The 72,089-nt window shown below is 37.6% G+C and overlaps 1 protein-coding gene and 1 pseudogene across 1 annotated transcript; both read left to right on the plus strand.

Annotated features, from left to right (window-relative positions):
* The first annotated feature begins 10,788 nt into the window (after positions 1-10,788).
* Positions 10,789-11,718, plus strand: LOC129490111 (olfactory receptor 5AK2-like). Its single transcript, XM_055293591.1, has one exon. It carries the CDS (start codon positions 10,789-10,791, stop codon positions 11,716-11,718), a length of 930 nt encoding a protein of 309 aa, XP_055149566.1.
* Positions 11,719-38,146: 26,428 nt separating this feature from the next.
* LOC129488622 (putative olfactory receptor 5AK3) lies at positions 38,147-41,674 on the plus strand (annotated as a pseudogene).
* The last annotated feature ends 30,415 nt before the right edge of the window (positions 41,675-72,089 follow it).

Consider the following 72,089-nt stretch of genomic DNA (forward strand, 5'->3'; position numbering starts at 1 on the left):
CCCTAATTCGAAAGGGGCAGGGCTCCCACTTGTCCCCAGCTTCTGCTGGGCCCATGGAGCATGCAGCCCCAGCCACACCTCCCTGCTGCAGCTGGTGTGTGATGGAAGCAACTGGCCATCAGGAGCAGCTGCTGCCATCAATATCCCCAATTAATCCACCAGTCCAGGAACTATGAAACCCACACTGATTATGGCAGAAAATAGACTATTACAATCTTAGATTACAATCTTAGCCTAATGGAAGCACCAATCTCAGCCTAATGGAAGCTGCCATCCCAGATGTGCAATTGTTACTGGAACAAACAGCCTCTAGAAGTATTCACTGGCATGAATTTGGAAATGTGTTCTTTTCCACACTTATCAGGAAGCAAGTTCAGAAGCAACCAATTTTCTCCTAGCATAGTTATCACCAAACATTCCCCAAAATTCCCAGGGCTATCTGAACTCTCCTCAGCCACAGTGTAGCCTGTGGGACCTTGATCATCTGGAAAACTGTAGAACATTGCTCTGGTCCACTATAGTGATGACATCATTGGAACTGAGGAAGAGGAAGTAGCAGGTATTCTGTGGAAGCAAGTACTCTGTAGTAGTTTGTTACAGAAGCAACATGAATAGGAAACTACTGCAATACTCATGAAAACTAATTGTACCAAGTAATATGTACAATAAAGTATATAGTGATATTTTGTATAGTGGAAAAATCTAGAAACTACTCCAACTTCCATTGGCAGAATGTCCTAAGAAGCAGACACCAAGATGGGATTACACATGCAAACATTTTGTTAGGGGGATACCTCTGTAAAAGGAAATAGGGAAGACAATGAGAAAAGCTAAGAAAGATGCAAGTCAGACCCCAAGTCAAGAAGAGAGGAAGACAAGATTGAGCAGAAGCATGTTAGACTGTCATGAAGTAGAAGCACAATTCAGCAAAGTTATTGAGAAATCCTTGAACCAAAATGGACTGACAAAGAAGTCCTGTGTCTCCCAGGTATGGGTCTACCTTAGAATCCATTTTGCACGCAGACATTAGCAAGGAGCAGCCCACGGGAAGTTGGGTGTCAGAAAAACTACTACAAGGAATTTCAAAGTGAGAAGCTGAGATCCTGGGTCATTTACACTCCTGAAGGAGATCTACAAATTCATTCACATGGCTGCTACACAGATGAAGGGATAAATTAATTAGATTTTAATCACATAATGGAATATCCTGCAGCAGTGAAAATGAATGAACCACTGCTACAACAACACAACAGATAAGTTTTAGTACTGTTGATTTTTTTTAAAATCACAGAATAAAATAGAAGAAAATGTTTCATTAACTTCAGTAATAGGCAAACTAGAAAATATATGTTTCAGGGCTGTGTGTGTGTGTGTGTGTGTGTGTGTGTGTGTGTATGTCTGTGTGTGTGTGTGTAAAGCTATACATCAAAAAATAAAAGAATACAAAGAAACATTCATAATGTTGCTATTTGCAGGTAGGGATGAGGGTAAGCCGATGCAAAGTACAGGGAAAGAGAACATTGGTAAGTATATATTTAGATAATTTTTGAGACTTTGGACTGGATTATTCATTTAATAAATTATTATGTAATTAATATTAAGTGGGGCTATGCATGGACCAATGGCAACAGTGTGTCATGAAGCAGGGTGATGACTAATCCAATTCTCTGCACATTGTTATGATGTTTAATTAAAATAAAATTTCAGAAAGTTCAGAAAATTGAGCGCTTTCTAAGAAACTTCTTATTGTACAAAACAGGCTATGACTTTACATTGAACATCCTCAGGGAGACTGTGTACTCATCTAACCACTGCTGTTGCCCCCAGAATCAGGTCATTCAGGAGTCAGTATATGAAAGGAAAATTCTTTGAGAGACCAGCCCTAATCCAGAGCAAAGTAAATGATAGGTTGCCCCTTTAGTTAATTCAATCAAATTCCATTTTCAGTGGTAGAGTGTAGATTAGAGAGATTCGATCTAACAGCTAACATTTATATTTAAATTTTATACCTAAATGCCATCAGTGTTAATTTCTGAAGTGCTCAATAAGAAAAAAAAAAAAAAACTTGAGTTTTGTATGCCCTTCTTTGGAAAATTTTAGGCCTGAGTAAGAGGAAGTGGCAATTGCTCTGCAGTAGTTTGTTCCAGGAGCAGTAGGAACAGGAAACTAGTGCAATATACATGAAAAATAATTGTACCAAGTAACACATACAATAAAGTTTATAGAAATGTTGTGTACAGTACAAAATATCGCCTCATTCTTTTTCACGAGGCAAAAAGGGGGCAATTCAAGATATCAATTTAAAAACAAAATACTTTCTCAGAGGGCAACATATATAACTTAATTCACATAAAATAAAAAAAAATCAGTCTTCACAGAAATATGAAAAGATATCCAACCTGGCTCATATGAGAAAAGGACAAACAAATTAAATTATTTTTCACCTATAAAAACAACCAATTTTATATAAGTTTTGTAATAATCTGTTAGAATTTGGAGAAATAGTCACTAGATTTGGTAGAAGTATAAACTGGTAGAGCCTTTTGAGATATCTTGATAAGTATCAAAAGTTATCATTATCATACCCTTTACTCAGTTTCCTCTCCAAAATACCTTTTATTCCTACAGATGTATTCACAATAGTATTTACAGTAACATTGTTTATATTAGTAAAAGATTGAAAACAATCTAAATGTCAAACAATGGGGGAAACAGTATGATTAAACAGATTAATAAATGCAACTGTTCAATAAAATATAACACAAACATTTAAAAGAGTTAGGCTTCTCTTTTCATACAGATGGAGACAAATCACCCAAAAATATTAAGTGAAATGAAGGCTGAGCAATGTGAATAATACGTTGTCTTTTGTTGCAGGAATGAATAAAGAATATGAATATAATATGTTTTCAAATGCAGTGCAGGGCTTGTATATCTGGAAGAATAACAGGAGCTTGTAACAGTGGTGATCTCCAAGGAGGGAAACTGAAGACTGGAAATCAAGGGATGAATGGGTACATGGTTTTTACTCCATACACTTTCATACTTCTGAATTTACCATTTGGTTTGTTATTCATCACCCACCCAAAAAAAGAGAAGGTGGGAGTAAGAAGAAATGAAAGCAGGAAGAAAGGAAATAAAGAGGAGAGAAATGGCGGAAGAATAAAAGACAGGGAGGGAAGAAGGTTAATAGCAAGTTGTCCATAGCAGGGCAAAAACTCCCTGATGGCATTAAAACAAGAATTTTGTTCCCCCTGGAGAGCTTAACTTTGCTTCAGCAGAAAATAACTAGCGAACATTGTTTTTCCCAATTACATCTGAGACCCTGGAACCTCAGGTTCTCAAGGGAGTGGGTATTGATCTCTTATGCCCCAGCTATATACTCGCTGATGAGGAAGAACTGAAAAGAGAGACCTTGGTCAGCAATCAGTGCCAGTTGCAGAAAGAGAACGTGTAGGCAACCTCAAAGTAAGTAAAACAAAGCAAATAGCATTTTTTTTCAAAACCTGCCATGTACCATGCCAGTGCATGGTGGAAATTTTGGAGCAAAAGATTAGCCAAAACCCCAGAATGTTTCACCTCAAAACCAGGAGGAATTAATTCATCCTTGGTGATTTACTGAAAATACAGGGATGGGCTTGATTCAGTCTGAGTATCACCCGGGAGAAAACATAAATGAACAAATGACTGAATGAATAAACTGACTGCTCAATTAACCAATCAGTATAATATGCCTTTAATGTATTATCTGCATTGTTATTAAAGTAATTTGCTGGGCATATCTTCCATGCCCAGCCCTGTGTGGAGAAATGTACATAAATTTACATAAATTTGCTCACTTAAACCTAACATCACTGCACAATAGGCTTTATTTTTTCTTCTTCATTTTTTAACTTTTTATTATGAAATACTTCTAGATTCACAGGAAGTTCCAAAGATAATAGGGAAAGTTCTCAAATATCCTTCACATACTTTTTCCTCAAGGGTTCAATCTTACATAATTACAATATGACGTCAAAACAGGATTTTGATACTGGGACAGTTGTGTATATAGCTCTATGTCATTTCATATGTGTGTAGATTTATAGCGCTACCACTGCAGTGAAGATATAGACTTGATCACACATCTCAGATTCTACATGTCTCCTTTGTACCCCTTCTGATCACACCATGCCCCTCCCCTTACCACCCCAACGTCTGGCAATCACCAACCTGTTCTCTATTTCTGTAATTCCATCATTTTGATAATGCTTTGTAAATGGAATCATATAGTATATGTCCTTTTGATGTTGGCTTTTTTACACTCAGAATAATGCCCTTGACAGTCATCTGAGCTGCTGCATGTATCAATAGTTTATTTCTCTTTATTTTTGATAATATTCCATAGTATGGATATAATAAAATTGCTAAACCACTCATTTATTGTAGGGCATTTGATTGTTTACAGATTTTGGCTACTACAAGTGAAAATGTTATCAAAAAATTTTGTACAGGATTTCGTGTGAATATAAGTTTTATGCAAATATAATTATCCACAAGTCCAAGGACTGGGTTGTATGGTAAGTGTATGTCTAGCAGCTTTTTACAAAACTGCCAAACTATTTTCCAGAGTGACTACCATTTTTGCCAGCAATGTATGAGTGATCCAGTTACTCTGAGTCTTTTCCAGCATTTGCTATTGTCACAGTTTTTTTTATTTTAGCCATTCTGCAGTGACATCTCACTTGTAGTGTAGTGATATCACATTTTGTTCTTACTTTGCATTTCCCTAATGGCTAATGATGTTGGACACCTTTTCATGTGTTTATTTACCATCCATATAGCCCTTTTCGGTAAAAAGTCTGTTCATGTCGTTCAGGCATTTTCCAATTTGATTTTTTTTTTTTTTTTTTAGTTTGGGAGTTCTTTATATTCTCTAAACACATGTCCTTTATCACATACGTTGTTCGAAAATATTTTCTTCCAGTGTAGCGTGCTTTTTCATCCTCTTCACTGGGTCTTTAATAGAGCAAAAGTTTTAATTTTAATGAGATCCAATTATTGAATTTTTGAGGAGGGGATTGTGCTTTTGATGTCATGTCTAAGAACTCCTCACAACACCTATCCTAAAGTTTTACCCTAAATATTTTGTCTTAGATTACTCTCTAAAGGTTTTATGGTTTTATATTTTACATTTAAAGCTAAGATTCATGTTAATTTTTATATAATGTATGAGGTTTAGGTTTGGGTTCATTTTTTTGCCTATGAATATCCAATTGTCTCAGCACTATTTTCTAAAAAGCCTTCCTCCATTGAATTGAACCTGCTCAAAAATCAAATGGCTGCACTTGTGTGGATCTATTTGTGGATTCACTATTTTGCTCCATCTTTGAATCTATCTTTCCACTAATTCCACAGTCTTAATTACTGTAGATATATAAAAAGTCCCGGTGTTAGGTAAAGTGATTCATCTCATTTTTTTCTTTGTTTTAGGAATTGTATTAGCTATTCTAACTTCTTTGCTCTTCCCTATACATTTAGAATATTGTTGTTTACATGCTAAAAATACTACGCTGAGATTTTGATTGCATTTGTGTTAAACCTGCACATCAATCTGGGGAGAACTGACACCACTATGTGGAATCTTGCATCTCCTAAACACAATATACCTATTTATGTAGATCTTCTTTGATTTCTTTTATCAGCATATTATAATTTTCATCATCAAGTCCTGTAACAGTTTTCTTATATCTCTACCTAAGTATTTCATTTTTTGAACTATTATGAATGGTGTTTTGTTTATTCCAGTTTCCACAAGTTCATTGTTATGAAAATAGTATGGACTTTTTAGAACTATTGTGTATTCTGCACCTTTTCTGAACTCACTTTTTACTTCTAGAAGTTTTTGGTAGATTCTTGGAATATTCTACATAAACCATCATGTCATCTACAAATGACAGTTTTACTTCTTCTTTTCTGATCTGTATCACTTTTATGCCTATATATCCTTTCCTTTGACTAGAACTTCCAAAACTATATTGAATAGTACTGAAGAGAATGAGTATCCTCACCCGTTCCCAATTTTAGAGGCAAGCATTTAGTCTGTAACTATTAAGTAGGATGTTAGCTATAGGTTTTTCTGTAGATGTTCTTCATCAGTTGTGGCAATTGCCCTCTTTTCCTAGTTTTCAGAGATTTTTAAGATATTAAGTAGATATTGGATTTTGTCAAATTCTTTTTGTTCATCAATTTATATGATACAGTGATTTTTCTCTTTTAGACCTGAATATACCCACCTTGGCCATTGTGTATAATTTTATACGTGTAGCTAATTCTATTTGCTAAATTTTTAAAAGATGTTTGCATCTATATTCATTAAAGATAAAGAACTATGGTTTTCTTTTTTGTGTGCTATATTGTCTGCTTTTGCTAGCAGGGTAATACGGGATTCATAAAATAAGCTGGAAAATGTTCTTTTCACATCTGTTTTCTGAAAGAAATTGTATATAATTAATTCTTTTTCATACATTTAGTGAGTTTTCCAGTGATATTTTAAAAGGAAGTTTTTAAATTATAAATTCAATTCTCTTCATGGCTGTAGGGCTATTCAAATAATCAGTTTTATATGGGTTAGTTTATACTTCTCAATTAATGGCTTCATTTGTCAAATTAATATGTGTAGAGATATTTGTAGTATTCCCTTATTATCATTTTTTTCTGTCTGCAGAGTCTGTAGTGATACCCCTGCTTTTCCTGACTTAGTAATTTGCATCTTCTCTCTTTTATCTTTGCCAGACCTTCTGGAGGTTTGTCAGTTTTACTGATTTTCTTCAAAACCCGCTTCTTGTTTCATAGTATTTTAAATTGTTTTTCTTTTTCCAATTCATTGAATTCTGTTCTTAGATTTATTATGCTACATATTTTAAACTTATTTTGTTCTTCATTTTCAATATTTTTCAAGTAGAAGATTATATTAATTATTTGAGGCTTTTTCTCTTTTTTAATGTAAGCATTTAGTGCTATGGGATGCCCACTAAACACTACTTTGGCTGCACCCCATAAATTTTAAGTATTGTATTTTCATTCAGTTCAGTATTTTGTATTTCCCTTGTGACTACCTATTTGACCCAAGGATTGTTTATAAATGCATTGTTTTGTTTCCAACTGCCTGGAGAGTTTCCTGTTAACGTGTCTGTTGTTTATATCTTGTTCAATTTCATTGTGGTCAGGAACACACATTGTGTGAATTCCATTCTTCTAAAATTATATAGATTGTGTATAATCTATCTTGATATATATTCTACAAGTGCTGGAAAAAGTATGTATTCTAGTCATGTGAGATGGACTGTTCCATAACTATCACTGATATCATGTTGGCTGATGGTGTTGAGTTCTTCTATATCCTTGCTGATTTTCCATATAGTCCTACAAATTTTTGAGAAAGGAATATTAAAATCCCCAACTTTAATTATAGATTGGACTTTACCTCAATTCAATTTTTTTTTTCAGTTTTTCCTTTATATATGTTGTAGTTTACTTGTTTGGTGCCTACACATTTAGTATTGCTATTTCTTCTTGATAGATTAGCACTTTTATTATTATGTAATGTTATTCTTTGTCCTTGGTAATATTCTTTGCTGTAAAATATACTTTATCTAATATTTACATAGCCATACTTTCATTCTTTTGACTAATGTTTGCATGATATATATTTCCTTCCTTTTATTTCAAACCTACACGTATTATTATATCTGAAGTGACTTTCTTGTACACAGAATATGATTGTGTCATTTTTCTATCCACTCTTCCATATTCTTTCTTTTAGTTGTTATTAAATGAAGGAAACATGAAATATCAGAAGGTTAAGAAAGTGGAAAGAGGCCAGGCGCGGTGGCTTATGCCTGTAATCTCTGCACTTTGGGAGGCCGAGGCGGGTGGATCACTTGAGATCAGGAGTTCGAGATCAGCCTGGCCTACATAGTGAAACCCAGTCTCTACTAAAAATAGAAAAAGTAGCCGGGCGTGGTGATGGGCACCTGTAATACCAGCTACTCGGGAGGCTGAGGCAGGAGAATCACTCGAACCTGAGAGGCGGAAGTTGCAGTGAGCCGAGATCACACCACTGCATCCAGCCTGGAAAACAGAGTGAGACTCTATCTCAAAAAAATAAAAAGAAAGAAAAGAAAGTAGAAAGAGTGAAATACGATAGACTTTTCTTCTATCTTGAGTTTTTAAAATGATGATTGAGGTTTGAAGCAAAAATTATAACGCTGCCTAAGACAGTTCTCAGTGCATGTGGAGGAAATGGTTAAGACAATTGTAAGTGAGAGACAGTAAAGAAATGAAAAGGGAAGTAACCTTTCCACACTTCACTAAAATTGGTAAAATGGACACAAGTTATGATTACACAAACATATCTCAGAGACATTGTGGGTTTAGTTCCAGACCACCTCAATTAAGTGACTCTCAAAATAAAGCAAGTCACACAAATATTTTGGTTTCTCAGTGCATACAAAAGTTATGTTTATACTGCACGGCAGTCTATTAAATGTGCAATAGCATTATGTCTAAAAAAGTACATGCCTTTATATAAAAAAACTTTATTGCTAAAAATGCTGACACAAGGATATCAAATGACCACGTGCTGCTGGAAAATGGTGCTAACAGACTTGCTTAATGCAGGATTGCCACAAACCTTTAATTTTATTTTTTAAAAATGCAACATCTGTGAAGCAGAATAAAACAAGCCATGCCCATATAATGCAACACCTAGAGCAGCCACTAAAAAAGCTATACAAAGATACCTAATAAAAACACCATACAAAAAAAAATCACTATGGCTGCACCAAAATGGGATTATAAGAAAAAGTTCAAGAAAAAGCCCACAGAAATGCGGGAAAAAGAAAAGAGAGAAACAAAAAGAACAGTTAAAATAATGAAATGGCAGACAACTTTAGGGCATCAATGACCACATAAAACATAGTTTTCTTCATTTTTAAAACAATAAAGGGCATGAATTCCCATTATAAAAGTGAAAGTTCAGAAGTTTATAAGTTTAGAAAATAATGCTCTTTTTCACCTAATGCCACACCCATGAATAACTATACTTGAATTTGGTGTGCACATTTTCTGGCATTTATCCACAAATAAAGAGAATGAAAGTAAGAGACAGTAAGAGTGACAGAGAGTTTAGTTTTTCAAATGGTCCAAATCTACATATTTTTCTACAACATGCTTTTCTCTTTTGACTCCATAAGAGTACATATTTATCTCTCTGCCCTAGGCTAGGTTTTAATGAATAATATAAATCTACTGAAATGTATACAATTCTGTTTCCTGATTTTGCTATTAAAAGGTTTTGTTAACTTATTTTCAATGCAAGTTACATAATATTATATTTTATATAATATGCATGTTATTGATACTATAAACAAGTGAATGAACATAATTAACTTCTAGATGAGTTCTGTGATCCCCATTGTACAGGGGAAGTAACTAGGGCCAAAGGGAATTATATACCTTTTTCTATTAACTGGTGAGACAAAATTCAAAACCAGGGTTACATATTTCCTTTCCACTGCACAAGGTTGACTATAAATGAAGCCTAAAAAACCCAGCACTACCCATATATTAAGCATGTTTAAAATGCTAGGGTAAACCCCCGTTGCATGAGTTTACCTATGTAACAAACCTTCACATGTACCACCAAACATTAATGTTAAAAAAAATGCTTAGATAGTTGGCCATTTTCTTTGTAGCATCCATTTGATTAGAAAACACCTTCAACACAGATGAAACAAAATATTTCATATTGAACCAGCCAACGATTACCTCAATATTAAACATAGAAATGTACAGATTCTGTGCGAGATTGGATGGGGGGGTTACACTAGTTTCCTTAGCTCTTGAAAAGCATCCTCATATTTTCATATTATTTTATTTAAATCCAGATTACTAAAGTCAAGTTGATATGATAAATGTCATTACTCTATTGAAATTCTAGCTTAACTAGACTTCTGGCCTATTCAAGCTTCCTCTAGTAAGTGTTTATCCAAATGAAAGAAACACTTGTTGAAAGGACTGCATTTCTTTCATTTTACAGTAAATTTACCCTATGAAGAAACTTATGCTAACTTAATATACCTCAGTATTCACTAAATGTTAAATTGAAGGGAATTGTTTCTGCTTTCTTGTTCCTCCACTACAGAACAGAAAAAAAAGCAATAGAAAATGTAAGGCTATTTCTCAGACATCAGTTATATAACAGGTGTATTTTGCTTATAAAGAGTATCACCTAGATGGGAGTTGCATTCTAAAGATATGAATACAAAGATACTTTGAAGCCTTCAAACATATGTAAAGCATGAACATATTTAGGGAAATTTATCTCTAATTTATTGTACTAATTTCAAGAGCTTTATCCAAAATTAAAATGGTAGGTGGCTGTGAATAATTACAGGTTTCTAAAGGGGTACAAAATTATGTTTTAATATTACTTTAGGTATGGATGCCTGTTTAGTATAGTGAAATATTGTTCATCTATATTTCCAAGAACTACACACATTAGAAGTCAGTCTTCTTCTAAGACAACCTTTTTCATTTTGAAAATAAATTCATTTCTTCTTTCATTTATTTAAAAATTTAATAAATTTTTTAAATTTGAAAATGAGTAACACTATTTTATTTGTCATGAAAATCCAAATAGAAAAAAGTGACGTGAAATACAGAGCCATTTCATTGCAAGAAGTCACAAGGATTTCCCTTCTTTTCTGGGTCCTTCTCTTGGTCATTTCTAGAGTTTTGGTAGCCATGGCACAAGGAAATAGCACTGAAGTGACTGAATTCTGTCTTCTGGGATTTGGTGCCCAGCAAGAATTTTGGTGTATTCTCTTCATTGTATTCCTTCTCATCTATGTGACCTCCATAATGGGTAATACTGGAATAATCTTACTCATCAACACAGATTCCAGATTTCAAACACCCATGTACTTTTTTCTACAACATTTGGCTTTTGTTGATATCTGTTACACTTCTGCTATCACTCCCAAGATGCTCCAAAGCTTCACAGAAGAAAATAATTTGATATCATTTCGGGGCTGTGTGATACAATTATTGGTTTATGCAACATTTGCAACCAGTGACTGTTATCTCCTGGCTATGATGGCAGTGGACCATTATGTTGCAATCTGTAAGCCCCTTCACTATACCGTAATCATGTCCCGAACAGTCTGCATCCATTTGGTAGCTGGTTCATACATCATGGGCTCAATAAATGCCTCTGTACAAACAGGTTTTACATTTTCACTGTCCTTCTGCCAGTCCAATAACATCAACCACCTTTTCTGTGATGGTTCCCCAATTCTTGCCCTTTCATGCTCCAATATTCACATCAACATCATGCTACTTGTTGTATTTGTGGGATTTAACTTGATGTCCACTGGGTTGGTCGTCATCTTTTACTACATCTACTTCATGGCCACCATCCTGAAAATGTCTTCTAGTGCAGGAAGGAAAAAATCCTTCTCAACATGTGCCTCCCACCTGACCGCAGTTGCCATTTTCTATGGGACACTCTCTTACATGTACTTACAGTCTCATTCTAATAATTCCCAGGAGAATATGAAAGTGGCCTCTATATTTTATGGCACTGTTATTCCCATGTTGAATTCTTTAATCTACAGCTTGAGAAATAAGGAAGTAAAAGAAGCTTTAAAATTGATAGGGAAAAAGTTCTTTTAAATTAGACCTAGTTGTTAACATTCAGCACAACAAATCATCCCACAAATTTTCTACCAAAATGTAATGTTTCTACAATAGGAAACACGTAGAAAGATGTCAAACTAATAATCTAACATCACATCTAGAGGAATTAGAAAAACAAGAGCAAATCAATCACAAAGTTGGCAAAAGAAAAGAAATAACTAAAATCAGAACAGAACTGAACAAAACTGAGACCCAAAAATTTATACAAAAAATTAATGAAACTAAAATTTGGTTTATTGAAAGAATAAATAAGATTGGTAGGCTGCTAGCTAGATTCACAAAGAGAAAAAAAGGAAAAATCCCAATAAGCACAACCAGAAAAGACAAAGGTGACATTACAACCAATCCCACAGAAGTACAAAAGATACTCAGAGAATATTATGAATACTTTTATGCAAATGGACTAGAAACTATAGAGGAAATGGATAAAATCCTAGGAACCCACAAACTCCCAAGATTTAATAAGGAAGAAATTGAAACCCTGAGCAGACTAGTATCAAGTTCTGAAGTGAAAACTACTAAAAATCTACCAACCAAAAACAAACCACAGACCAGATGAATTTGCAGTCAAATTCTACCAGATGTAAAAAGAAGAGCTGGTGCCAATTCTATTGAAACTATTTCAAAAAATTGAGGAGGAGGGACTCCTTTGCAACTCATTCTATGAAACCAGCATCAGGTCTCTGATACTAAAACCTGGCAAAGACACAATGAAAAAAGAAAACTGCAGGCCAATATTCCTGATGAACATAGATGCAAAACCATTAATGAAATACTAGCAAGCCAAATTCAACAGCACATCAAAAGTTAGTTCACCATGATCAAGTAGGCTTCATTCTTTGGACGCAAGGTTGGTTCAATATATGCAAATCATGAAATGTCATTCACCACATAAACAGCATTTAAAACAAAAACGATATGATCTCAATAGATGCAGAAAAAACCTTCAATAAAATGCAACATCCCTTCATTATAAAAATTCTCTATAAACTAAGCATCAAAGCAATGTACCTCAAAATAAGTGCAATCTATGACAAATTCACAGCCAGTATCATAATGAATGGGCAAAATCTGAAGGCATTCCCCCTTGAAAACTGGAACAAGACAAGAGTGCCCACTCTCACCACAGTTCAACATAGTTCTAGAAGTCCTAAGCAGAGCAATCAGGCAAGAGAAAGAAACAAAAGGCACCCAAATAGGAAAAGAAGAAGTCAAACTATCTCTCTTTGTGGACTATATGATTCTATATCTAGATAACTCTAAAGACTCTGTCAAAAGGCTCCTGGAGCTGATAAATGAATTCACTAAATTTTTAGGTTACAAAATCAATGCACAAAAATCAGTAGCACTTCTAAACATCAATAATGTTAAACTGAGAGCCAAATCAAGAATGCAATTCAATTAATAATAGCTACCAAAAAAGATAAAATATCTAAGAATACATCTAACCAAGTAAATGAAATATCTCTACTAGCAGAGAATTACAAAACACTACTCAAAGAAATCAGAGAGGACACAAACAAATGGAAAACCAGTCCATGCTCATGGATTAGCATAATCGATATCATTAAAATGGCCAAACTACCCCAAGCAATCTATAGATTCAATGCTATTCCATCAAGCCACAGTGCCGTTTTTCACAGAATTAGAAAAACTATTCTAAAATTCATATGAAAATGGAAAAGAGCCCAAATAGCCAAAGCAATCCTTAGCAAAAGGAACTAAGCTGGAGGCACCACATTATCCAATTTCAAAACATACTATAGGGCTCCAGTAGCCAAAACAGCATGATACTAGTACAAAAACAGTAACATAGACCAGTGCAACAGACTAGAGAACCTAGAAAGAAAGTCACACATGCACACACAGCTATCTGATCTTTAACAAAGTCAACAAAAGTAAGCAATGGAGAAAGGATTTCTTATTCAATAAATGGTGCTGGGATAATAGGCTAGCGATATACCAAAAAAAAAAAAACTGGACACCTATCTTTTAACATATACAAAAATTAACTCAAGATGTATTAAAGAGATAAATGTGAGATCTCAAACTATAAGAATCCTAGAAGAAAACCTTGGAAACACCATTCTAAACATCAGCCTTGGGAAATAATTTATGACTAAGTCCTCAAAAGCTGTAGCAACAAAAAATTTGACAACTGTGACCTAATTAAATTAAAGACCTTCTGCATAGCAAAAGAGACTATCAACAGAGTATACAGGCAACCTACAGAATGGGAGAAAACTCTCAGAAACTATGCATCCAATAAATCTAATTTCCATAAGGTATAAGGAGCTTAAACCACTCAACAAGCAAAAAACAACCCCATTAAAAAGTGGGCAAAGAATATGACCAGATACTTCTCAAAAGAAGACATACAAGAAGACAACAACCATATGCAAAAATCCTCAACAAGACTAATCATCAGAAAAATGCAAATCAAAATCACAATGAGATAACCATCTCATATCAGTTAGAATGTCTATTATTAACAAGTCAAAAAGCAACAGATGCTGGCCAGACCATGGAGAAAGGGGAATGCTTATACACTGCTGGGAATGTAAATTAGTTCAGCCACTGTGGAAAGCAGTTTGGAGATTTCTGAAAGAACTTAAAACAAACTATCATTTGACTGAGTAATCCCATTACTGGATAATATCTAAAAGAAAATAAATTTTTCTACAAAAAAGACACAAGTGCTTGTATGTTCATTACAGCACCATTCACAATAGCAACAACATAGAATCAGCCTAAGTGCCCATCAGCGGTGGATTGGATAAAGAAAATACGGTGTACATACATCATGGAATACCACACAGCCATAAAAATGTACGAACTGAGGTCCTTTGCAGCCACATGGCTAAAGCTAGAGGCCACTATCCTAAGCGAATTAACACCGGAACAGAAAAGCAAATACCACATGTTCTCATGTGTAAGTGCAAGCTAAATATTGAGTACACACAGACCCAAAGATGGGGAAAAAGACACTGGGAAATACTAGTGGGGACGGGAACAAGTGGGGCAAGGGTTTAAAAAACTAACTGTTGGGTGCTATTGAAACAGAAGAGTTCTCTAATCCCCTGAGCGACAGGGGTGTGGCTCACCTTTTCTGTCACCATTGCTGCTCAAACTCCTGATGGACAGGGGAGCACACAGACGGTCAGGTGCAGGAACTGGGGCAGTGCTTTGAGCTCCGGCCACATGGTAGTGTCTAGGGGTGGGTGGCTGTGGCCCCAGTATTACAACGCTTTTTTAGCCCTGCCATTCGCAGACAGCTTAAATGTTAACCAGCTCAATGGACCCTCTGTCTTTTTCCAAGGGCAGAGGGCCAGTGTGACAGCTTTCTGTATCCCAAGCTCCTGCCCAGCATCCCAGAAAAACTGAGTCACACACAGGCTTGAAGGATGAATGGAGGATTTTATTGAATGGTGGAGGTGGTTCTCAGCGGGATGCATGGAGAGCTGAAAGGGGGATGGAGTGGGAAGATGATCTTCCCCTGGAGTTTTGCCCAATCCAGCAGCAAAACATCCCTCTGACTGCCCCAGCCTAACTCCTCTCAGCATTCAGACGTTCCTTCTCCTCTCTTTATCTGCCACACCATTCCGCTGTTCCATCTGCTTGTCTCCTGTCTCATCTCCTCATCTGCTTCTGGGGCCTGGGGTTCGGGGTTTACATGAGTACAGGATAGGGGGACGTAGTGGGACAAAAGGCAACTTTTTGGATGCACGAACAGAAATGCCTGTTCCCACTTAGGGCTGTGGGTCTCCAGGCTTGAGGGTGGGGCCTTTGCAGGGGAACCACCCCCTTCTACCCAGTATTTTCCTGTCTCCTTTCCGTATCACTGTATTCACTACCTAGGTAATGGGATCATTCACATCCCAAACCTCAGCATCATGCAATATACCCATATAACCTGTGCATGAACCCCCACATCTAGAATAAAAGTTGAAAGTATCAAAAAACAAAATAGGGAACTTATTCACATCATAAACCAATGCTACTTTTTTCAATAGATAAGCACTTTAATTTTGGAGAATATAATAGAAACATCTCCTGGGGCTAAAAAATGCTTCCCAGGAGATACTGACACTACACTAGTTTTAAAGTTTCTGACTTCACCATTCAAACAAAAAGGGATTAAAGGAAAACACTCTCTCTGGGAAGATGGCTAGGGAGATACCAAATTACACAGGAAATGCTGTAGCATCTTTCTATCCATTTGATGATTAATTTCCTGCTTTATTGGCTCTGACTGATCATGTGATTCATCCTGCCACCAGAAAAGATGAATGTGCCCACCAATACGGAACATAAAGTTGAGGAAAATACTTGCTCAACATTGGATTCCCAACATCTAGCATATTCTTACCACATTGTAGTTGCTCAATAAACATTTGTTCAAAAAATGGACAAATGAAAGCAGAAAGGAAAGACCAGAAATCTAGATAGAGCACCCTCAGTGGAGTTGAGAGGAGTCAGCTGCAGTCCAGTGCAGCTCTTTCTGGATTCTGAAGCAGCAACCAGAGCTTTGCCAAGCTTACTGGGTGAAGCAACTGCCTGTTAAAACATTGAATAGTGTTGTCGTAAATAAACACACAGAAAGTACATGTCTGTCATGTTGTATGCAGAAGTGGAGAATAAAAGAGCAACAGGATAATGTGAGCAGGTCAATTCCCTCAGCTCCTCAGTGTCTTAATGTTATGTTTTTCAATACACAGTTTATGGAATAAAATATGTGAAACCAGCTTGGTAGTTTGAGCAAGCTATCAGGAATCTCCAAGAATTGTTTGGTTATTATTACTGATGTTTTCTTTTGATTTTAGAGGTCAAGTTTGTGTGTGTGTATGTGAATGTGTGTGTGTGTGTGTGTGTGTATATATATAATGTGTGTGTGTATGCATGTGTTACAGAAGACAAAAGGGCAGAAGGATCTAATAGCATACAGGAATTATAGACACGGAGGAGAGAATGAACAAAACTATCACTTAACCCAGAGGAGTAGTGAGCAATTTTGGCAGTGGATGCATATGTGGTGTCTCCATCATTCCCCACCAGAAAAATTACACATTTCAGGAATTAATCCTCAACACCTGAAATGATCCTTTGCATAGATAACTTACTACTACAGTTAAAAAAGAAACTACTGCCAAGGATATTGTTGCTGTGATATCCTACTGCCGAAGATATTGGTGATCGATCTTCTATGAGGCAGAAGATAATGGTCATCTACCATTATAGTGAAAGGGGAAGTGATTTGGGGGATAGTAAACATAACTACATCAGAGTTATTCCAGGTGGCGTGCAATAGTGCCATTCTCTAAGACTTAGATGAGGTGGTGGTCCCCATTACATCGCCATTTAATTCACCAGTCCAGGACCTATAAAACCCAAACAGATTATGACAGAAAATTGACTACCACAATCTTAGCCAAATGGAAGCACCAATCTCAGCCACTGTCTCAGATGTGCAATTGTTACTGGAGCAAACAGCCTTTAGTACTATGCACTGGCAGTAATTTGGAAATGCATTATTTTCCACACGTATCAGGAAGCATGTTAGAAGGAAGTTACGTTCTCTTAGCATAGATATCATGAAACATTCCTAGTCGTTCCCAGGGCTATCTGAACTCTCCTTAGCCACTGTAGCTTAGGGGACCTTGAGCATCTGGAAACCTGTAGAACACCACTCTGGTCCACTATAGTAATGACATCACTGGACCTGAGGAAGAGGAAGTAGAAGTACTCTGTGGTAGTTTGTTACAGAAGCAATAAGAAAGGAAACTAGTGCAATACTCATGAAAAATAATGCCAAGTAACAGGTAACACAAAGTGTATAGCAATATTGTGTATAGTAGAAAAATCTGGAAACTACTCCAACATCCATTGGCAGAATCTGTTAGCCTAAATCCTCTAAGAAGCAGACACCAAGATGCGATTACACAAGAAAATATTTTTAGGGGGATTCCCATGTAAAATGAAATAGGACAATGGGAAAAACTAGGAAAGATGCAAGTCTGACCCCAAGTCAAGAAGAGAGGAAGAGAGCATTGGGAGGAAGCATGTGAGACTGTCACAAAGTAGAAGGATGATTCGGCAAAGTTATTGAGAAATCCTTGAACCAAAATGGGCTGACAAATGAGTCCTGTGTCTCCCAGGTATGAGTCTGCCTTAGAATCCATTCTGCACAAAGTCATTGGTGGAGAGCAGCCCATGGGAAGTGGGGTCTCAGAAAAACTACTACAAAGGATTTCAAAGTGAGAAGCTCAGATCCTGGGTCACTTACACTCCTTGAAGGAGGCCTACAAATTCATTCGCATGGCTGCTACACAGGTGAAGGGATAAATTAATTAGATTTTAATCACATAATGGAATATTATGCAGCAGTGAAAATGAAGGAACTGCTACTATGACACAACAGAAAAGTTTTAACACTATTAAGTAAAAATAAACATCCATGAATAAAATAGAAAAAAATTTCATTAAGTTCAGTAACAGGCAAACTAGAAAACATATGGTTCAGGGGTGCATATGTGTGTGTGTGTGTGTGTGTGTGTGTGTCTGTGTGTTAAAGCTATAAATCAAAAAATAAAAAGATACAAAGAAACATTGGTAATGTTGCTGTTTCCAGATAAGGATGAGGCTAAGCAGGTGCATAGTACAGGGAAGGAGTACATTGGTAGGTATATATTGTAGATAATTTTCCAGACCTTGGACTGGATTATTCACTTAACAAATTATTATGTAATTAATATCAAGTGGGGCTGTGTGTGCATGGACCAATGGCAACAGTGTGTCATGAAGCAGGGTGATGACTAATCCAATTCTCTGTACATTATTATGATATGTTTAACTAAAATAAAATTTCAAAAAGTTCAGAAAGCTGAGTGCTTTCTAAGAAAGTGTTCTTTTTCTACAAAACAGTCTACGATTTTGCATTGAACATTCTCAGGGAGACTGTGTACTCACCCAACCACTGCTGTCACCCCCATAATCAGGTCATTCAAGAGTCAATACATAAAAGGGAAATTCTTCAAGAGACTAGCACTACTCCAAAGCAAAAAAAAAAAAAAAAAAAGATAGACTGTCTCTTTAGCTATTTCAAATTTCATTTTCAGTGGTAGAATGTGGATTAGAAAGATTAGACCTAACAGCTAACTCATACATTTTATACCTAAACGCCATCAATCTTAATTTCTGAAGAGCTCAAGTGGCAATTAATCTGTAGTACTTTGTTACAGAAGCAATAGGAACAGGAAACTAGTGGATTATTCATGAAAAATAATTGTACCAAGTAACATGTACAATAAAGTTTATAGCAATATTGTATATAGTAGATAATATTGCTTCATTCTCTTTAATGACGCAAAAAGGGGGCAATTCAAGACTGACCTCTCACTAACCAATTATAAGCACGATATTTTTATTTTTTTATTTTATTTTATTATTATACTTTAGGTTTTAGGGTACATGTGCACAATGTGGAGGTCTGTTACATATGTATCCATGTACCGTGTTGATTTCCTGCACCCATTAACTCGTCATTTAGCATTAGGTATATCTCCTAATGCTGTCCCTCCCCCCTCCCCCCAACCCACAACAGTCCCCGGTGTGTGATGTTCCCCTTCCTGTGTCCATGTGTTCTCATTGTTCAATTCCCACCTATGAGTGAGAACATGTGGTGTTTGGTTTTTTGTCCTTGCAATAGTTTACTGAGAATGATGGTTTCCAGTTTCATCCATGTCCCTACAAAGGACATAAACTCATCATTTTTTATGGCTGCATAGTATTCCATGGTGTATATGTGCCACATTTTCTTAATCCAGTCTATCGTTGTTGGACATTTGGGTTGGTTCCAAGTCTTTGCTATTGTGAATAGTGCCACAATAAACATACGTGTGCATGTGTCTTTATAGCAGCATGATTTATAGTCCTTTGGGTATATATCCAGTAATGGGATGGCTGGGTCAAATGGTATTTCTAGTTCTAGATCCTTGAGGAATCGCCACACTGACTTCCACAATGTTTGAACTAGTTGACAGTTCCAACAGTGTAAAAGTGTTCCTATTTCTCCACATCCTCTCCAGCACCTGTTGTTTCCTGACTTTTTAATGATGGCCATTCTAACTGGTGTGAGATAGTATCTCATTGTGGTTTTGATTTGCATTTCTCTGATTGCCAGTGATGATGAGCATTTTTGCATGTGTTTTTTGGCTGCATAAATGTCTTCTTTTGAGAAGTGTCTGTTCATGTCCTTCGCCCACTTTTTAATGGGGTTGTTTGTTTTTTTCTTGTAAATTTGTTTGAGTTCATTATAGATTCTGGATATTAGCCCTTTGTCAGATGAGTAGGTTGCAAAAATTTTCTCCCATTCTGTAGGTTGCCTGTTCACTCTGACGGTAGTTTCTTTTGCTGAAGCACGATATTTTTAAATGAGAGACAAAACATCAAGCATTTTACAGCAATATTGTAGGTGCTCAGAACAGACTGTCTGTTGGACTATCTCCTGCCCTGGGAGCAGAGCTAAGAGTTCTATCATGGAGAATGATTTAGCAGGTGAGTTACATATGTTTATATAATGCAGCTCTCTGGAGGAAGTCCAGATCAATCACATGTGTGTTAGCTTCCCACTGTTAAGGAGCACTGCAGGCATGAATAAAGCTGAGCCCAGGATATTGACTGATTCCTCAGCAATGCTGGGGCAGCATTTCAGTGTCTAGAGAACTTCCGTGTCATGCAGCAATGCCCTCAAGATGTCTGCAGGTGACAAGGACATATCCAAGAAGAATCACTCAGGTTAGAATGAACCTCCATAGCACTTTATTTATAATTTTTCATATATGTATATACATATATAAATATATATATTTCTTTATATATGGATACATATTTCTTTATATATGCATATACATATGTACTTTATATAAATATTATATATTTTATATTTTATATAAATATATATTCTATATAATATAATATATAATATATTCTATATAAATACATATTTACATATGTATATACATATATACGTGTGTGTGTGTGTGTGTATGGCATATATATATATATATATTCTGGCTGCCATCCTGAGGTTGCCTTCTGATAGAAAGAAAAAGGCCGTCTCATGAGTGTCTTCTACCTGAAAGTTGTCACCATTTTCTCTCTGCTGTCTCTGACACGTACTTACATTCTGTTTCTAGAAAGTCCCAAGGACAGAAGAAAGTCATCTCTGGATTTTGTAGCACTGTGAGACCCAGGTTAAATCTTACTGATCACAAGTCATAGAGTATTTTCACATACATTTTCTATTTCCATTCTCCTTATGGCCTGCAGAATCTAGAGTTAGCCCCATTTATCATGAGAAAACTAGGTTTCCTGCATCAAACCCAGGTTTTTGATTCCACAACTAATAATTCAGAAAAGGATACAAACTAAACCCATAGACAGAACAACACAGGATGAACAATCCTTACATTTAGTCACTTACAACAGTTTTTAAATGATCTCTTCTGAAAAGATTAGCTCTTAATCTGACAGTGATGTGCCAATGAATGTTGTATGTTTTTAGCTCATTTCAGTCCTCAGACACTGAGATCCTTACAGGACAAAAGTCCCATCCCCACAGGCCTCAGAAACAAAATGCCCCATTTGAAGCAATCAGAAAACCTTACCCTAGGAAGCAACCAGCCTTGCACCAGATGTGAAAAAGAAAGTTCCAAGATGAATCTAATAAAAAGCCTATGTTTTCACAATTAGTCATGCATTTTCCAATATCTGGAGAAAGCAGATGAATAATAAAGAGCATTATACAGAAACTTTGCCCCATGTCTGGGAAGCACATCGTATGTCCGGAAACACACTAATTCCAAAAAAGTAAATTCTGGAAAACTTCATTAGTAACTGGATTTTCAAAGCTTTAATTTTTAGATTTTGCACTGTATAATAAACAGTATTATAGTTCCAAATTTTAACAAAAGACAAGAAATCCACATAAATATATGCCATCCAGGCTTACATATTTGCTAAGTAGTACATACTGAACTCCGTCATAGCCTCAAAAATCACAGAAATTAAAAAACTTACCCAGAAAACAGGCCCAAGAGTTTGAATGGGTCATAGATCACAAAAAGCATAAATTCCAAGGGTCTCTGCTATTCTGTTCCAAGATCAATATTGGGAATAGTGCTTAAGAACACAGATATTAGGTTCAAAAAGTCTAAAGCACTATGGTACGTATTAAAATAAGTATGTGTCGGCTACATACATAAAGAATGCTGAAATGGCTTAGAAGTAGAAAAACATGAAAACATATGATCAGGTCAAAATAAGTAATTACAGGGTATTAATTACACGATTTACTATGTGGTTTTTCTTCTAGCTGGACAATAATAATAACAAAATGGAGGAGGAAATTCAAATGGGACATGTTCATCAAAATGTCAAACTATATGAGCAATGTAGAGACCTAGAGTAAAGCAACAGCTAAATGGGAGATTCTTTCAAGACATGTTTATAAAAAATAAAGAAAAAAACTGCAAAGTCCGCACAAATAAGGAACATTAACTAACATACCAGGAAAAATGGCTACAAACTTTAAGAGATGAGACCATGGAAAGTTGAAGAGTGATGAAATCAACTTCAAATTAGCGAAAGGCGTTTTTTAAAATGAGTTTAGACACATTACTTTATGCCACCATTCTCGGGTATTTTAATACACCGTTCCATTTCAAAGAAAAATTTAACAGATTAAGAACGCAATGAAATATCACTAAATAACTATATAATGGATACAATTGTATTTAATTGTGAAAACACTAAATACTATTGAGGACACAGAAAAAATCTATTTTTTCTCATGTATTAGTTGATGGGATTGTAAAATAATACAGCCACTCAGGAAAACAGTTTGGCAGTTTCTTAAAAACTCAGCTTGCAACTACCATATGGCCCAGCACACCCAGCCATTTATTCCAGTGAAATGAAGGCTCCTGTTTATATAAAAACCTGTACATGAATGTTCACAGCTGCTTTATTTGTAAGAGACAGTCACTAGAATCAGCCCAGATATCCTTCAACATGTTAATGGTTAAATAATCTGTGGTACATACATATCATAACAACTTGGATTAATCACTTGGGAATCATGCCAAGAAAAAAGCTAACCCCGAAAGGTTATACCCGGTATGTATCCATTTATATAGAATACTTTAAATGACAAAGTTTTAGAAATGGAGGAGAGATTAGCGGTTGCCTGGAATTAGGGATGGAATGAGAAAGGCATGTGGACAGGATGGGATGGCTGAAGTTATAAAAGAGCAGCACAAGGAATCTTGGTGGTTTGGGAAATATGTGGCATCTTGACTGTGGTGGTGAATACAGGAACCCACACAGGTGATAAAGTTTCATAGAACTTAATACAAACACAGTCACACAAGTAAAGACTGGGAAAATTTGAACAAGATCAGTGTCGTGTCAACGTCAATGTCCTCCTTGTGATGTTACACTATACGCTCACAATATGTCACCAATAGGGTGTATCTGTTTTCTTTCTTTTTTTTTTTTTTTTTTTTTGATACGGAGTCTCGCTCTGTCACCCAGGCGGAGTGCAGTGGCTCAATCTCGGCTCACTGCAAGCTCCGCCTCCCGGGTTCACGCCATTCTCCTGCCTCAGCCTCTCCAAGTAGCTGGGACTACAGGCGCCCGCCACCACGCCTGGCTAATTTTTTGTATTTTTAGTAGAGACGGGGTTTCACCGCGGTCTCGATCTCCTGACCTCGTGATCCGCCCATCTCGGCCTCCCAAAGTGCTGGGATTACAAGCGTGAGCCACCGCGCCCGGCCAGGTGTATCTGTTTTCTATTGCTGCTATAACAAATCACAACAAAAATAAGTGGCTTAAAACAATACAAATTTAACATATTATAGTTCTGGAAGTCAGATGTCCAAAATAGGTCTCAAATCAAGTTACCAGCAGAGCTGTGTTCCTTTCTGGAGGCTCTAGGGAATGATCCATTTTCTTCCCGTTTCGGTTTGTAGAAGTCAGTGGCATTCCTTGGCTGTAGCCCCTTTCCTATCTTCAAAGCCAGCATCACAGCATCTTCAAGACTCTCACTCCACTCTTCTGCCTCTTTCTTCTGTTTATAAGGGCCCCTGTGGTTATACTGGCCCTAACTGGATAATCCAGAATAACCTCCCCTCTCAAGGTGTGCCTATTAGCAATCTTAATTTCATCTGCAAACTTAGTTCTTCTTTACCACATAACCTAATACATTCACAGATTCTAGGGATTAGGATGCAGACATCTTTGGGGAATCATTACTCTTCCCGTCACAGGAGAAAATTAGGCAAAGCGTGCAAGGGAGGCCGAAGTGGCTCACACCTGTAATCCCAGCCCTTTGGGAGGCCCAGACAGGTGGATCACCTGAGGTCGTGAGTTCAAGACCAGCCTGACCAACATGGAGAAACCCCATCTCTACTAAAGATACAAAATCATCCAGGCATGGTTGCATATGCCTGTAATCCCAGCTACTTGGGAGGCTAAGGCAGGAAAATCACTTGAACCCGGGAGGCGGAGGTTGCGGTGAGCCAAGATTGATCCATTGCACTGCAGTCTGGGCAATAAAAGTGAAACTCCATCTCATTAAAAAAAAAAAACAAGCAAAAAGCGTGCAAGGGAGCTCTCTGTATTATTTCTTACAATGGCATGCAAATCTACAATGATGTCAATACAAATTCAATTAAAAATACATGTAGTAAAAATAGTTGCTAATCTATGCTGGAGTTTACTTGAATGTCACTATGCTGCTCGTCACCTTCAAGTACACACATATCTTCCATCATCCTGAGCTTGCCCTCTGCTATGGGTCTCTTTCCACAGTTGTCTTTCACCCGACAGCTGTCACCGTTTTCTTTGGAGCTCTCTCTTACATGGATTTACAACCTGAATCTACCGTGTTTCAAGAGCAAGAAAAGCCAGCATCCACATTTTGTGGCATTACGACTCTCGTGTTAAACTTTCTTATCCACTGCCTGTGAAATTAGGAAGTAAAAGCAGCTCTATAGTCAACAAGGAAAAAGTATTAATACATGTAGACTGAGGGTAAATTACTAACACTGAGTGTCAGAAGTATCCTGTGGTGAGCACCCTGCCATATTTGCTGATAGCATATTGGTCAAAGCAAGTTGCAAGGCCAACCCAAACCTGGATTCAAGGTGTTGGAGTAACAGGCTCTCCTGTCTGATGGAAATATCTGCACCACTGCATCACAATGATATGAATGTAACAAAGGAAAAACTTGGGGACCATTTTTATAACCTACCACAACATGTTCTTACTAGAATAAATTGTTTTTTAGCTGACACCCTAATCAGAATACGAATCATCCTGCCACAAATGTAGACATGAGAAACAAACTGAATCTCTATAAAGTCACAATAATTTATATTTGCTCATTATTTTATCCCCAGTATCTACCAATTGTCAGGAATATATAAAGTGCTCACTACGTAGTTGTTGAATTAATGAACAAAGAATTCAACAAATGAATTAATGAACAAATTCAAGCCTCTTTGTTTGCCAGGAGGCTTTGGTCACTGGAAAGTCCAACAATGTGGTTTATGATGGGGCCTTTGGGACATGCCATATCAGTTCTGATTTCCAGAGAACGGGGGATAAAAGTCATTATGCTGATCCTCCAGAAAGGCTGGGAACTAAACATCAATTACATGAGCAGTATGCAATCAAGTCCTGATAAAAACCCTGAGCACCACAGGCTCAGGTGAACTTTCTGGGTTGACCTGAAGCCAATATGTATGACAACTCCATGCATCAATTGCCATACATTGATATGGCAAAAGTATGATGGAAATTTTATGTTTGCACTCCTCTCAGACCTGGCCTTATGTTTCTCTTTGTTTGTTGGCTTAATTTGTATTCTTTGGCTATAATAAATCTATAATTGTATGTATAGTCTTAAACAATTTCCTAATGTCTTAATTCACATTCTATACTAAACAACCATAGACTAAGTGACTTATAATTAAAGGAGGCCAGGCACGGTGGCTCACGCCTGTAATCCCAGCACTTTGGGAGGCCGAGGTGGGTGGATCATGAGGTCAGGAGATCGAGACCATCTTGCCTAACATGGTGAAACCCCATCTCTACTAAAAATACAAAAAATTACCTGGCGTGGTGGCACATGCCTGTAGTCCCAGCTACTCAGGAGGCTGAGGCAGGAGAATGGCGTGAACCCAGGAGGCGGAGTTTGCAGTGAGCAGAGATCACGCGACTGCACTCCAGCCTGGGCGACAGAGTGAGACTCTGTCTCAAAAAATAATAATGATGGGGGGTGGAGCCAAGATGGCCGAATAGGAACAGCTCCGGTCTCCAGCTCCCAGCCCCAGCGACACAGAAGACGGGTGATTTCTGCATTTCTGCTTGAGGTACCGGTTTCATCTCACTAGGGAGTGCCTAACAGTGGGTTCAGGACAGTCGGTGAAGCGCACTGTGCGCGAGCCGAAGCAGGGCGAGGCATTGCCTCACTCGGGAAGCGCAAGGGGTCAGGGAGTTCCCTTTCCTAGTCAAAGAAAGGGGAAACAGACGGCACCTGGAATATCGGGTCAGTCCCGTCCTAATACTGCGCTTTTCCAATGGGCCTGGAAAACGGCCCACTAGGAGATTGTGTCCCGCACCTGGCTCGGAGGGTCCTATGCCCACAGAGTCTTGCTGATTGCTAGCACAGCAGTCTGAGATCACGCTGCAAGGTGGCAACGAGGCTGGGGGAGGGGCGCCCGCCATTGCCCAGGCTTGCTTAGGTAAACAAAGCAGCCAGGAAGCTCGAACTGGGTGGAGCCCACCACAGCTCAAGGAGGCCTGCCTGCCTCTGTAGGCTCCACCTCTGGGGGCAGGGCACAGACAAACAAAAACTCAGCAAGAATCTCCACAGCCTTAAATGTCCCTGTCTGACTGACAGCTTTGAAGAGAGTAGTGGTTCTCCCAGCACGCAGCTGGAGATCTGAGAACGGACAGACTGCCTCCTAAAGTGGGTCCCTCACCCCTGAGCAGCCTAACTGGGAGGCACCCCCCCAGTAGGGACAGACTGACACCTCACTCAACCGGGTACTCCTCTGAGACAAAACTTTCAGAGGAACTATCAGACAGCTGAATTTGTGGTCTCACGAAAATCCGCTGTTCTGCAGCCACCGGTGCTGACACCCAGCCAAACAGGGTCTGGAGTGGACCTCTAGTAAACTCCAACAGACCTGCAGCTGAGGGTCTTGTCTGGTAGAAGGAAAATTAACAAACAGAAAGGACATCCACACCAAAAACCCATCTGTACATCACCATCATCGAAGACAAAAAGTAGACAAAACCACAAAGATGGGGAAAAAACAGACCAAAAAAACTGGAAACTCTAAAATACAGAGCACCTCTCCTCCTCCAAAGGAATGCAGTTCCTCACCAGCAATGGAACAAAGCTGGATGGAGGATGACTTTGATGAGTTGAGAGAAGAAGGCTTCAGATGATCAAACTACTCTGAGCTACGACAGGAAATTCAAAACAATAGCAAAGAAGTTAAAAACTTTGAAAAAAAATTAGAAGAATGGATAACTAGAATAACCAATGGAGAGAAGGGCTTAAAGGAGATGATGGAGCTGAAAGCCAAGTTTCGAGAACTACGCGAAGAATGCAGAAGCCTCAGTAGCAGATGCGATCAACTGGAAGAAAGGGTATCGCTGATAGAAGATGAAATGAATGAAATGAAGAGAGAAGGGAAGTTTAGAGAAAAAAGAATAAAAAGAAATGAACAAAGCCTCCAAGAAATTTGGGACTATGTGAAAAGACCAAACCTACGTCTGATTGGTGTACCTGAAAATGATGGGGAGAATGGAACCAAGTTGGAAAACACTCTGCAAGATATTATCCAGGAGAACTTCCCCAATCTAGCAAGGCAGGCCAGCATTCAGATTCAGGAAATACAGAGAACGCCACAAAGATACTCCTCGAGAAGGGCAACTCCAAGACACATAATTGTCAGATTCACCAAAGTTGAAATGAAGGAAAAAATGTTAAGGGCAGCCAGAGAGAAAGGTCGGGTTACCCACAAAGGGAAGCCCATCAGACTAACAGCTGATCTCTCAGCAGAAACTCTACAAGCCAGAAGAGAGTGGGGGCCGATATTCAACATTCTTAAAGAAAAGAATTTTCAACCCAGAATTTCCTATCCCGCCAAACTAAGCTTCATACGTGAAGGAGAAATAAAATACTTTACAGACAAGCAAACACTGAGTGATTTTGTCACCACCAGGCCTGCCCTAAAAGAGCTCCTGAAGGAAGCACTAAACATGGAAAGGAACAACCGGTACCAGCCCCTGCAAAAACATGCCAAATTGTAAAGACCATCGAGGCTAGGAAGAAACTATAGCAACTAACGAGCAAAATAACCAACTAACATAATGACAGGATCAGATTCACACATAACAATATTCACGTTAAATGTAAATGGGCTAAATGCTCCAATCAAAAGACACAGACTGGCAAACTGGATAAGGAGTCAGGACCCATCAGTGTGCTGTATTCAGGAAACCCATCTCATGTGCAGAGACACACATAGACTCAAAATAAAGGGATGGAGGAAGATCTATCAAGCAACTGGAAAACAAAAAAGGCAGGGGTTGCAATCCTAGTCTCTGATAAAATAGACTTTAAACCAACAAAGATCAAAAGAGACAAAGAAGGCCATTACATAATGGTAAAGGGATCAATTCAACAAGAAGAGCTAACTATCCTAAATATATATGCACCCAACACAGGAGCACCCAGATTCATAAAGCAAGTCCTCAGTGACCTACAAAGGGACTTAAACTCCCACACAATAATAATGGGAGATTTTAACACCCCACTGTCAGCATTAGACAGATCAACGAGACAGAAAGTTAACAAGGATATCCAGGAATTGAACTCAGCTCTACATAAAGTGGACCTAATAGACATCTACAGAACTCTCCACCCCAAATCAACAGAATATACATTTTTTTCAGCACCACACCACACCTATTCCAAAATTGACCACATAGTTGGAAGTAAAGCTCTTCTCAGCAAATGTAAAAGAACGGAGATTATAACAAACTGTCTCTCAGACCACAGTGCAATCAAACTAGAACTCAGGATTAAGAAACTCAGTCAAAACTGCTCAACTACATGGAAACTGAACAACCTGCTCCTGAATGACTATTGGGTACATAATGAAATGAAGGCAGAAATAAAGATGTTCTTTGAAACCAACGAGAACAAAAACACAACATACCAGAATCTCTGGGACACGTTCAAAGCAGTGTGTAGAGGGAAATTTATAGCACTAAATGCCCACAAGAGAAAGAAGGAAAGATCCAAAATTGACACCCTAACATCACAATTAAAAGAACTAGAAAAGCAAGAGCAAACACATTCAAAAGCTAGCAGAAGGCTAGAAATAACTAAAATCAGAGCAGAACTGAAGGAAATAGAGACACAAAAAACCCTTCAAAAAATTAATGAATCCAGGAGCTGGTTTTTTGAAAAGATCAACAAAATTGATGGACCGCTAGCAAGACTAATAAAGAAGAAAAGAGAGAAGAATCAAATAGATGCAATAAAAAACGAAAAAGGGGATATCACCACCGATCCCACAGAAATACAATCTACCATCAGAGAATACTACAAACACCTCTATGCAAATAAACTAGAAAATCTAGAAGAAATGGATAAATTCCTCGACAAATACACCCTCCCAAGACTAAACCAGGAAGAAGTTGAATCTCTGAATAGACCAATAACAGGTTCTGAAATTGTGGCAATAATCAATAGCTTACCAACCAAAAAGAGTCCAGGACCTGATGGATTCACAGCTGAATTCTACCAGAGGTACAAGGAGGAACTGGTACCATTCCTTCTGAAACTATTCCAATCGATAGAAAAAGAGGGAATCCTCCCTAACACATTTTACGAAGCCAGCATCGTCCAGATACCAAAACCTGGCAGAGACATAACCAAAAAAGAGAATTTCAGACCAATATCCTTGATGAACATTGATGCAAAAATCCTCAATAAAATACTGGCAAACAGAATCCAGCAGCACATCAAAAAGCTTATCCACCATGATCAAGTGGGCTTCATCCCTGGGATGCAAGGCTGGTTCAACATACGCAAATCAATAAATGTAATCCAGCATATAAACAGAACCAAAGACAAAAACCACATGATTATCTCAATAGATGCAGAAAAGGCCTTTGACAAAATTCAACAACCCTTCATGCTAAAAACTCTCAATAAATTAGGTATTGATGGGACGTATCTCAAAATAATAAGAGCTATCTACAACAAACCCACAGCCAATATCATACTGAATGGGCAAAAACTGGAAGCATTCCCTCTGAAAACTGGCACAAGACAGGGATGCCCTCTCTCACCGCTCCTATTCAACATAGTGCTGGAAGTTCTGGCCAGAGCAATCAGGCAGGAGAAGGAAATAAAGGGTATTCAATTAGGAAAAGAGGAAGTCAAATTGTCCCTGTTTGCAAATGACATGATTGTATATCTAGAAAACCCCATTGTCTCAGCCCAAAATCTCCTTAAGCTGATTAGCAACTTCAGCAAAGTCTCAGGATACAAAATTAATGTACAAAAATCACAAGCATTCTTGTACACCAATAACAGACAAACAGAGAGCCAAATCATGAGTGAACTCCCATTCACAATTGCTTCAAAGAGAATAAAATACCTAGGAATCCAACTTACAAGGGATGTGAAGGACCTCTTCAAGGAGAACTACAAACCACTGCTCAATGAAATAAAAGAGGATACAAACAAATGGAAGAACATTCCATGCTCATGGGTTGGAAGAATCAATATCGTGAAAATGGCCATACTGCTCAAGGTAATTTATAGATTCAATGCCATCCCCATCAAGCTACCAATGACTTTCTTCACAGAATTGGAAAAAACTACTTTAAAGTTCATATGGAACCAAAAAAGAGCCCGCATCGCCAAGTCAATCCTAAGCCAAAAGAACAAAGCTGGAGGCATCACGCTACCTGACTTTAAACTATACTACAAGGCTACAGTAACCAAAACAGCATGGTACTGGTACCACAACAGAGACATAGATCAATGGAACAGAACAGAGCCCTCAGAAATGATGCCGCATAGCTACAACTATCTGATCTTTGACAAACCTGACAAAAACAAGAAATGGGGAAAGGATTCCCTATTTAATAAATGGTGCTGGGAAAACTGGCTAGCCATATGTAGAAAGCTGCAACTGGATCCCTTCCTTACACCTTATACAAAAATTAATTCAAGATGGATTAAAGACTTATATGTTAGACCTAAAACCATTAAAATCCTACAAGAAAACCTAGGCAATACCATTCAGGACATAGGCATGGGCAAGGATTCATGTCTAAAACACCTAAAGCAATGGCAACAAAAGACAAAATCGACAAATGGGATCTCATTAAACTAAAGAGCTTCTGCACAGCAAAAGAAACTATCATCAGAGTGAACAGGCAACCTACACAATGGGAGAAAATTTTTGCAACCTACTCATCTGACAAAGGGCTAATATCCAGAATCTACAATGAACTCAAACAAATTTACAAGAAAAAAACAAACAACCCCATCAAAAAGTGGGCAGAGGACATGAACAGACACTTCTCAAAAGAAGACATTTATGCAGCCAAAAAACACATGAAGAAATGCTCCTCATCACTGGCCATCAGAGAAATGCAAATCAAAACCACAGTGAGATACCATCTCACACCAGTTAGAATGGCCATCATTAAAAAATCAGGAAACAACAGGTGCTGGAGAGGATGTGGAGAAATAGGAACACTTTTACACTGTTGGTGGGACTGTAAACTAGTTCAACCATTGTGGAAGTCAGTGTGGCGATTCCTCAGGGATCTAGAACTAGAAATCCCATTTGACCCAGCCGTCCCATTACTGGGTATATACCCAAAGGACTATAAATCATGCTGCTATAAAGACACATGCACACGTATGTTTATTGCGGCACTATTCACAATAGCAAAGAGTTGGAACCAACCCAAATGTCCAACAACGATAGACTGGATTAAGAAAATGTGGCACATATACACCATGGAATACTATGCAGCCATAAAAAATGATGAGTTCGTGTCCTTTGTAGGGACATGGATGAAACTGGAAAACATCATTCTCAGTAAACTATCGCAAGGACAAAAAACCAAACACTGCATGTTCTCACTCATAGGTGGGAATTGAACAATGAGAACTCATGGACACAGGAAGGGGAACATCACACTCCGGGGACTGTTGTGGGGTGGGGGGAGGGGGGAGGGACAGCATTAGGAGATACACCTAATGCTAAATGACGAGTTAATGGGTGCAGGAAATCAACATGGCACATGGATACATATGTAACAAACCTGCACATTGTGCACATGTACCCTAAAACCCTAAAGTATAATAAAAAAAATAATAATAATAATAATGATAAGTAAAAGAAATTTATTCCTCACAGTTCTGGAGACCAGAACAATTCCACCCCTAACCCCCAAAATTAATGTCCTGCTGACATGCAAAATACATTCATTCCTGTCCAACAGCCCCCAAAGCCTTAATTCATTCTAAAGACTAAAATGTCAACTAAATATTATCTAAATTAGACATGAATGAGACTCAAAATGCAATTTATCCTGAGGCAAAATCTTTCTTCAGTTGTGAACCTGTAAAGCCAAACAAATTATGTGCTTCCAAAGTGCAATGGTGGCATAGACATTTCCTTTCCAAAAGCAAACCCACTGGAGCAGAGGACACCCTTCCAGACCCACTGAGGTGGCAAAACTACCCCCACAGCTTGGGGAGCCACTGCCCATGCTTTGGCACTCTTCCCTGGCCCCTCATGCTTCAGCTCTATTGGGATGGGGATTGTACCACCACCAGGGTTTGGCAAGGTACCCCAACCCAACTTTCTAGGCATTGGTCCTATACTTTCGCAATCCCACCTCCTGGGCTCATGAATTCTAGGAAAGGTGACCCTGATGATTTCTTAATTGCCTTCCAGGTTCTTCTTTCCTTGTCTTGAAAAATGCTACATGTATACACCCAGGTAGTTCTACAGTTCAGTACTGTAGGGTCTAAAAAGTCTTATAGGCTGTTTTCATTTTGTCCTATCTTCTCTGTTTCCTTTAGCCCTATCTGGCAGTACTCCCACTGGCATAATCCCATCTCTATTCTTGTCTTTTGTTGAGATGACTGATTAAGCCTGTGATTCACATTTATACTAATCTTATCAAATGGACACTTGGCCACAGCCGTCGTGTTCTCTTCCAAATACACTTTCTCATTTTTGCAATACGAATAGGCTAAGAATTTGATTTTCTAAATCTTTAAGTTCTGGTTTGCTTTTGTTTAAAGAACCATCTTGAAACCATTTCTCTCTTTTTACATTTTACTATAAGCAGTCAGGAGAAACTAAGCTGTTCCTTCAATACTTTGTTTAGCAATCTTCTGCTCTCAACCTCTACCTTCCACAAAACTCTAGAACATAAACACAAGTCAGCCAAGTTCTTTTCTACCTTATAACAAGGATCTCCTTTTCTCCATTTTCCAATAACATGTCCCTCATTTTCATCTGAGACCTCATCAGAAGGGCCTTTACCTTCCATGTTTCTACCAACATTTTGTTCATGGTTACCTACATATTCTCTAAGAACACAGAAACTTTCTGTACAGTTACCTTTTCTTACTGTGCCGTCACCAAAATGCCTTTAAAAGTCTGTTCACATAAATCCAGGCTTCTTCTAAGATGCACCTAAAAACTCTTCTAGCATCTACCTATTTCCCAGTTCCAAAGCAGATTTCTACAATATTAGGAATTTCTTTTTTTATTATTATTATTATACTTTAGGTTTTAGGGTACATGTGCACAATGTGCAGGTTTGTTACATATGTATCCATGTGCCGTGTTGGTTTGCTGCACCCATTAAGTCATCATTTAGCATTAGATATATCTCCAATATTAGGAATTTCTAATGGGCGGCACCACCCCTTATACCAACTTCTCTCCTAATCAGTTCAGGCTGCTATAGGAAATTAGCATGGATTGGGTGGTTTATAAATAAAAGAAATTTATTTCCAATTCTGGAAGTAAGAAAATCCAAGATCAGGGTGCCAGCATGGTCAAGTTCTGATGAGGGGCCTCTTCGGGATTGCAGGACACTCAAAGAAGGCAAGAGAGCTCTCTGGGTTCTCTTTTATAAGGAAACACATCTCGTTCAGAAGAGCTCTACCCTCATGACTCTATCCTCCAAAGTCCTTACCTCCTGAATCACCAATTGAGGCTTCAGAATCAACAGATGAATTCTGAGGGAATACAGAAATTCAGTCCATAACAGCTGTATTTTTGAGTCACTCTAGTGAAGTATCAAACCTGAGGGTGAGCATGTAGTAAAAATTGCTCCCTCAGAAGATAGTTTTCTAAGCTCCTCGAGGGAGGTTTCCAAGGCCGCAGAGACTAGGAGCGAGAATAGCGAAATACAAAAGGAGAAAATCCAGGAATGGAGGAATTACTTTGCCAGTATACACTCTGGAAAACTGGAACTTGATCCTACAGGGGATTCTGATAAAAATATGTGGAATGTCCTTCAGAATTCTTCTTCTAAAAGACAGGAAGTTAAGACATTTTTTCAACTCCCCTCACCCATTGGTTTGGGATTGCCCAAGGATTTTAACATCCTCACACACCTGTGGTGGCCCTGATGAGTGATCTTTAACGTTTTCAGAGATATTTCTGAGGCAGAGAAGCAGAGAGATGTTATAGAAGATGGACTGCTGGTAGCACAGACAAAACTGTCTACCACAGATGCACTGAAATCAAGTACTAAGGAAGTGAGGTACAAGACACAAAGATATCTGCTAATCTATGTAACACAGTTCTAGCAAATAAGATGTACGTAAAAGTCTGCTGGAGAGTTTGCAGAAGGCATTATATATGTATATCATATATATCTGTCAAGGGTATATATGTGGTGTCACCCTGCTGTCTTTGTCCCTGTTTTTCTTTCTTTGAAAGAGAATGTGACATCTAGAGCTGAGATAAATTTAGGTTAAATTTAGATTCTTTCAGAAAACCAGGCTTATTACTGATTGTGGTGACAGGGATGATTAACTAGACCTAAAAATAATTTCTTAGATATATAAAAACATGCTCATCCTCATTCATCACAAGAAAAAAAAAGCAGCTGTTCTCTAACAAGACAACTCTTCAAAAAAAGAAGTCCCTAATGACAGTAACATTGGGAAAAAAATAGGCCCTCTAGAAAGTTTAAATTTTTGTCAGCATGAAATATGTAGTGAACATTATTTTTCCAAATTGCATCTCAGCCACCAAAACCTCAGATCTCAGGAAAGTGAATATCGATCTCTTAGGCCCAACTATAAACACCTGATAGAGAATAACGAAACAGAGATAGACCATGGTGGGTTATCAAGCTGCACAGTGGCAGAAAGAGACTCTGGAAGCAATCTGGGGGGAAAAAAAAACAAAGCAAAGCGCATCTTCAGCATCAGCCGTGTATCAGTGTATCATTGCAGTGTGTGCAGGTAATGGTAGAGCAAGAATCAGAGCCTAAGCACTAGCATGTTTCACCCCAAAAACAGGAAGAGTCACTTCATCCCTGGTGGTGTGATGAAAATGGCATGAGGGAACTAAATTGGGCTGTGTTGCCTGGAAATTACATGAATTAACAAATGATTGACATTGAATTAATGAGTGAATATAATATGCCCTTAATGCATTATTTGCATGTATTATTATGACTAATTTTGAGCATCCATTCAATACTTTCCTTGTGCTGGGACGTTCACATGAAACAGCTCCTTGTCATTACAATCAGGATTCTAGGTTAAGTGGACCCTGACTTTTTCTAGCTTCCTCTGACAAGTGCTTTTACCCACTGGATGGAAGGAAGCCCCCCTTGAAAGACCTGCATATCATATATTTTATAGCAAATTTACCTGAGGAATATATGTATATATGAGGAATATATGTGTATATATATATATACATATATTTATAATCATATAACAACTCATGTAACTACCATCTGACTTCTGCAACTTGCTTTTTATTTCTTAGCATTCCATTTTAAATATGTATCCATGTAGATGCTGTAGCACCATTTAACTAGCTTGTTTAATAGCTCGTATTTTTTTCTATGAGTATGCTATAAACATTCTTGTGGGTATATCTATGTATATACATGTTCGTAGATATTTGTATATCCTTCTATATGTGGTCATGAATTTTTCAAGAATATGTACCTACACTGGAAATTCTGGACCACAGAAAGGCATACATTTAATTTTACTAATATTTCCAAATTTGTTTACAACATAACTGTACTGATTCTCCTTCCCAGCAGAAATATGTGCATCCCTGTGGCTCCACATTCTCATCAAAATTTGGCATTTCAGATTGTTGAGCATAAAACTATATTTCAATGAAGTATTAATATGAAATTACCTGATTACTAGTGCGTTGTTCATTTTTCACATTTCTGCTGGTCATTTGGGTTTTCTTTTCTATAATTATCTAGTTTATGTCCTTTGTTAATTTTTCAAGTTTATTTATAAAAATTATTTATATGTACTAGACACTAAATTTTTATTTTTTTTAAGTTTGGTGGCTACATATTTTTTGGCATTTATATGTGTTTAAAATAAATTTACTTGAGAAAATTTCCAACCTGAGTAAATTTCCAGTCAGTATCCAGTCTTTTCTCTTTCATAATATCAATATTTTTATTTTAATATGGTTGAATTTTCAATGTTTTATGATTTGTGCTTTTACGTCTTCTTACATTTTATCCGTATATCTAAGTCATTGGTATACAACATAGTTGATTCTAGTGTTTTTGCACATAAATTTTAAAATATAAAATCAAATCATTTAATGATATTTTGAAATTTAAATATTTGGTACACACACACACACACACACATACATACACACCAACTACTAAATAATTTCTTTCCTGTTAGCTTTCTTTAAAAAAATAAATATTGAGAAAACACAAAAATATCAGGTTATATGTATGATATAAAGTATTATGATTCAACAAGCATCAGGTAGCAGCAACACACTATAAGAAGGAAAATAAGTTTTATCATTGCATTGGTATCTACAGAGAAAATGAACTAGAGAAAGGAATGAACTTCATTCCATTTTTTTTCAAGAGAACATAAAACAAAAACTGATCAATTATCATTTCAAGTTTAATAGTTTCTGGTCCATGAAAAGGGTATTATAGACAAAGTTAATAGATAATACAATGTTTGGAAATTTTTGTGAAGTCAACTGACAAGTTAAAAAGAATATTTATAAATCAACTCAATATAAATATTTGTAAAAAAATATGAACAGGCAAATTACAGAAAAGTAGATTCCAAAATTCTAAGAAGAATATTACACAGTGATCAAATTCATCTGCAGTTAGAGGAAAAAATTAAAATGGTATGTTACTTTACACCTGTTTTGTGGCCCAAGAAAAGAAAAAAGTAAAAATACCAGTGTTCACAAGGAAGTGTGGATATCGGAATTCCCACACGCAATTAGTAAGACTGTTTACTGGTGCCTCCATTGTGGAAAGTGATCTGCAATGCTTTGTCAAGTTAAATGTGTGCATATCCTGAGATTCAACAATTTTGTCTCTAGGAGTATATCACTGAGAAATTTTCACACCGAGTTACTTGTATCGGAGGCAAGTTGTAAGCAATTTGGTATCTATCCATAACTGGATAACAGATTGGGAATTATTTTTAAAATATGATCATTTGGCATAGATACTTGGATAAATACTTCCGTGAAGAGCTCTACATAGCCATGAGTTACGATGGCCATGGCAGAGTTAGTAAGAAGGGGAAAAGGGTAAAATGAGAATATGGAGAAAAGTTGAAACAAGGTCATATAGAACCCTAAGAAGAAGTCAAGATTTTTAGATATAAAATTACTATTTAGGTAAATTGAGATATTTTAATTAAAATATAAAGAACATAAAAGAAGTAATAATTAAATAAAAGAATATTTCATAGATTTCTTAACGGATAGATTTTTGAACTGCCAATCAGTTTCTACCCTGGGAATATAGCAACTGCTCCATTGCAATTTGTATGAACTGTAGATGAAATTCTAAGCTGGCTGTCAAGTTTCAGCCTTTAAAATAGAAGTCAATCATGTCACAGAAAGTACATGCTGACCCCACTATGAAACCAGATATTATGACATTTCCAAATCTGAAATAAGTTAAAACATCACAATGATTTTAGCTTTCTCTTTCTATTTGCTTCTTTCTTTGCATATTTTCAGCTGATAGGTAATCTATGCTAGCCATGGAACAAAATGATGGCACTGAAGTGACTGAATTCATTCTCCTGGGATTTGCTGGTCAACACAAGTCTTGGCGTACTCTCTTCGTAGCATTTCTAGCCATCTATGTGGTTACCCTAGTAGGTAACATTGGAATGATCCTACTTATCAAAATTGATGCTTCTCTTCATAGCCCCATGTAAATTTTCCTCCAACACTTGGCATTTGTTGATCTCTGTTACACCTCTGCTATCACTACCAAGATCTTGAAAAACTTTGTAGAAACAAAAAAACTATCTCATGTATAGGATGTATGGTGCAATTACTAGTTTATGGTACTTTGCAACAAGTGACTGCTACATCCTGGCTGCTATGGCAGTAGACGGTTATGTGGCCATCTGTAACCCACTCCATTATCCAGGGGTTATGTCCCAGAGACTCTGCATTAAGCTATCGGTTAGTTCATATGTCATGGGTTTCCTAAATGCCTCTGTAAACACAAGTTTTACTTTCTCATTGAACTTCTGCAAATCCAATACAGTTAATCACTTTTTCTGTGATGAACCTCCAATTATTGCCCTACCATACTCCAATATTGACCTCAACATCATGCTACTAACAGTATTTGTGGGATTAAATTTGATGTGCACTGTGATGGTGGTCATCTTTTCCTACATATATGTCCTGGTTGCCAACCTGAGGACATCTTCTGCTGCAGGGAAGAAAAAGTCTCTCCACATGTGCCTCCCACCTGACAGCAGTCACCACTTTCTATGGGGTTCTCTCTTACATGTATCTACGCCATCGTACTAATGAGTCTCAAAAACAAGAAAAAGTAGGCTCTGTGTTTTATGGCATTATTATTCCCATGTTAAACCCCTTGATTTACAGTCAGAGAAACCAAGATGTGATTGAAGCCATAAAACCAACAGAAAAAAAGTATTTCTAATTTGAACCTTGATTTCTATCTCAACATGGCTCAACAGGCCAGCCAGCAGTGCTCTTATTTCTCAATCTCAGAAAATATGACAAATGTCTATAAGACACAAATGCATTACTTAATTATATCAATAGCATTTGAAAGATAGAGAAAAACATTTCAAATGATTAAATAAACAAACTTCTAATCCACGTGCTCCTTAAAGAAAATGTGTCTAAAACAATACCTTTGAAATTGCATCTATACATTTTGATCAGCCTTTTTTGAGATATCTGCCATCAAAAAAAAAGTAAAGTAAATCAATGAGAAGTGCATAATCAATGTTGTGTAAGGACTTCCATTAAATAGAGTATAAAGACTCAGCAGGGGGTAGAGGGAATCTTTTCTTGTCTTCTCTTGAGAGGTATTTTTCTCTATAGCCAATCTATTTGTAATTGTAAAGTAAAATTTGAAAGATTATTTCTTTGGATAATATATGCAGAAAAGAAGGGAGGAAAGGAAAGACAGTGGAGTAAATCTTCACGGATATTGGGGTATTAGGGACAAATATCCATCTTTTCCCTAGTTTCCCTGACAAATTAGGAAATCAATGCAGGAGTCAGAAAAATATAGAGCATATCAATTTTGTCATTGGTAAATATGACTTCAGTATTCAGCTATAGCTTCTTGCAAGCGTGCATCTTAGGAAAACAACATACCACGCAGAGTCTGGTGCTACAGAGCAGGCTCATTTACCCAGAATTCATACCTTATATCCATCAATTCCCAATAATGAGAATTAATGCAGAATTATAGGCTTAAATCTAGAACTCAAATATGGGATCAGACTTTAGTGTTCCCGTTGTAAAAAAGTAAAATAAAATATGTGTAGTAAAACATACACAGATGTGTATGTATTATGTGAAATATATGTACATATATGTGTATATATATTACATACATACTTATATATATTATATACATACAGGAGATATATGATTACAGGAGATAAAATCCAAAATTGGGAAACTCAAGAGCTTATACAGCATTGCTAGTGACCTGCTCATCCTCCCTTCTATTGAAAGAAACCTTATTTTCACTCTAAAATGTAAGCAAATCTCCAGATAGGAAAGGACAAGTCTTTATTTACCTCCTGGACCATCTCTGGAGAGAGAGGCATCTCTAAGTTTTACTATCCTGATATATCTCCTCATGCAAACCTTCTTAAATGTAATGGCTATAAATGCCTTTGCTCATAGAAATAGGCTGAGAAGAAATGTGAATTATTCTTTGAGAATCTGTGTACCAAATAATATAGCTTTAATAGTCACAGAATTTAAAAAAGAAGAATAAACAGAAAATAAATGGAGAAAAGATACCCAATAGTAATAGCAAATGCTAATTCATCTCTTCCAATTTATGACAGACCAACTTGAGAAAAAAACTTTAGAATTAAGTTATAGAAGTTGTGTTATATAATTAGTAAGATAAATCAAATTCATATATAGGAACTTTGTTCAAACCTACTGACCAAACATGGCTGTAGTCCAAATTTTAGGTCTATTTTCCTTTTGCAGCACACATTCCACAGAGCTGTGAATATCTCAGTAAGAGAAATGTGAAAGGGGATTTTCATAGAGTATAGGCTTTGCTGAATGAATCCAAGAATGAAGGAAGGAATCAGTGGCTCTCTGTACATTTGGATACTCTGAGGAGTAGGGACAAGTCAGAAATCAGATATTTTAATATGCATTGCTCAAGAGGTGGGAAGAACAAAACAGAAATGATCATGTTATTGATGAGAAAGCAGTAGTCATTCAGAAGTGAAAAACTATAGCATAAAATGTGGGGTAGGGGAGAAGTAAAAATGTAGAATTTAATATGCAATTGGAATTAAGTTGTTATGAGTTTAAATTAGAATATTATGACTGTAAGATGTTTTATGTAAGCCCCGTGATAACTACAAAGTGAAAGCCTCTGGTAGATACAGAAATGACTTTTTAAAAAGGAATCAAAGCATAACACCACAAAAATTTAGCAAATTACAGAGACATACGGTAAGTATTGAAAAAAGGGACAAACAGACTAAAAAAGTCAGTGAACAAGTAACAAAACAGTAGTAGTAAGCCCTTGCCTGTCAATAATTAGTTTAAATGTAAGTGGATTAACTTCTCTAATCAAAAGACACAAAATGATATAATGGATTAAAAAACAAGATCCAACAATACGTTCTCTACAAGAGACTGATTTTAGACTTAAGGACACACGTAGACTGAAAGTGAAAGGATAGAAAAAGATATTTCACGCAAATAGTAAATAAAAGAGAGCAGTGGTAGCTATATTTACATGAGGTAAAATAGACTTCCAGTCAAAATCTGTCATAAGAGACAAAGAAAGTGAATATTTAATGATAAAGGGGTCAATTCACTAAGAGGCTATAACAATTATAAATATATATGCAGTCAACATTGAGGTATCTAAAGATATAAAGCAAACATTAACATCTCTGAAGGAAGAAACAGATAGCAATGGAATAACAGTGGAGGACTTCAACACTTCACTTTCAACTATGGATAGGTCATCCAGACAGAAAATCAATAAGGAACAGCAAATCTGTGGACTTGATCTATAGTATAGACCAAATCGACCTAATAGACATATATAAAACATTCTATCCATCAGAACTGGCATATACATTCTTTGCAAGCACATACAGAGCATTCTCTGGGATAGATCATATGCTAAGCCACAAGATGAGTCTTAACAAACGTAAGAAGACTGAAATCATCTCAAGTATCTTTTCTGACCGTAATGGTACAAAACTAAAAATCAATAGCAGGAGGGATTTTGGAAAATTTACAAATACGTGGAAATTTAAAAACACACTCCTAACAACCAATGAGTCAAAAAAGAGATCAGAAGGAAATTTTTTTAAATCTTGAGACAAATTAAAATAGAATACCACATACCAAAACTTATGGGATGCAGCAAAAGCAGTGCTAAAAGGAAGTGTATGGCATTAAGGACCGACATTAAGAAAAAAAAAGAAATCTTAAACCACCTAACTTTACACTTCAAGGAACTAGAAAACTAAGAGCAGCTAAACCCAAAGTCAGCAGAAGGAAAGAAATAATGTAGATTAGAGCAGAAATAAATGAAATAGACATGAGAAATGCAATAGAAAATATCAACAAAACTGAGTTGGTTTTTTGAAAAGACAAATGCTATTAATTAGCTTTTAACAAAACCAACCAAGAAAAAATGAGAGAAGATTCAGATAAAATTACAAATGAAAAAGGAGACATTACAACTGATATCACAGAAATATAAAGAATCAGAGACTACTATGAATAATTATATGTCAATAAACTGGTTAACTTAGAAGAAATAGACAAATTTCTAGAACATACCACCTGCCAAGACTAAATCATGAAGATATAGAAAGTCCAAATAGGCCAGAATGAGTAAGAAGATTGAATCAGTAATCAAAAATCTCCCAAGAAAGTAAAGCCCAGGACCAGGTGGTTTCTTGAGTATATTCTACCAAGCATTTAAAGAATTCTTTAAATGCTTCTTCTCAAACTCTTCCAGAAAAAGCAGAGAAGAAGGAATATTTCCAAACTGATTTTATGCGGCCAGCATTACCCTAATAAAAATGCCAGACACAAACACTGCATGAAAAGAAAGTTAAAGGCCATATCCCTGGTGAATATAGATGCAAAAATCATCAATAAAATGTTAGCAAACAGCACATTAAATGCATCAAGTGGGATTTACTCTTAGGATGCAAGGATGTTTCAACATATACAAAATAATAAATGAGATACACCACATTAACAGAATAAAAGATTAAAATCATACGATCATCTCAATTGATACAGAAAAAGCATTTGACAAAATTCAATGGTGTTTTCTGGTAAAAGTCTCAACAAAGTAGGTGTAGAAGCAATGTGTCTCAAAATAATAAAAGCCATGTATGACAAGCCCATAGTCTACATTATACTTAATGGTAAAAAGATGAAAGATTGTCCTTTAAGATCAGGAACAATACAAGGATGCCCATTCTTGCCATTTATATTCACCACAGTACTGGAAGTTATAGCTGTTGCAATTAGGCAAAAAAAAAAAGAAATGAAATTATCCAAATTGAAAAGGAAGAAATCAAAGTGTCTCTGCAAATGACATGATCTTATATACAGAAAACTCTAAAGACTCTACACACAAAAAAAACTGATAAAAGTAATAAATTCAGGAAAGTTACAGCATAAAAAATAGGCATAGAAAAGTCATTAGTGTTTCTATGCACTAACAATAAACTATTCAAAAAGGAAACTAACAACATTATTCCATTTACAATGGCATCAAAAAGAATACAATACTTAAAGAATACATTTAACCAAGGAGGTAAAAGATCTGTACATTGAAAATAGAAGATATTGATGAAAAAACTGAAGACAAAAAAAAGTGGATATTCTGTGTTCATGGAAAGGAATAATTAATATTACTAAGATGTCTGTATTACCCAAAGTAGTCTACAGATTTAATGCAGTCTCTGTCAAAATTCTGATGACACTTTTTGCAGAAATAGAAAAACAATCCTAAAATTTATAAGCCACAAAAGACCTCCAATAGTCAAAGAAATCTTGAGTAAAAAGAATAAACCTGGAGGCATCACACTCTATAATTTCAAATTATAACACAAAGCTACAGTAATCAAAACAGTATGGTATTGACATAAAAGCAGACAGATAGATTAATGAAACAGAATACAGAGCCCAGAAATAAATCTAGGCATATGTGGTAAACTAATCTTTGACCAAAGTGCCAGTACAAAACTGGGGGGGATATCCCTTTAATAAGTAGTGTTGCAAAAACTGGATAGCCACATGCAAAAAATGAAATAGGACTCATACCATACACAAAAATTAACTCTAAATGGATTAAAGACTTAAATGTAAAATCTGAAACCATATAACTCCTGGAAGAAAACATACGAGAAAAGCACTTTCACATTGCCGTTTGCATTATTTTTTTTGATAATACATAAAAAGCCCATGACAACAATAACAAAAAGAAACAAGTGGAATTACTTCTTTGAAACTAAAAAGCTTCTGTACAGCAAATGAAACAATCAACAAAATGAAAAGAGAATGTACAGAATGGAAGAAAATATCTGCAAACTATATACCTGATAAGGAGTTTATATCCAAAGTATGTAAGGTACTCACACAACTCAATAGCAAAATAAATATGTAAATAACCTGATTTTAAAATGGTCAAGTTACCTGAATAGGCATTTCTCAAAAGAAGACATACAAATGGCCAATGGGTATATGAAGAGGTGCTCAACCTCACTAATTGCCAAATAAATGCAAATCAAAATCACAATGAGATATCACATCACACCTGTTAAAATGGCTACTAACAAAAAGAAAAAGATGTGTGACAAAAATCCTTGTACACAGCTGATGGGACTATAAACTGGTACAAGCATTGTAAAAATGGTACAGAGCTTCCTCAAAAAGTTAAAAATAGAACTACCATGTGATTCAGCATTCCCACTTCTGGGTGGATATCCAAAGGAAATGAAATCAGTATGTCAAATACATATCTGCACTCTTACCTGTAATGTTCATTGCAGCACTATTCTCAATGGTCAAGATACGTAAACAAATGTTGGTCAGCAGATGAATGGATAAAGAAAACGTGATATACATACACACTGGAATATTATTCAGCCATTAAAAATAAGGAAATCCTGCCATTTGCAACAGCATGGAGGAACCTGGAGAACACTGTGCTAAGTGAAATCAGCCAGATGAAGAAAGGCAAATACTGCATGATCTCACTTGCATGTGGAATCTCAGACTTTCCCCATGGATACACCAACTCCACTCCTTTTGTTCCCTCTCCATGAGGAAGTGTTAGGATTGTACAGTTTCTCTCAAGCCTTAAAGCTATGCTGGGTACTGAGAATCTCCCATTTATTTTTCCTAGGGCAGTGACATGAAGTGCTTAAAGTATCTTCTCCCAACCCAGAGGAGCCTAGTTGGCTGTCTGTGTGTGTTTTTGGTGTATGAGCTTCAGAGGCTCTTGCAGGCACATCTTGCAGGCAAAATGCCAGATACAACCATGGTCTTGTTGTGGCCTCCACAGGCGATATGTCCTGGAAGGTTTGTGAGCAGCCTCTTGGTGGATTCTGCAGAGCAGCCAGTAGAAACAACAATGCTTTATGTACTGCACCCATGTTGCTGTGAGCCCCTGCCCCTTTCCCTGCCCCGAATTGTCGCAGGACTATTGAGTCATTCGTTCAGTATTCTGGGTGGGGTGAAAAAGAAAGGAACCCCTTAGGCTGGAGAAGCTCTCACTTTCCCCTGTGGGAGAAATCACTGGAGGTGCAGGTCTCTTTGATATTAAGCTGTGCTGCCTTGAGGGAAGCTGATGCTGGTAAAATGAAACTGCTGTTCTTATCCTCTTTAAAGTGTCTATGTTCAGATTTTTTTCTTCAGCAGGACGATTGGACCTCTCCGCTGGCCTCCCGGGCTCCACAAAGGTACTCTCATCTGTGAATGGTTGTCAATCATTGCTTCTGTGGGGGCATGAGGACTGAAAGCTCCTGAACACCACTGTGATTGATGGTGGTCATCTTTTCCCAGGCATATACCCTGGCTGCTATCCTGAAGATGTCTTCCACTGCAGGAAGGACACAAGGCTTCTCCATGTGAGCCTCCCACCTGAGAGCAGTTGTCATTTTCTATGGCACTCCCTCTTACATGAATCTACACCATGGGACCAACGGGTCTCAAAAGCAGGGGAAAGTGTCATCTGTGTTCTATGGCATTGTGATTGATCTACGGACTGAGAGTCCAAGATGTGAGAGAAGCTCTAAAAGAAAAAGGAAAGAAGCAGTTCTAGATTGGGCCTCAGTTTCTAATTCTCTGCACTTGTAGACAACAAGACTGATAGTGCCAATTTTTTTTTTTTATTATACTTTAAGTCCTGGGATACATGTGCAGAACATGCAGGTTTGTTACATAGGTACACACAAGCCATGGTGGTTGGCTGTGCCCATCAACCCACCATCTACATTAGGTATTTCTCCTAATGCTATCCCTACCCTAGCCCCCCACCCCACGGCAGGCCTCGGTGTGTGATGTTCCCCTCCCTGTGTCCGTGTGTTCTCATTGTTCAACTCCCACTTACGAGTGAAAACATGCAGTGTTTGGTTTTCTGTTCCTGTGTTAGTTTGCTGAGAATGATAGTTTCTAGCTTCATCCATGTCTGTGCAAAGGACATGAACTCATCTTTTTTATGGCTGCATAGTATTCCATGGTGTATATGTGCCACATTTTCTTTATCCAGTCTAGATTGCAAGACAATCCTAAGCAAAAAGAACAAAGCTGAAGGCATCACACTACCTGACTTCAAACTATACTACAAGGCTACAGTAACCAAAACAGTATGGTATGGTACCAAAACACATATATTGACCAATGGAACAGAACAGAGTCCTCAGAAATACTGTCACACATCTACAACCATCTGATCTTTGACAAACCTGACCAAAAAAAGCAATGGGGAAAGGATTCCCTATTTAATAAATGGTGTTGGGAAAACTGGCTAGCCATATGCAGAAAACTAAAACTGGACCCCTTCCTTACACCTTATACAAAAATTAACTCGAGATGGATTAAAGACTTAAACATAAGACCTAAAACCATAAAAACCTTAGAAGAAAACCTAGCCAATACGATTCAGGACATAGACATGGGCAAAGACTTCATGACTAAAACACCAAAAGCAATGGCAACAAAAGCCAAAACTGACCAATGGGATCTAATTAAACTATCATCAGAGTGAACAGGCAACCTACAGAATGGGAGAAAATTTTTGCAATCTATCCATTTGACAAAGGGCTAAGATCCAGAATCCACAAGTAACTTAAATTTATAAGAAAAACAAACAACTCCATCAAAAACTGGGGGAAGGATATGAGCAGACACTTCTCAAAAGAAGACATTTATGCAGCCAACAAACATATGAAAAAAAGCTCATCATCACTGGTCATTAGAGAAACGCAAATCAAAATCACAATGGATACCATTTCACGCCAGTTAGAATGGTGATCATTAAAAAGTCAGGAAACAACAGATGCTGGAGAGGTTATGGAGAAATAGGAATTTCCCACTGTTGGTGGGAGTGTAAATTAGTTCAACCATTTTGGAAGACAGTGTGACAATTCCTCAAGGATCTAGAATCAGAAATACCATTTGACCCAGCAATCTCATTACTAGGTATATACCCAAAGGATTATAAATCATTCTACTATAAAGACACATGCACACATATGGTTACTGCAGCACTGTTCACAAAAGCAAAGACTTGGAACCAATCCAAATGTCCATCAGTGATAGACTGGATAAAGAAAATGTGGCACATATACACCATGGAATACTATGCAGCCATAAAAAAGGATGAGTTTATGTCTTTTGCAGGGACATGGATGAAGTTGGAAACCATCATTCTCAGCAAACTAACACAAGAACAGAAAACCAAACACTGCATGTTCTCACTCATAAGTGGAAGTTGAACAACGAAAACACATAGACACAGGGAGGGGAACATCACAAACCGGGGCCTGTCGGGGGGTGGGGGGCTAGGGTAGGGATAGCATTAGGAGAAATACCTAATGTAGATGACAGATTAATAGGTGCAGCAAACCACCATGGCACGTGTATACCTATGTAACAAACCTGCACATTCTGCACATGTATCCCAGAACTTAAAGTAAAATAAAAAAAAAAAATTTTAAGCCTTCAATCCTGAATTTCAGCCCTAAAACTTGATGGAAATAAAAGTCCCAGTCCCTAAGGCCACATATTTAAGGATCTTTATTACAGCATCTTTTGGAAAGTCAAGACCTAGGAAGTGAATATCCCTCAACAGGGAAATAAATCTGTATTGCTGTAATCCCAAAATCTGTATCAGTTCTATCTATTGCTGCATAATAACATCCTCTGAAATGCTATATAACCCTGCTGTCAACCAAGACTGTGTCCTTATCTGAAGGATCAGCTGAGGGTAGATCTGCTTCTAAGCTCACTCACATTGTTGGCAGAATTCATGTCCTTGCAGGTGTAGAACTGGCTGTCTGTCACCTGAAAGCCGGCTGTCAGCTGAAAGCTACTTTCCGATCTTAGAGGATGTCCATAGTTCTTTGCCACATGGCCCTCTCCATTGTCGTTCTCAGAACATGGCAGCTTACTCTTCAAAGTCAGGAAGTCATATACTGTTAATCAGTACATACACCATGTGAAACAACACACCTCAACACACCCAAATCTCATTACTCCTTCAAGAGCTAGTCTCTCCCTGCAGTGTTCCCAAACCAGTGTTTGTTTCCTGCCAACCTTCTACTCCTGGAAGTAATTTCTTCTTCAACTGAATATCCATAGCCCTTCAACTATATAAATAAATATTACTTATCACTATCTAAATTATTTATTTACATACCAGAGCTTCCCTACCATCCATAAGGAAGTTGACATACATTTTCTTTCTATAACCTTTTAACATCTGGTATAGAGGCTTAGACACAGTTGATAGTCCATAAATATTGAATGCATGAATGATGATAAAAAGTAATAATACAGGCAGCTTCCTAGCTAGAAGTTAAGTGAGTGTGTAGCATACATTAGTGGTCTTTAAATACCAATCTGTAGACAACAGCATTCAAATGACCAAGCAGTTTTTTAAAGTGTATATAACTACAGCCCAGCCCTGCAGATGTTGGTTCAGCAATATTGGATGGAACCCAATATCTACACGTATATATATATATATATATATATAGAATGTTGTTTTAAACACATGTGTCACTGTATGGTAGTATAGTATAGGATTTAGAAGCTCTTTGACTCTGGTTCACATCCCAACTCTGCCACTCACCAGTAGTGCCTCTTTACAAGTTAAATGAGCTTTTATGACCTCGTTTTCCTTAATACATGTTTCATGGGGTGCTCTAATTTGTTTATTTGCTTGTTTATTAGGAATAGATAAGATAATGTATAGAAATCATACAGCCTCGTAATGTAATATATAAAATAATACACAGAAATTATAAACCCTCAATAAATGTTAATAGTAACGAGTATTAGAAAAGATTATTTTAACATGGGTGTGACAGCCATTACAACAACACTTCAATGCACATGTGCCCACACACACACACACACACACAGAGTCAAGAATCAATAAGAGTTGCCAAAGGTTTGCAACATGAACACTTTTCCCTTCTGGGAAGCTCCTCTCTCCTTCAGTAGAAAACTAACTAGTGAAAAAAGGGTTTTTTTGTTTGTTTGTTTGTTTGTTTTGTGTGTGTGTGTGTGTTTTTTTACCTAGAGCCACAGATGCTGAAGGGAGCAGGTACTGATCCCAAAGCCCTCCACTATAAATTTTCTGTGAGAATCTGTGGAGAAACCTTTTAGTGGACAATCTGCCTGAAATAGCACGGAAAAAAATCTAAAGGCAAATCTCCTGGAAAAAAAATTAAATTTTTCCTATTGAACTGTGCATATTTTAGCATATGCATTAGTTTGTTCTCACACTGCTAAAAAGAACTACCTGAGACTGGGTAATTTATGAAGAAAAGAGGTTTAATGGACTCACAGTTCCACAGGCTGTACAGAAAGCATGACTAAGAGGCCTCGGGAAACTTAATCATGGCGGAAGGCAAAGGGGAAGCAAGCACGTCTTACCATGACAGAGCAAGACAGGGAGAGAGTAAAGGGGGAAGTGTCATACACTTTCAAACAACCAAATATCATGAGAACTCACTTATATCACAAGAACAGCAGAGGGAAGTCCGCCCTCATGTTTCAGTCGTCTCCTGCCAGGCCCCTCCCCTGACATGTGCGGATTGCAATTCCAGATGAGATTTGGGTGGAGACACAGAGCCAAACTGTATCAACATATGAGGACCAAAGTAAAATCTATAGAATTAGAGCCAGTATGTCGTACGATTAACTCCAAAGTTCGGTAGAGTCATCTTATCTTTGGCAAAGTAAAAATATAAGTGAAGAAAGGAGGCTATCAACGGTATTGAGAAATTAGAAAATGGCCCTGAAGATAGCAGCTGATATATTAGCCATAAAGTTCTCAATTTAATATAAACAATCTTTACAGGATATGAGCAAAAATTAGACAAGGCCACGCTATGACTGAAATGGAACAAGACAGAGAAAAGGCCATTCTGTGATTATGTTTCTGTGATTATGTCTGAAACATAATCACAAGACAAGAACTCTTGGCACCCACAAAAATGGCTAAATACTCTGCTCTTCTAACTAATCTGAGTAAATACTCCTTCTTTACCTACTTTAATCTTCCTTCCTCTTAGATATAAATTACCAACATAGCTAATCACCAATTCTTTTGCTAACACTCATCTCAGAATTTAGGAGGCATTCACTCCCTAAATCCTTCTTAGAATCACCCAGCACAAACCTAAATCCTATAATAGGGCTTCTCGGTTCCCTCTTAGCCAACACTTTGCTCCCTCTGGTGCATGCTTACTCTTGCTGCAGCACACGAAATAAGCCTACCTTTCTTCTGCATGTGAGATCCTGATGCTTGTTGGCTCTCAGGCATTGATGGTATAAATTGTGCCAGGCATATCTATTATCTCTCTTGAACCTTGCTTCTTTTTATTATTCATTTTTCTTGAGAAATTAATTTGTGTCTACTATTGTTTAAATACATCTGTTTTTAAAGCTGAAAAGGTACTATTCAAGTTATTTTCCCCACTTACTTAAAATTGCATATATGCTTCCAGATGGTGTTTTCCTTACACACACACACACACACACACACTCGGGATTTTTAAAGTTAAAATCAGTTCACACCACATATTTTTCTGTAAAGTTTTTTATTCACCTAACACTGTGTTATTAACTTTTTTCATAAGAATACATATAGATCTATCTCATTATTTTTAGGTGTTTCATAGAAATGCAAATTATACATTAGTTCTGATTTATCCTCTCACTTCCTTATCTATTTTCAATATTTTGCTATAAACAGAAATACTACATAGAAACCCCTGTGTTTTTTTTTTTTTTTTTTTTTTTTTTATTATACTTTAGGGTTTTAGGGTACATGTGCACAATGTGCAGGTTTGTTACATATGTATCCATGTGCCATGTTGATTTCCTGCACCCATTAACTCGTCATTTAGCATTAGGTGTCTCTCCTAATGCTGTCTCTCCCCCCTCCCCCCACCCCACAACAGTCCCCGGAGCGTGATGTTCCCCTTCCTGTGTCCATGAGTTCTCATTGTTCAATTCCCACCTATGAGTGAGAACATGCGGTGTTTGGTTTTTTGTCCTTGCGATAGTTTACTGAGAATGATGTTTTCCAGTTTCATCCATGTCCCTACAAAGGACACGAACTCATCATTTTTTATGGCTGCATAGTATTCCATGGTGTATATGTGCCACATTTTCTTAATCCAGTCTATCGTTGTTGGACATTTGGGTTGGTTCCAACTCTTTGCTATTGTGAATAGTGCCACAATAAACATACGTGTGCATGTGTCTTTATAGCAGCATGATTTATAGTCCTTTGGGTATATACCCAGTAATGGGATGGCTGGGTCAAATGGTATTTCTAGTTCTAGATCCCTGAGGAATCGCCACACTGACTTCCACAATGGTTGAACTAGTTTACAGTCCCACCAACAGTGTAAAAGTGTTCCTATTTCTCCACATCCTCTCCAGCACCTGTTGTTTCCTGATCTTTTAATGATGGCCATTCTAACTGGTGTGAGATGGTATCTCACTGTGGTTTTGATTTGCATTTCTCTGATGGCCAGTGATGAGGAGCATTTCTTCATGTGTTTTTTGGCTGCATAAATGTCTTCTTTTGAGAAGTGTCTGTTCATGTCCTCTGCCCACTTTTTGATGGGGTTGTTTGTTTTTTTCTTGTAAATTTGTTTGAGTTCATTGTAGATTCTGGATATTAGCCCTTTGTCAGATGAGTAGGTTGCAAAAATTTTCTCCCATTGTGTAGGTTGCCTGTTCACTCTGATGGTAGTTTCTTTTGCTGTGCAGAAGCTCTTTAGTTTAATGAGATCCCATTTGTCGATTTTGGCTTTTGTTGCCATTGCTTTTGGTGTTTTAGACATGAAGTCCTTGCCCACGCCTATGTCCTGAATGGTATTGCCTAGGTTTTCTTGTAGGATTTTAATGGTTTTAGGTCTAACATATAAGTCTTTAATCCATCTTGAATTAATTTTGGTATAAGGTGTAAGGAAGGGATCCAGTTGCAGCTTTCTACATATGGCTAGCCAGTTTTCCCAGCACCATTTATTAAATAGGGAATCCTTTCCCCATTTCTTGTTTTTGTCAGGTTTGTCAAAGATCAGATAGTTGTAGCTATGCGGCATCATTTCTGAGGGATCTGTTCTGTTCCATTGATCTATGTCTCTGTTGTGGTACCAGTACCATGCTGTTTTGGTTACTGTAGCCTTGTAGTATAGTTTAAAGTCAGGTAGCGTGATGCCTCTAGCTTTGTTCTTTTGGCTTAGGATTGACTTGGCGATGCGGGCTCTTTTTTGGTTCCATATGAACTTTAAAGTAGTTTTTTCCAATTCTGTGAAGAAAGTCATTGGTAGCTTGATGGGGATGGCATTGAATCTATAAATTACCTTGGGCAGTATGGCCATTTTCACGATATTGATTCTTCCAACCCATGAGCATGGAATGTTCTTCCATTTGTTTGTATCCTCTTTTATTTCATTGAGCAGTGGTTTGTAGTTCTCCTTGAAGAGGTCCTTCACATCCCTTGTAAGTTGGATTCCTAGGTATTTTATTCTCTTTGAAGCAATTGTGAATGGGAGTTCACTGAAACCCCTGTGTTTTAAGTAAATTCTTTCAATCTCATTTTATCAAAGATTAGACAGAGGTTAAGGGAAACTACATTTTTTTTGCCCAAGATCACATGTCTATTAAGTGGTAGTTCCAAGATTTAAACCTAGATCTTTCTAACTTTAAAGCCTATTTACTTTTCATTTCAGGTAGTATAAAATAAAGCTTCAAAGGGGCTTGAATATGCTATAGTTTGGGCAATTTCAAAACACTTATATTCATCCAATTAAAAACCACTTCCAGAACTTCTACTTCTGGCTAAGATAAAGTAATAGAAACTGGATTTACCTTCCGACCTAAAATACACAAAGTTGGACAAAATATATCAAATAAATAGTTTCATAATTCATAAGGCACTTTCATCAAGCAATAAAGGACAAAAATCCCAAAGAGTCAAGAAACCAATGAGCTCTAAAATTTCCCCAGCTTATTTCCTTAAGAAAGTTTCCAGGCCACAATGCAGAGATAGAATGTACATGAAGAGTTTAGTGGACTTCCTGAAGCAGATGGAGCTGAAAATCTGAAGAGACCAAGGCAACTAGAGTTTACAGGACAAAATACTGGAGAAAATGAGCTGAACAGAGAGAGAACCCCTAGAGCTGCAGAAAATACCCGTTAATTATTTGGCTGAGTGCTGGTCAGTACAAACATGTAAAAATCACCTAGAGGCAAGGGAAGAAAACACCCAAATGATTAAAGGTAACAGTGCTCAATGCTCATGCAAGGCTGGAAATTGTGCCTGTTCTCACCAGCCAGACTGAGAAATCTCAAGATTCATGATGTTCTAGGTGGAGCAGACAGAAAGGACTTGCATCAGGTAAGAAATAATTGGCTCTAGACTGAGCTGTGCTTCAGTTCAAACCAACAAATCTACAAAGCAAGACTCAAAAGACCATATGGCTGGTCACAGTATCTCACACCTGTAACCCTAGTACTTTGGAAGGCCAAGGTGGGTGGATTGCTTGAACTCAGGAGTTTGATACCAGCCTGGGCAACAAAGTGAGACCCCCATCTCCACAAAAAATACATAAATCAGCCAGGCATGGTGGCATGTGCCTGTTGTCCCAACTACCCAAGAGGCTGAAGTGGGAGGTTGGCTTGAGCCCAGGAGGCATAAGTTGCAGTGAGCCAGGATCACAGCAATACACTCTAGCTCTGAGTGACAGAGCCAGACTCTATCTCAAAAAAAAGAAAAAAAAAGAAAAAAGGATTATACAGTTTCCAAGTATCTTTTTTTTTTTTTTTTTTTTTGAGACGGAGTCTTGCTCTGTCACCCAGGCTGCAGTGCAGTGGTGCAATCTCAGCTCACTGCAACTTCCACCTCCCAGATTCAAGTGGTTCTCCTGCCTCAGCCTCCTGAGTAACCAGGATTACAGGCACACACCACAACACCCGGCTAATTTTTGTATTTTTAGCAGAGACAGGGTTTCACCATGTCGGTCAGGCTGGTCTCAAACTCCCGACCTCATGATCTGCCCACCTCGGCCTCCCAAAGTGCTGGGCTTACAGGCATGAGCCACCACACCCAGCCAGTTTCCGAGTATCTTAACTGTGCTACAGAACAAAGCTCAAGAATATGTATAAAAATACAAAACATCTAGCACCAAGCATGGTAATATTCATAATGTCTGGCATTCAATCAAAAATTCTCCAAGCATGCAAAAAGTGGGAACATATGACCATAATAATAAGAATAATTTGTAATAAAAACTGACCAAGAACTGCCAAAGATGTTAGAATCAGCAAACAAGAGCACTAAAACAATTATAACTGAACTCCATATGTTCAAAGAAGATAAGAAGCAATATGAAAGATTCAATGAAATGTACAGATGATTAAAAAATGGATGGGGGCCAGGCACAGTGGCTGACACCTGTAATCTCAGCACTTTGGGAGGCCGAGGCAGGCTGACCACCTGAGGTCAGGAGTTCGAGACCAGCCTGGCCAACATGGAAAAACTTTGTCTCTACTAAAAATACAAAAAAAATTAGCTGGGTGTGGTGGCATATGTCTGTAATCCCAGCTACTTGGGAGGCTGAGGCAGGAGAATACCTTGAACCCGGGAGGCAGAGGTTGCCGTGAGCCAAGAATGCACCACTGCACTCCAGCCTAGGTGACAGAGGAAGACTCTGTCTCAAAAAAAAAGGGGGGGGGGGATTAACTATAGATTAGACGTAATGCAAAATAAATAATTAGTAAACATTAAGACAGAAAATAAAGCTATGCAAAATGAGAAAAAAATCAAAAAGATAAATAAACAGGGCATCAGTGAGCTGTGGAACACCTTCATTCAGCTGTATATATGTGTAATTGGAGTCACTGAAGGAGAAGAGAAACAGAGCTGATATTGAAGAGTATTTTTTTAAATAATGATTAAAACTTTGTTAATTTTATGAAAACTATTATGTAAGCCCACGAATTCAGGAATCTCAAGAAACCCCAAGCAAAAGCAACATGGAAAATCCACACCAAGATATATCATAATAAAAATGCTAAAAACCAAGAGTAGAAGGAAAATCTTAAGTGTATCCAAAGAAAAAAAGGCCATTATGAATAGCAGAACAAAAGTACAAATAAAAGTAAATTTCTTGTCAGAAACAATGCATGTGAAAAGACAGTGGAGAAATGTCTTAAAATACTGAAAGAAAAAAATTATTTTATCATAGACTAAATAATTTTATATCTTTTATTTGCTTACACACACACACACCATGAACACACACTTCTGACCACAACGCACATGAGAAGTACCTATATGTAATGTTGAATCACTTTTCACCTTTAATTTTTTCCCTTGGTGACTTAATTTCAGAATTGTTAAAGACTAATTAAGATTATTTACAATGTTCGTGCCATTATCTCACCATGATTAAAGCAGGTTTAGGCATTCTTACCTTTCTTTCTTTCTTTCTTTCTTTCTTTCTTTCTTTCTTTCTTTCTTTCTTTCTTCTTTCTTTCTTTCTTATTACAGACGGGGTTTCACCATGTTGGCCAGGCTGGTCTTGTTCTCCTGACCTCAGGCAATCCGCCCACCTCAGCCTCCCAAAGTGCTGGGATTACAGGTGTAAGCCATTGTGCCTTGCCCCTGCATACCTTCTTGCTCTGCTCCCCACTAGATTTAAAATTACTTGAAGGAAAAGATCAAATCGTATTTATATTACAAACTTTCCTCAAGGAAACATCTTGCATAAAATTTGACTTGAAGTGAAATTGTCATTTATTCTTCTAAAGGGCTACCTGGTTGTGGGTATCTACATATCAAGGAAAGGACCAGAGATGTCAATATATGATCATTGACAGCCTAGTTTGCATTATGCCTCACATACCAAAGTCATATCCTGATTTGGGCTTAATTAGAGAAAATCAGCTCTATTGAAGTTATTGATGTTAACAAAGATAGGACATCTAATGATTCCTCAAGTGGACATATTGTTTTCTTATCTACGGGTGACTTCTTTATTTAAGAGTCAGGGTCCCCTCTGTTGCCCAGGCTGGAGCACAGTGGTGCAATCATGGCTCACTGCAGCATGGAATTCCTGGCCTCAAGCTACCTTTCCACCTCAGCCTCCTGAGTTACTGAGATTACAGGCTTGAGATATGACACTCGGTTTGCAAGTGACTTTTTAAACTGCCCACCGACACCCTAAAGCTATTGGTCAGGGCCAGACAGGTAAGAGGCTACTAGTGTGATCACTTTCAGAAGCTTAGCAGTTTCTATACTAGCACATGAGGATTTAAACCATCATGAAAATAATAAAGATTTCTTAACAGCCCAGCTTTGGACTTCACCAGCTCTTAGAATTATCAAAAATGCTGCTTGTGTGATGTCATTTTCCCTTAGAATTTGCTCATTATTTCCTCTCATTTCTTACCTATCACAGGTTTAACTTTCTTTCTCAGTATAGATTCTTTTTTCTTTGGTAAAAATGAGTAACATCTGTACCTACAACTGCAGGAATCTACAGTGGCAGTGTTTTTCAATATTTCTCCTTTCTAGTAGGCGGCACAAGAATCAAAATAACTTTAAAAGCATATTATGAGAACATTTAAAATCCTCTCTTTCGGCCATTTTAAGAGGATTTTAAATGTTCTAACCACAAAGAAATGATAAATATTTGGGGCAATGAATATGCTAGTTACCCTGATTTGATCATTCCACAATATACACATGTATCAAAACATCACAGCGTACACCATAAATATCTACAATTATTATGTGTCAATTAAAAATAAAATAAGCTTTTTAAAAAATATATTTTGGAATGTATTACTTCATTTATCTAGTCCCTGACTTGTTCCCACAAAAAGCCTAAAGCATATTATCAGCTCTCTAAATACATTTTTTCAATTTTGAGAAACTTTAACCCACTGTAATACAAAGCAGTTTTCATGAGATGCCAATCTGTAGAAGTTATTTTAATGTAGAATGACTCATTTAATAAATGAACATATGCTTTCGATTTGAGGCAAATTATTCTGCAAAACTGCATCATAGATGATCAGAAATTGAGGTAGCTTCAGTCTAGACTAGCACCATAATCCAGTGATTTCATTTAAAAAGAAAAATGAATGGTGAGGAATGTGCCTCCCTGATGCTAGTAAGTTTTCAGATTCTCTAGTATATAGTAAACATACAAGAAAGCAGAGAAATTCATAGGGAAAAAAATGGGGACTTTGCCCTAAGAATTGTCAAGGGGAAGCTGGGGAGAACCAAACATTAGGGAAAATCTCCTGCGAAATGATTTGATAGAAGAATCCCTGACTCATCACAGCATCATTCCATGGACAAAGACCATAGGTGTTCTTCTTTCATGTAAGGAAGTTTATTATAGGCCTGGTGAAATAATCGGGTTATTATTAGCTAACATTAGGATAGGCGTTCTAAGTGCCAACACATAGAATATGTGTTATTTCATTGAACTTTGACAAATTATCTCTATTTCAGATTATGAAAAAGCTGTTATCCCTATTTGTGGATTATGAAACTCAGAGCAGTTAAACAACCTGTTCAAGCCACATAATCAAGTGGTAAAACCAGGATTTTAATTTAATTCCAGAGCTTGCACTCTTGGCCAAACAATACACATTATTTTTAGTTAAGGTAAAAAATGACTAGAATATTTTTCTCTCAACGCGTATCACTTTTTCCCCACACTTTCTGTAAATAATAACAAATTTCTATAAATAATAAATAATAATTTCTAGGTATAATTTAATTTATGTAGTAAAACAAGCCATTCTTAGGTATATTCCTTAGTTCTGTCTTCGAAAGTCTGCATCCTGTTAGCAGCTGGCGCAGGTGGTGGGATACTTAGCAGAAGGATTGTATGTGTGTCCTACTTTTTCACTGTCCTCCTGCAGGTCCAATGCCATCAATCACTTTTTCTGTAATAAATCCCTAGGGCTTGGTCTTTCATGCTACAACATTTATATCAGCGCAGCAGTCCCTGCCTTTGTGGAGTTTGAGGGCTGCATTCATTGCCATATTTGGTCATCATGTTCTCCTGGACACATATCCTGGTTGCTATCAAGAGGATGTCCTCAGTGGGGAGAAAAGAATTCTCTATTTGTGTCTCCCACCTGAAAACTAGCACCATTTTTCATACAGCCCTCTTTTATGTGTACTTACAGCCTGATTTTTTTCTTGTTTAATTTTTAAATTCTTTATTTTGAGACAGTGTGCCTCTCTATTGCCCAGGCTAGGTGCAGTATCACTATCATAGCTCACTGCAGCCTCAAACCTCTGGACTTAAGCAATCCTCCTCCCTCCGCCTCCTGAGTAGCTCCCAGATAATTTTTTTTTTTTCAGAGACAGTATCTCACTATGTTGCCCAGGCTGGTCTTGAACTACTGGCTTCAAGCAGTCCTCCTACCTCAGCCTCCCAAAGTGCTGGGATTACAAGCATTAGCCACCATGCCCAGACTATTTTTTAACTGACACATAAAAAATGTCTATATTTGTGACATAGACATATTTATAATAATATTTTGAAATATGTATATATTGTAGAATTGCTAAATTGATCTGATTAACATACACAGCAACAACATACTTATCATTTTTTGTGTGTGATGAAAACACAACATCTACTCTCTTAGCAATTTTCAAGAAGACATTATTATCAGCAACAGTCACCATGTTGTGCAATAGATCTCTTGAATTTATTCCTTCTACCTAATATGTGTTATTGCATTGAACTTTGACAAATCATTCCTATTTCAGATTGTGAAAAAGCTGCAGATCCCTATTTGAAACTTTGCCCTTTGTCCAATATTTACTCAACCCCCATGCCCTGTCCCTGGTAACCACCATTCTACTTTCTGTTGCTATGAGTTCAATTTTTTTCGATTCTACGTATAAGTGAGATCACACGATATTTGTCTTTCTGTGCCTGGCTTATTTCATTAAGCATAATCTCAAGCAGGTCTTTCATCCTGATTCTAACAAGCTCCAGGAGACTATGAAAGTGACCTCCATAGTTTCTAGCTTGTGTATCCATGCTGAATCCTTGATTTACGGCCCATAAAAAACAAAGAAGTGGTAGAAGTACTAACGATGTAAGAAATAAGTGTTTATGAATTTCGACTCAATTTCTGACACTAGGCACACAGAAGCATCCAAGCAAAAGTTTTTCAAAAGAAGCTATTTCCCAGGGCAATTTTTCCAATAGCTTCCAAAACGTGTGGAGCTTCCTAAATCCCTAAATTATAGGCAAGGTTCTCAAATTATCACAGAAATTGAATTGACTGGAAAGGCAGCATAGTTCTTCTGCCTTGTGAACCAAACCCTCTTGCTAATGACTGCTTTTTATGAAAAGTTCATATCTGAGCAGAACTTCTAGGGGTAGTCAGCAATAAGAAACCATCCCCAGACCCTGTAAGTAAAAAGCGATCATATTATCAAATCACCCAGTGGTGCCCAAATGGCTTCCATCGTGATCTGAAGCCACCAACAACCCTAGAGACAGAGAAAAATGCAGGCTGGCAAATATGCTAGCATCCATTGTCAGAGGTGAGCTGCCATATTGATGACTTCTCCGTGGCTCTGCCTTCTAACATCAAGTCTAGCAGCATCCTGTACAGTCAGTGGCATGGCCTGGTAAAACAGAAAAATTTCTGCTGCTCCAGCTTCATAAAATCTGACAGCTGTGTCACTTCAGAGAAGTATCTACGAAATTTGCCTTAGCCCAGCATTTTCCCAATGAACTCCAGAGAACTTGTTCCACAAGATACTCAACATGAAAAGAATTTCAAGGCCAAGTAGTGGTGAAAGTTCTGAGTTAACCAATATCAGATTTTTTTACTGCCAGGCTTTCCAGGGGTTTATTATTAATATACACTAGTATGAATTATGTCTCTCTAAGAGAAAATGAGTGTAGAGCATTTGCCAAACTTACTGAGTCACAGGACACTTTTATATCTATGGACTATTTGTTCTATTATCTCAGTTCTAAAATGTATATTTATCTCACAGTTTAATATTTCTGATATTGGAATTATCTTAACATCTATGTATATATTTAAGAGGAAAATGAAAATGGTTATGAAATTGATGGTGACTCTTTCCCTCCTTCTATATACCTATCTCTATCTAATATAATAGAAGATAATTCTTATAATTTTAAGTTGCCTTAGCATCCATTTTGAATTAAGTTTAACTTTCTCATAACAGAAGTAAGGCTCAGTCACCCTTGAGACAACTTCTAGGTCTGTACCACACCCAATGCTCAAGCTGGTGACCAGAGATGAGGACTTAGAGGCATCTCTTCCACCTGTCAGTCTGGGTTCCCCACTTTCCTCAAAGTGACCAACAATCCTATTCCTTTATACACACAACTAGTTGCCCACCCCACCTCTTCTCTCTGTCTCTCTGCCTTACTCTTCATTTCTGCCTTGTGTGACCCAATTGTGGGTTGGACAAGTGGACATTAGGCCACTTGCCAGGTAAAAGAAGTATCTCATGAAAGGCACACTGTAAACATTCATGTCTATCTCCCCTTCATTTCCTATTAGAGTAAGTTTGCTAACTGATCTGGTGCTGGACACCCAGTTTAGCTGAGCGGTCTCAAAATAATATAATGAAGATAAAACATTATTAAAAGCTTGAAATTAGTGTTCCTTACTATACAATTTGAAAAATATATATATCTGTTTAAAACAAAGAGCTGGCTAACTACTCTTATAAAAATAACTATAATGAGAAGAAGAGGAAATAGACTACTTATTAGAAAACACTGTTTATTTGAAGAAAATCTTCATATGCTAAACAGAATACCACATTTGTATATCAATAATCAATATTCTATTCAGTCATCAACACAAGTACCTTAAAAACTTATGCCAGGAGGCATGTTATTTACCCTGTTCCAGTTATTGTGGATCAAAACATTTTTATTTCTTTACAAAGCATCTGAGAGTGTGGCATAAGATGATGGAATAGGACTCTCCAGCGTTCGCTGCCACACAGAAATATCAATTTGAAAAACTATCCATGCATGAAAATACCTTTACAAGAACTAAGAAACTCATGTGAGAAGTCACAGTACCTGGCTGTAGCATAATAATGAGAAAAGATGCATTGAAGAGAGCAGGAAAGATAGTTTTTTTACCCACATCATCCCTCCAATCCCAACAGCACAGCAGAAAGAAATATACTATCTGCCTGGGGGAAAGAGAAAGAAATAAAAGTAAGACTTTGCTTTTATCCCTAATATCAGACCTACAATAGTAAAAATGACAGTAAAGATGCTGTCCACCTAAAAAATCTATATTTTGTTATAACTGATGTTTTTTGTAAGCCTCATGATAACTACAAAACAAAAACATATAATAGATACACAAAACATAAAAAGCAAGGAATCAAAACAAACCACTGGGAAAAATTCCCTTAAGCACAAAGGAAGACAGTAAAGGAGGAAGGAAATTTTAAAATTCTACAAAGCAATTAGAAAACAAGTAATAAAATTGCAGTAGTAAACCTTTACCTATCAAAAATCACCTTAAATATAAATGGATTCAATTTTTCAATCAGAGACACAGAGTGGCTGAATACAGAAACAAAACTCAACTGTACGCTGCCTTCAAGAGACTCACTTCACCTATAACACAGAGACTTAAAGTGAAGGGTGGAAAAAGATATTCCACACAAATAGAAGCCAAAAGAGAGTAAGAGGAGCTATACTTACATCAGATAAAATAGACTTTAAGTCAAACCCTCTAAAAGAGACAAAGAAGGTCATTATATAATGATAAAGAGGTCAATTCAGCAAGAAGCTTCAATAGTTATTAAGTCTATATGCACCCAACATTAAAGAAGCTAAATATATAAGGCAAATATTAATAGATATGAAGGGAGAGATAGATTGCAATACAATAATAGTAGGGGACTTCAACACCCTGTTTATTTTTTTTATATACTTTAGGTTATAGGGTACATGTGCACAATGTGCAGGTTTGTTACATATGTATACATGTGCCATGTTGGTGTGCTGCACCCATTAACTCGTCATTTACATTAGGTATATCTCCTAATGCTATCCCTCCCTGCTCTCCCAACCCCACAACAGGCCCCGGTGTGTGATGTGCCCCACTCTGTGTCCAAGTGTTCTCATTGTTCAATTCCCACCTATGAGTCAGAATATGGGGTGTTCAGTTTTCTGTCCTTGCGATAGTTTGCTAAGAATGATGGTTTCCAGCTTCATCCATGTCCCACAAAGGACATGAACTCATCTTTTTTATGGCTGCATAGTATTCCATGGTGTATATGTGCCACATTTTCTTAATCCAGTCTATCATTGATGGACAATTGGGTTGGTTCCAAGTCTTTGCTATTGTGAATAGTGCCGCAATAAACATACATGTCAACACCCACTTTAAGAAATGGACAGATCATCCAGACAGAAAATCCATAAGAAAATATTAGATTTAACTGCACTCTAGACATGGAATTAATGGACATATGGAATTAACAGACATATACAGAACATTCCATCCAACAGCTGCAGAACACCCTTTTTCTCAACTGCATATGGAACATTCTCCACAATAGATCATATGTTAGGCCCCAAAACAAGTCTTAACACATTTTTTTTTTTTTTTTGAGATAGAGTCTCGCTCTGTCACCCAGGCTGGAGTGCAGTGGCGCAATCTCGGCTCACTGCAAGCTCCGCCTCCCGGGTTCACGCCATTCTCCTGCCTCAGCCTCTCCGAGTAGCTGGGACTACAGGCGCCCGCCACCACGCCCGGCTAATTTTTTGTATTTTTAGTAGAGACAGGGTTTCAGCGTGGTCTCGATCTCCTGACCTCGTGATCCGCCAGCCTCGGCCTCCCAAAGTGCTGGGATTACAAGCGTGAGCCACCGCGCCCAGCCAACACATTTTAAAAGATTAAAATAATATCAAGTATCTTTTCTGACCACAATGATATCAAACTAGAAATTTTTTTCATACCAACAGTGAATTACCTGAAAAAGAAATCAAGAAAACAATCCCACTTACGATAGCTACCAAAAAATATATACTATGAATCAACTTAACCAAGGAGGTAAAAGATCTGTACACTGAAAACAATAAAACACTGATGAAATATATTTTAAAAAAACACAAATAAATGGAAAGATATCCTGTGTCTATAGACTGGAAGAATTTAATATTGTTAAAATGTCCGTGCTACCTAAAGCAATCTAGTTGCAATATAATCCCTATCAAAATACAAGTGACATTCTTCACAGAAATAGGAAAAAAATGTAAAATGTATATGGAATGGCAAAAGATCCCGAAGAGCCAAAATAACCTTGAGAGAAAAAAACACAGTTGGAGGCATCACACTACCTAGAACAAGTAGAAAAGAATAGAAGGCCCAGAAATAAATCCATGCATTTACAGCCAACTGTGTTTTGACAGAGGTGCCAAGAACACACACTGGTGAAAGGACATTCTCTTCCATAAATGCTGTTGGACAAAAAAAGAAAATTTCAGGCCAATATCTTTGATGAACATAGACACAAAAATCCTCAACAAAATACTAGAAAACCAAGTCCAGCAGCACATCGAAAAGCTAATCCACCATGATCAAGTAGGTTTTATCCCTGGGATGCAAAGTTGGTTCAACATAGGCAAATCAGTAAATGTGATTCACCACATAACATAAAGAGAACTGAAAACAAATCACATGATCATTTCAATAGATGCAGAACAGGCTTCCAATAAAATTCAACATCCTTCATGTTAAAAACCCTCAACAAACTAGTCATCAAAGAACATATTTCAAAATAACAAGAGCTATCTACGAAAACTCCTCAGCCAACACTGAATAGGCAAAAGCTGGAAGCATTTCCCTTGAAAACTGCAGCAAGGCAAAGAGGCCCTCTTTCACCACTCCTATTCAACATGGTACTAGAAGTCCTAGCCAGATCAATCAGACAAGAGAAACAAATAAAAGGCATCCAAACAGGAAAAGAGAAAGTCAAACTATCCCTGTTTTTAGACTATATGATTGTGTATCTAGAAAACTTCATAGTCTCTGCCCAAAAGCTCCTTGATCTGATAAACAACTTCAGCAAAGTTTCATGATGTAAAATTAATGTACAAAAATTAGTAGCATTTCTATACACGAACAAGATCCAAGCTGAGAGCCAAATCAAGACTGCAATCCCATTCAAAACACCACAAAAAGAATAATATACCTATAAATACAGCTAACCAAGGAGATGAAAGTCTTCTACAATGAGAATTACAAAACACTGCTGAAAGAAATCAGAGATAACAAAAAAAAATGAAAAAATATTTCATGCTCATGGATAGAATTAATATTGTTAAAATGGCCATACTGCCAAAGCAATTTACAGATTCAATGATATTCCCATCAAACTACCAAATGACATTCTTCACAGAATAAGAAAAACTATTTTAAAATTTATGTGGGTCCAGTAAAGAGTCCAAATAGCCAAAGCAATCCTAAGCAAAAAGAACAAAGCTGGAGGCATCACACTTACCTGACTTCAAACTATACTACAAGTCTGCAGCAATCAAAGCAGCACGGTACTGGTACAAAAACAGACACATAGACCAATGGAACAGAATAGAGAGCACAGAAACAATGCCACACACCTGTAACCATCTGATCTTTGACAAAGCTGACAAAAACAAAGCAATGGGGAAAGGACTTCTTATTTAATAAATGGTGTTGGGATAACTAGCTAGCCATTTGCAGAAGATTGAAACTAGATGCTTTCCTTACACCATATACAAAAATAAACTCAAGATGGATTAAAGATTTAAATGTAAAACTGAAAACTATAAAAATCTTGGAAGATAACCTAGGAAATAGCAGTCTAGACATAGGACATGGCAAAGACTTCATGATGAAGATGCTAAAAGCAATTGCAATAAAAACAAAAATTGACAGATGGGACATGATTAAATGAAAGAGCTTCTGCACAGAAAAAGAAACTAACAATAAATAGACAATCTATAGAATGGGAGAAAATATTTTTAAACTACGTATCTGACAAAGGTCTAACATCCAGAATTTATAAGGAACTTAAACAAATTTCCAGGGGGCAGTTCCAAGATGGCCCAATAGGAACAGCTCCAGTCTACAGCTCCCAGTGTGAGCAATGCAGAAGATGAATGATTTCTGCATTTCCAACTGAGGTGCTGGGTTCATCTCACTGGGGTTTGTAGGACAATGGGAGCAGGACAGTGGGTGCAGCCCACCAAGCAAGAGCCGAAGCAGGGTGAGGCATCACCTCACCTGGGAAGTGCAAGAGGTCAGGGAATTCCCTTTCCTAGCCAAGGGAAGCGGTGACGGACGGCACCTGGAAAATCGGGTCACTCCCACCCTAATACTGCACTTTTCCAATGGTCTTAGCAATCAGCACACCAGGAGATTATATCCCATGCCTGGCTCAGAGGGTCCCATGCCCATGGAGCCTTGCTCATTGCTGGCACAGCAGTCTGAGATTGATCTGCAAGGCAGCAGCAAAGCTGGAGGAGGGGCACCCACCATTGCTGAACCTTGACTAGGTAAACAAAGCAGCCAGGAAGCTCTAAATGGGTGGAGCCCACTGCAGCTCAGGGAGGCCTGCTTGCCTCTGTAGACTCCACCTCTGTGGGCAGGGTACAGCCAAACAAAAGGCAGCAGAAACCTCTGCAGACTTAAATGTCCCTCTCTGACAGCTTTGAAGTGAGTAGAGGTTCTCCCAGCACAGAGTTTGAGACCTGAGAATAGTCAGACTGCCCCCTCAAGTGGGTCCCTGAACCCCAAGTAGCATAACTGGGAGGCACACTCCAGTAGGGGCAGACTGACACCTCACATGGCCAGGTACCCCTCTGAGACAAAAACTTCCAGAGGAACAATCAGGCATAAACATTTGCTGTTCAGCAATATTCACCGTTCTGCAGCCCCCACTGCTGATACCCAGGCAACCAGGGTCCGGAGTGGACCTACAGCAAACTCCAACAGACCTGCAGCTGAGGGTCCTGACTGTTAGAAGGAAAACTAACAAACAGAAAGGACATCCACACAAAAACCCCATCTGTACGTCACCATCATCAAAGACCAAAGGTAGATAAAACCACAAAGATGGGGAAAAAACAGAGCAGAAAAGCTGAAAATTCTAAAAATCAGAGCGCCTCTCCCCCTCCAAAGGAACGCAGCTACTCGCCAGTAACGGAACAAAGCTGGATGGAGAATGACTTTGAAGAGCTGAGAGAAGAGGCTTCAGAAGATCGAACTTCTCTGAGCTAAAGGCGGAAGTTCAAACCAAATGCAAAGAAGCTAAAAACCTTGAAAAAAGATTAGACGAATGGCTAACTAGAATAATCAATGTAGAGAAGTCCTTAAAGGACCTGATGGAGCTGAAAAACATGGTACGAGAACTACATGACAAATGCACAAGCTTCGGTAGCTGATTCGATCAACTGGAAGAAAGGGTATCAGTAATGGAAGATCGAATGAATGAAATGAAGCAAGAAGAGAAGTTTAGAGAAAAAAAGAATAAAAAGAAACGAACAAAGCCTCCAAGAAATATGGGACTATGTGAAAAAACCAAATCTACGTCTGATTGGTGTAACTGAAACTCACGGGGAGAATGGAACCAAGTTGGAAAACACTCTGCAGGATATTATCCAGGAGAACTTCCCCAATCTAGCAAGGCAGGCCAACATTCAGATTCAGGAAATACAGAGAACACCACAAAGGTACTCCTCGAGAAGAGCAACACCAAGACACATAATTGTCAGATTCACCAAAGTTGAAATGAAAGAAAAAATGTTAAGGGCAGCCAGAGAGAAAGGTTGGGTTACCCACAAAGGGAAGCCCATCAGACTAACAGCTGATCTCTTGGCAGAAACTCTACAAGCCAGAAAAGAGTGGGGGCCAATATTCAACATTCTTAAAGAAAAGAATTTTCAACCCAGAATTTCATATCCAGCCAAACTATGCTTCATAAGTGAAGGAGAAATAAAATACTTTACAGACAAGCAAATGCTGAGTGATTTTGTTACCACCAGGCCTGCCCTAAAAGAGCTCCTGAAGGAAGCACTAAACCTGGAAAGGAACAACCAGTACCAGCCACTGCAAAATCATGCCAAATTGTAAAGATCATCGAGGCTAGGAAGAAACTGCATCAACTAACGAGCAAAATAACCAGCTAACATCATAATGACAGGATCAAATTCACACGTAACAATATTAACTTTAAATGTAAATGGACTAAATGCTCCAATTAAAAGACAAAGACTGGCAAATTAGATAAAGAGTCAAGACCCATCAGAGTGCTGTATTCAGGAAACTCATCTCGTGCAGAGACACACATAGGCTCAAAATAAAAGGATGGAGGAAGATCTACCAAGCAAATGGAAAACAAAAAAAGGCAGAGGTTGCAATCCTAGTCTCTGATAAAACAGACTTTAAACCAACAAAGATCAAAAGAGACAAACAAGGCCATTACATAATGGTAAAAGGATCAATTCAACAAGAAGAGCTAACTATCGTAAATATATATGCACCCAATATAGGAGCAACCAGATTCATAAAGCAAGTCCTGAGAGACCTACAAAGAGACTTATACTCCCACACAATAATAATGGGAGACTTTAACACCCCACTGTCAACATGAGACAGATCAACGAGACAGAAAGTTAACAAGGATACCCAGGAATTGAACTCAAGCTCAGCACCAAGCAGACCTAATAGACATCTACAGAACTCTCCACTCCAAATCAACAGAATATACATTTATTTAAGCACCACACCACACCTATTCCAAAATTGACCACATAGTTGGAAGTAAAGCACTCCTCAGCAAATGTAGAAGAACAGAAATTATAACAAACTGTCTCTCAGACCACAGCACAATCAAACTAGAACTCAGGATAAAGAAACTCACTCAAAACCACTCAACTACAGGGAAACTGAACAACCTGCTCCTGAATGACTACTGGGTACATAACGAAATGAAGGCAGAAATAAAGATGTTCTTTGAAACCAATGAGAACAAAGACACAACATACCAGAATCTCTGGAACACATTCCAAGCAGTGTGTAGAAGAAAATTTATAGCACTAAATGCCCACAAGAGAAAGCAGGAAAGATCCAAAATTGACACCCTAACATCACAATTAAAAGAACTAGAAAAGCAAGAGCAAACACATTCAAAAGCTAGCAGAAGGCAAGAAATAACTAAGATCAGAGCAGAACTGAAGGAAATAGAGACACAAAAAAAACCTTCAAAAAATTAATAGGAGCTGGTTTTTTGAAAAGATCAACAAAATTGATAGACTGCTAACAAGACTAACAAAGAAGAAGAGAGAGCAGAATCAAACAGACGCAATAAAAAATGATAAAGGGGATATCACCACGGATCCCACAGAAACACAAACTACCATCAGAGAATACTACAAACACCTTTACGCAAATAAACTAGAAAATCTAGAAGAAATGGATAAATTCCTCGACACATACAACCTCCCAAGACTAAACCAGGAAGAAGTTGAATCTCTGAATAGACCAATAATAGGCTCTGAAATTGTGGCAATAATCAATAGCTTACCAACCAAAAAGAGTCCAGGACCAGACGGATTCACAGCTGAATTTTACCAGAGGTACAAGGAGGAGCTGGTACCATTCCTTCTGAAACTATTCCAATCAATAGAAAAAGAGGGAATCCTCCCTAACACATTTTATGAGGCCAGCATCATCCTGATACCAAAGCCCAGCAGAGACACAACCAAAAAGGAGAATTTTAGACCAATATCCTTGATGAACATTGATGCAAAAATCCTCAATAAAATACTGGCAAACCGAATCCAGCAGCACATAAAAAGCTTATACACCATGATCAAGTGGGCTTCATCCCTGGGATGCAAGGCTGGTTCAACATACGCAAATCAATAAATGTAATCCAGCATATAAACAGAACCAAAGACAAAAACCACATGATTATCTCAATAGATGCAGAAAAGGCCTTTGACAAAATTCAACAACCCTTCATGCTAAAAACTCTCAATAAATTAGGTATTGATGGGACGTATCTCAAAATAATAAGAGCTGTCTATGACAAACCCACAGCCAATATCATACTGAATGGGCAAAAACTGGAAGCATTCCCTTTGAAAACTGGCACAAGACAGGGATGCCCTCTCTCACCACTCATATTCAACATCATGTTGGAAGTTCTGGCCAGGGCAATTAAGCATGAGAAGGAAATAAAGGGTATTCAATTAGGAAAAGAGGAAATCAAATTGTCCCTGTTTGCAGATGACATGATTGTATATCTAGAAAACCCCATTGTCTCAGCCCAAAATCTCCTCAAGCTGATAAGCAACTTCAGCAAAGTCTCAGGATACAAAATCGATGTACAAAAATCACAAGCATTCTTATACACCAATAACAGAAAAACAGAGAGCCAAATCATGAGTGAACTCCTATTCACAATTGCTTCAAAGAGAATAAAATACCTAGGAATCCAACTTACAAGGGACATGAAGGACTTCTTCAAGGAGAACTACAAACCACTGCTCAATGAAATAAAAGAGGATACAAACAAATGGAAGAACATTCCATGCTCATGGGTTGGAAGAATCAATATCGTGAAAATGGCCATACTGCCCAAGGTAATTTATAGATTCAATGCCATCCCCATCAAGCTACCAATGACTTTCTTCACAGAATTGGAAAAAACTACTTTAAAGTTCATATGGAACCAAAAAAGAGCCCGTATCGCCAAGTCAACCCTAAGCCAAAAGAACAAAGCTGGAGGCATCACGCTACCTGACTTCAAACTATACTACAAGGCTACAGTAACCAGAACAGCATGGTACTGGTACCAAAACAGCATGGTACTGGTACCAAAACAGAGATATAGATCAATGGAACAGAACAGAGCCCTCAGAAATAACGCCGCATATCTGCAACTATCTGATCTTTGACAAACCTGACAAAAACAATCAATGGGGAAAAGATTCCCTATTTAATAAATGGTGCTGGGAAAACAGGCTAGCCATATGTAGAAAGCTGAAACTGGATGCCTTCCTTACACCTTATACAAAAATTAATTCAAGATGGATTAAAGGCTTACATGTTAGACCTAAAACCATAAAAACCCTAGAAGAAAACCTAGGCATTACCATTCAGGACATAGGCATGGGCAAGGACTTCATGTCTAAAACACCAAAAGCAATGGCAACAAAAGCCAAAATTGACAAATGGGATCCAATTAAACTAAAGAGCTTCTGCACAACAAAAGAAACTACCATCAGAGTGAACAGGCAACCTACAGAATGGGAGAAACTTTTCCCAACCTACTCATCTGACAAAGGGCTAATATCCAGAATCTACAATGAACTCAAATTTACGAGAAAAAAACAAACAACCCCATCAAAAAGTGGGCGAAGGACATGAACAGACACTTCTCAAAAGAAAACATTTACACAGCCAAAAAACACATGAAAAAATGCTCATCATCACTGGCCATCAGAGAAATGCAAATCAAAACTACAATGAGATACCATCTCACACCAGTTAGAATGGCCATCATTCAAAAGTCAGGAAACAACAGGTGCTGGATAGGATGTGGAGAAATAGGAACACTTTTACACTGTTGGTGGGACTGTAAACTAGTTCAACCATTGTGGAAGTCAGTGTGGCAATTCCTCAGGGATCTAGAACTAGAAATACCATTTGACCCAGCCATCCCATTACTGGATATATACCCAAAGGACTATAAATCATGCTGCTATAAAGACACATGCACATGTATGTTTACTGCGGCACTAATCACAATAGCAAAGACTTGGAACCAACCCAAATGTCCAACAATGATAGACTGGATTAAGAAAATGTGGCACATATACACCGTGGAATACTAGGCAGCCATAAAAATGATGAGTCCATGGATGAAACTGGAAATCATCATTCTCGGTAAACTATCGCGAGGACAAAAAACCAAACACCACATGTTCTCACTCATAGGTGGGAATTGAACAATGAGAACTCATGGACACAGGAAGGGGAACATAACACTCCGGGGACTGTTGTGGGGTGGGGGGAGGGGGGAGGGACAGCATTAGGAGATATACCTAATGCTAAATGACGAGTTAATGGGTGCAGCACACCAACATGGCACATGTATACGTATGTAACAAACCTGCACATTGTGCACATGTACCCTAAAACTTAAAGTATAATAATAATAAAATAAAAAAAGAAGACTTTTATGCAGCCAACAGACACATGCAAAAATGCTCATCATCACTGGCCATCAGAGAAATGCAAATCAAAACCACAATGAGATACCATCTCACACCAGTTAGAATGGCAATCATTCAAAAGTCAGGAAACAACAGGTGCTGGAGAGGATGTGGAGAAATAGGAACACTTTTACACTGTCAGTGGGACTGTAAACTAGTTCAACCTTTGTGGAAGACAGTGTGGCGATTCCTCAAGGATCTAGAACTAGAAATACCATTTGACCCAGCCATCCCATTACTGGGTATATATCCAATGGATTATAAATCATGCTGCTATAAAGACACATGCACACGTATGTTTATTGCAGCACTATTCACAATAGCAAAGACTTGGAACCAACCCAAATGTCCATCAATGATAGATTGGATT

Source organism: Symphalangus syndactylus, chromosome 1 (assembly GCF_028878055.3).
Source record: "Symphalangus syndactylus isolate Jambi chromosome 1, NHGRI_mSymSyn1-v2.1_pri, whole genome shotgun sequence".
NCBI classification, from domain to species: Eukaryota; Metazoa; Chordata; class Mammalia; order Primates; family Hylobatidae; genus Symphalangus; species Symphalangus syndactylus.

Excerpts from the sequence above, each read along its gene's own strand:
- LOC129490111 (XM_055293591.1), top strand. The coding sequence starts at position 10,789 with ATGGCACAAGGAAATAGCACTGAAGTGACTGAATTCTGTCTTCTGGGA.